Raw genomic sequence first — 72089 nt, forward strand, 5'->3', positions numbered from 1 at the left:
TCTCCGAGAGGGCATGGCAGGTGGGGAGAGATCCCAACCAAGAGCAACCTCTGATCATACGGTTCCATGACACTCAGGCACCACTTTTAGCTCTACAATGTAGGTTAGTCCTTCGAGATCAGCCAGCGATCTCTATGGATGAGGACTCACACCTCTATAGGTTGAGGAGAGGTGCTCTTTGCTGAGGACCTCTACAGGTTGAGGAGAGGCGCTCTTTACTGTAGCAGCGGGATCAAGCTTGGAAGGAGTGGAAGTGGGCAATGGTACGAGAGGTACGACTTCTTACAGGCCCCCGTAGGGAACCTACCCCCTCCCCTACATAGGGAAGCGGGGTCTATGAGACTCAGATATCCGAGACCTTGTCTTGCACCATTTGGAACTGTAATGGTACCTTATGGTTAGAACCAAGGAACTTCTCGAAATCCTATACAAGCCATGACATAATCTTTTATACAGAGACACATCAGAGTCTAGAGCTCCCTCTTCCAATAGTCAGCAGATATACATGGGAGTTTGCCTACAGAGATGAGATGAGGGGTACAGGAAGAGTTTGACGTTTAGGTGGAGTTGTAGTCCTTTTCACAGATCCACACTTCTAGGGACCATTTCAGTAGAGCAGTGAGATACACATTCTAGATTTCTTTGGATCCGAATCCGACACATGGATAGCCAAAATCTGATTGTCGCAGTTTGCTACTTCCCCCCTTAGACCTCCCACTTTGCTAGAGATATCTGAGGTGATGATGAGTTGCTGCTCTTTATCAGTCCATCATTGACTTCTCTAGCTGTGGAGAAGTCCTCCTAGTGGGGGACTTCAACACGAGGACAAGGGCCCATCAGGTACCACTTCTTGACTTCAGAGATGATTCCACTCTACTACCAGATATTGACCTTGAGGAGGTAGGTATGCTACAGTTCGGCTGACAAGCGAGGTCCATTCTCACCTTATGGGCAGGCCCTATTAGACCTTGGTAGGATACATGATCTCATTATCTATAATGGTCTTGATAGATGGCCTACTGCCTCAGGCGGTTTCAGATGCTTTCCACATGGGGGGGGCTCCAGTGTTGTTGATTAAATCATGGGATCTCCTGTCTTCACATCTTGCATTATTGACTTCACTGTAGCACCTCTCCCCCCAGGGGTTGATCATACATACCTTTTCTTTAGCATCTCCACCCCTTTTCGCATAGCACCTTCCACCCCACTCAGTTCTTACTCCACCTACCATGATATAAACTTTGATCGAGATCACTCACCTTCTTACTCTGGCCATCTATACATACTTCTCGCTTATATTGACTTCATACCCCTTTTACTACATGATGCTGCCATTCACGCTTTCCCCCACACCACCTGCCCACCACCCCCTGGAACCGTACCTTATAATAGTTGGTACAATGATGAGTGTAAGTCTTTATGCCATCAATGTAGATTCGAAACAAAAAACAGTCTTCCAAACGCACCAAATACGCTATGCAAATATCGTGGACTGGTACGGAGGAAGAAACTAGACTTCATTTGTCGAAACAAGGAGCTATTGAACATTTTGTTTAGTAATAACTCTAAGGACTTCTGGTAGAGATTTCTAGAAGGATGGTCCCCTCCGCCACTCACTGACACTCAGATATGGTTTGATTATGCACGCACACTTTATGACATCTAAAATCAACCCAGTCCCTAATCTCTCACACATGCCTCGCCCCACATCCTGCACCCTCTTCACTAAAGGAGGGGTAAAGGATGCCGTAATGAAACTTCATAATGGCCGAGCGAAGGACCATGAGGGGTTATGCATTGAGTTCATTGCATATGGGATTAACCTCCTAGCCCCAATCTTAGCAAAGATTTTTAATGAAGCTGTTTGTTTGGGGTCTCCACATACTTGGACCACTAACACTATATCACCCATCCATAAGGCAGGGGATCCCATGAGCCCGGGGAGAGCTATAGGACCATTATGATTGGACATGTCATGTCCAAGATTTATGCATCAATACTTGACTCTGAGGTTAGCAGACTTGCAGAGTGTCGAGGACTTAGAGCAGCAGGATAAGCAAGATTCTGGCGTGATCATGGAACCATGGACCACATTCTCACGCTCAGATGTATCATCGAGGAGGCAAGGTCACGGAAGCAAAGGGTTTATTATTGCTTTGTGGATTTCCACAAGGGATTTGACAAGGTTATATGAGAGCCTGCCTCATACGGTGCCTACAGGACTTGGGTTATGACCAGGAGATCATTTGGGCTATCATGGCACTTACGAGAGAGTTTTAGGCACATTTTGGGCAGGATTCAGGTGGACAGACGAGATCATGAGCACCATCAAGGTCAAACAACGGTGTCCTTTTTCGCCTACCTTGTTTGGCCTCTACATTGATGAGCTTGAGATAGTGATGCAGACATAGGGGGTGTAGGTTGCTCTCTTGCAGGCATGCTGATCCAGATATTGCACTACGTAGATGATGTGGCTCTCTTGTCTTCCTCAGCAAAGGGGCTCTAGAGACACCTAGATGCACTATAGCCCTTTTGTGAGTCTCATGATTTGAAGGTCAAACTGGGTAAAACCAAGGTCATGATCTTCAATACATCTCGATCCATCATGCGTCAGGATCAATTCACATTTGAGGGGTCACCTGTTGAGATAGTTTCATCATACACTTATCTTGGGGTTATCTTCTCTAGACCCAGCTTCACTATGAGACCCACGATGCAGGCACGCTTGAGCAGAGGGTATGCTTCACTGGCTAGACTAGAGAGGCAGTGCTTCCGCTTGCACTTTCAAGATCCACACACCAAGGGGTTGCTTTGACTCCTTGTTTTGCCCAGTGGGGATGTACGACAACCCTTTTTGGGGGCTAGACTTGTTGGATATAGAGTGGGCCCATGTGGAGTGGCTACAAGTTCTCATGTTATCACGGATGGGTAAGCCATCTGCAGATCATTCAAGCTGATTTTGGGTCACCCCCTTTACAGCTAGATGCTGCATTTTAGGTCATCATGTATCTGTACTGAATTAGGGAATATGGGGATTACACCTCAGGACGTAGTAGGCTACCATGGATAGCTCTATCCTCTTCTATGGCACTTGCAGTAGGAGGAGACCAGAGGTGCTAGTATGCATGTATAGAGAGATGGTTTGAGCGACTGAGGCTCCACATGGATAGATTACCTCCCTTCTTCTAGTACAGCATGGATGCTCCGTTTTCCCCCCTCCTATCACACGAGGTCAACTAGGTTATCCGTGAGGATCTACTACAGCTACACACATTTCGGTCTTGGAGTGAACTCCCAGTGAAGCTTAGCTTCTACAGAGATCACTTCTTACATATCAGAGTGCAGGGTTTCATTGACCCACCAGGATACATGCAGATTCACCTACCCCACTCACTAAGGATCTCTCTTAGGCAACAGTTATGGGTCTGTTCACATAGACTTCGCCATCGAGAGCGACAGAGTAGAGCGACTACCCAAGGAGAGGCACATATGCACACTGTGTGACATGTAGGAGGTTGAGACAGAGGAGCATTTCATCTTCAGGTGTCCTGTGTACTATGAGATCCGAGGGCATTTCCAGTGCCTCTTCACGGATAGTTATGGGATTTTGGCTCGTTTCCTCTCGTACACAAACTAGTGGTGTTTGGCAGGTTTCATTCATGAGGCAGTTAGACACTGCGAGAGAATACTCCGAGCATGGAGACAAGAGCAGACTTCTTCCTCGGTTGATCCCTCTAAGAGCTCTATCACATAGTTTTTTCAGCTAGATCACATGGACCCCCACAAGATGAGGCCTCGACATGACCATGACTCTCAGAGCTTGTGACCCGACAGCTCAGACAGAGGGCTAACACACAAATCACACTTGGAGACATCCCCTCCTTGTTTAGAGTCGGAGCCTGCCGACCGACATGGGTCATCGTAGCCCTAGTCAAACACAGAGCTACAACCAAGAGACGTGCCAGGACCGCACCTCTGAGTGGCCGACATCATTCTAGTGCCGACTTCATGCCTCCACTGCCTCATCCATCTTGATATCTTGCTGCTATCAATGATGATGATGATGCTTAGATTGATATATAGTCAGCCATCGACATGAATATGTTGTACTTAGGACTTAGTACTGCCATTCTGCATTTTTGCATTTTGCATTGGTATGGATGCTCGTTTTGTAGCTCCACTACCACAGCTTGTTGTATCAGGATTTTCATAGTTTCATAGACCCATCTGTCTTCCGAAGACTTTAATAAAATTTCTTTCTTTGTTTTCTCCCCTCTTTCTTTTTGTCTCAACTTGGTATCATAGCCTAGACTTCATGTATTGCTTTTTAACACTTCCGATGCCTTCTCTAGCAGGTGCTCTCCTCTAGTGGTTTCAAAGCTTGATTACACTCTAGCCTGTATGCAGGAGAAGTGAGACATAGTTTTTCATCATTTTGATGAAATTGAAGTCCTCAAAATGTTTTTCCCAAACGTTTTAAGTTTGTATGCAAAAGTTATCAAAGATGCTTCAAAAATTGACTCTTCAATTATGTTTCATGAAACGGCCTACATTGGCTTGCTCAAAATGTATGCGCCAGCTATTTTGAGTGGTTGGATCACTATATTCCAACTTGAGGTAAGAAACTGATGGTTGTTTCTTTTTACTACTTACTGTCAATGATTCAGTAGAAGTAGTATTTGGACAAGAAGATGAAGAGCCACGACCAAAGATGACTTAATCTTTGGGCATGAGGATAAAAAAGGCTCATATTATCAACAGTTGGTGTATTATCATCACATTCCCTCAGCTTTTAGTTGTTTTCAACGTTGTTTTTGTTCCTTTTGCTTTAGGATCTCTTGCACTTTTCATCCCTATGCTTTTGGATGGGTGTTATATATGTGCTTAGTTGTTTTCTATATTGTTTTTTCTCTTGATGATCTATATCTCCTTTTGTTCTATGTTTTTTTCCCTCTTAGTGATCTACATCTCCTTTTAAGGATCATTCTTATTTTGTGTCCTCTTGAATCTTTTTACATCATTTTTTATTTTTTATTTCTAGTTGTACATTACTTAATATGCAATACATTAAAAGAAAGAATTTTGTCTTTTCTTGTAATCTTATCAAATACTTTATTCAAAATATTTTACTCCATCATACTTGTAGCTAGGGTAATTTTTTCTTTAGTAGCATTAATTTATATGTCATTGAGCCTAATTACATTATATAGATTCATGTGATTAATTTTATCCTAACTTTGATGGAATCACCATACTTTTGAGTTCTTGTTAAACTTTATGGTGAAATGAGCTGATTCCATGATGGTGTGATGCCAAAATTTGATATTTTTTATTTGGAATTGGTATTGTTTTCCTCTATGTTTGATAAGAGTTTGAGTATCAAGTGATAGCCTAGCGGCTCTCACTTATTTCTATTTTCTAAGATATTGTATGGGATTGAGAGGATGAGTGGAATGGATCATTGTAAATACCATGTGTATGAATGATAGATACCTTGGTATGGGGTGAGAGTTATTTGTGTATGGGATATTATGGGGTTTTTAGAAAATACGAAGAGTGAGTCCTATAAAGAGGTGGGCTCATGTCCATGTGTTCCAATAATATAAGAGAGATCACATGCCAAGCATGTGGAAGGCATGTGGAGGAGTGTGGAGTCAAGAGGAATCCTTCTAGAATTCCTACGTGGAATAAGGAGGATGTGGACATATGGAAAAGAGAGGGTCCCTATGGGCTCCATGTGGGAAGACTCTTAACTTTCTCAATATTTTAAGAGTCTTGATCATCTTTTGATGGGACACATGGCAAGAGTAGATAGAAAGGACATGGATGGTGACATACGGGCTTATGTGATTGATGGGGAAAAGAATCTGCAGGCAACAATTGTAAATGGGTAAAGAGGGTGACAAAATCTCTATAAAAGGAGCCCTCCTCTCCCTTGTTCATCATCTCTTCCACCATTAGGCCTCATGTTGCTGTAGCTGTAGTCTCTTCAAGCCTCTTCCATGAGCCTTCTCTCCCTCTTGTAGATATTCTCTTATGTAGACTCTTGAGTCCATCTCTCTCTAGTTCATTCTCTCTCTATGAGTAGTTTTGGAGCTTTTGCTCCCTCTTGTACATATGAAACCTCTTCTTCTCCCTTGTGTTTGTAGTATTTTGAGTTGCGTTGGAGTGGAGTCTCACTCTATTGACAATGAAGATCACTTCGTATTCCCTCTCTTGAGTCTCTCTTCCCTTTTCTTTCTTTCAAAGCCTTAGGTTCTTTCTATTCGGCCGCTCATTACACACACATGGTCCATCCATATCCCGAGTCACCAAGGAAGTTACTTACCCTCTTCTAGGTGAAATCTATGAGTGGTGGATCGTTGGTGAAGGTGGAGTCTTGAGGGAGTAGCCTGCTCAGGCGAAATTAGCATGGGTGGAGGGTAGTTTTTATGACAGTTTGACCCCCTGTTAATGTTTTGCTCAGAATTTTCCGCTCGGTAGTCCGATTTTGATGAAACTTATATCAGCGTGAAGCTCTGTTCAAAGATAATTATCTTGTGTCTTCAATTATTTTATTAAAGATCAAACCAAAAATCTTTGACTCTATGTGTGTGACTCTTTCTTTTTCAGACAGTTTTTACCCCCATCCATTAAACTGCCCATATCTTTACAACCACTTCTTTGTTTCTTACGAAACTTATATCAGAGCGAAGCACATTTCAAGACACATATCATTACGTGTTTGAATATTTATGTCATGTCTATGCTGAAAGTTATGGATATCTGTGTCTTATGATATTTTACAGAGTGTTTTAAGCTAATTGTAAAGGTATCTACTATGAAGGAGGTGCAATATTTCCTTGGAACCTACCCATCCGACCCAATCAACCACTTCAAACTCCTTGATATATATAAGTTCATGTCATGTTGAGCTGCAAGATCTTATTTCAACAACGTATTGCTCTTCTCTTTGGTGCAGATTGGCTTGCTGAGATTATGGCCTCTGCTGATCCTTTCCTTCTCCCTATGCTTGAGTACAACATCACTTGGGATGTTACCATCTAAGGGAGGAAGGTATGGTGTGGTCTCTTGTATAAAAGCTTCTTTTTAATGTCCCTTTCCTAGTGACAAATATCTCTATCACTCAGTTTGAATGCAATAGGAAGTGAAGAGGTGCGTGAAGTTTATTACCTCCAACTTCATGTCACATATTTTGGTGGAGACGCCGGGTACGTTTGGTATTGGATTCATCCCACCTTACTAAACGGTCTTGGGTGTACTTGATTGTATGTTATGCCTAGTATAGGCATGTGTTTTCTAATGTGATAAAGAAGATGCCTGGAAGAACTCCGTTAGAAGAGATTGTAGCCCATTTAACAGAACTAGAAGATTGTGAAGGTGATGCTCAAGCTATTCGCACGGTCATCATGATCATATCCTTTACGTTTGCACTCTTGAATATGTTGGTGAATCGACAACACTGACAGCAGGCACAATGATAAATTGGGGATTGTTTCATGCACTAGCAGCTTGGTGTGAAGAAGAGTTGAGTCTTTGGGTAGTTTTTGACTATAACAATGGAGTGGTGATTCTCAATGCTTTCAACTTCTTTTGCTATGCAAATGATGAAGAGTACAATATCTTGAAGCTGTTATGTGCACTTCCAATTGTGACAAGGGTGATTCTTGAATGCATGTATACACAATGTTTTCGTGGTGTTGGTTGGTCACTTATTTTTGAAGATTTTGTTGAGGATCACATTGCAGAATAAGTTGGTCTTGGTATACTCAAGCTCTGTAGGATCTTGTTTGGGATATTATTTGGATCTTGGTATTTCCTTTTTGTGTTTCATCATGGTGAAGATTCCAGTGTTTCGAGGGACCCAAGGGGAAGACCCAGAGTCTTATCCTCGGGATTTTGTTCGAGGATGCTAGCTTTCTGGATGGTCCATGAAGGATCGGGCAAATATTTTGCCTGATTTTCTTGAAGGTGTAGCCTTGAGTTGGCATGAGGCCTTGCCAAACTCTACCAAGGAGGACTGGGACCAAGTGGTGGCTACAATGAAGCAGAGATTTAGGACAGTGGAGTCACCAAATGCTTTGATGTTGCAGTTGGACCGGTTCTATCAAGGAGAGGGTGAGATGGTCTCTGCATTGGCAATCTGATATGAAACTTCATGGACAAAGTATGAAATGGTACTTTGATGGTACTTTGCGAGCTGTGGCATCTGCATCATCGGCCCCTCAAAGTCTCGTAGGGATGGAGCACTTAAAGATGAGCAAATTTGTTATGGCTTTGGAACCTTGTCTTTGCTCGAAAGTAATGAGTAAAGATCCAACAACATACATGGAGGCACTTTGCATTGCAACCAAGAAAGAGGCTTCTCTAAAGATCGAATCCTCTTTTGTGTCTTCAACAGCTTCAACTTCTAAGGTGGAGGTAATGGGCACTCCTTAGGTACCAAAGTCCTCTGAGTTAGATCATAATATCTCCCAATCAATGGCAGAGTTTGCTAATTTGAAATTGCATTTGGTTAATCACGACAACCTAGAGAACCAAAGAGTGAGGATAGGCCTTGAGATAAGAGAGGGGTCACTTGTTATGAATGTACTGAAAAAGGTTACTATTGCCATGAGTGTCCTAGATTGAGAAAGAAAGAAGAAAAACAAGTATCCTTGTTAGAAACTTTTTTAGGGGATGAGGAAAGAGAGGTAATGATGGCTAAACGGGGGCATGGTAAAGCAAAAGAAGAAGAAGAAAGCAAGGAAGAAGTGGATGAGGAACATCGGGAAGAGGAACACCGTATTAAGAAAAAGAGGGCATCTAAAAGGAGAATTAGCTAGTTAGACTTTCCTTTAGGACAAGGCATTGGAAGCTATGACTTGTTGTCCGACCTTAAAGAAAAGGAAGCTCATATCACCTTTGGTCAATTACTTGCTTTGTCTCCAAAACTACGAAAAGAATGGGGAAAGCTAGCAAGCACGAGTGTCAAAGAAGAAAAAGAAGAAAAGTTCCATTCCTATTGTTCAAAAGGTAGATATAGATGTTGGTGATGATGTACCTGTGGTTGATGTGATCATTGATGGTCAAGTGATTTCTAATGTGTACATTGATGGAGGTGCATCGATTAATGTCATGAGAGAAGACCATGATAGATGTTGATTTAAAATACTCTAGTACTACCTCGCCTTATCGCATCAAATTGGCTGACAACAATACGGTAAAGACCTTGGGAGTTGTGAAGAATCTAGAAGTGGATGTATGTGGAATTTTTGTGCCGACTACTTTTCAGGTGATCCCTACCAAGCCAGATGCACGTGCCTATCCATTGATTTTGGGAAGGCCTTGGCTCCGCAAGGTGAAGGCTATTGAAAAGTAGAATACTAGAGAATTGATTTTGTAGGGAAATGATAAGAAGGTGCGCTACAACATCAGAAGTCGCAAAAAGGAAGTTGTCAAGGAGGAGTCTTCAACATCAGAGAGTTTGAGCTCTAACTTAACCAATGAAGAAGAAGAGACAGGGTGTAGCTTCGAGGAGTCCAGCTTAGAGAGTGAGGTGGAAGGAATGGCCTTTGGTCTTTGTCTTAGTGTTGATCGGGATGAGTCACGAGGGAACAAGGTGGTGGTACAAGAAGATCCTGTAGAGACACTTCATGCGGAGGATGTGGAGCACACTAAATGATGCCAATGCAATGAAGAGCTTCTTGGATATGCTAGATGATATCCCATATCTCTTTGCAACAAGCGATTCACAGGTTCGACCAGTCTCTCTTGTGGAGCACAAGATTGAGTAAAGCTAGAAAATAAGCCAGTTGTGCAACGCTTAAGGCGATTGGGGGTGATCCAACAAGCTGAGGCACTAAAGAAAGAGGTAACACAACTACTTGAGGTGGGATTCATCTTTCCTGTTGATGATTCAGAATGGATATCTTTTGTAGTTGTTACACCAAAGAAAGGAAATAAGTGGCGGGTTTGTGTGGACTTTCATCTTTTGAATGTATGCACTAAGAGGGATCATTTTCCTTTGCCATTTCAAGATGAAATACTAGACCAAGTAGCAGGGCATGAGATGTATTCTATATGTGATGGGTATTCTAGGTACTTTCCAATAAGTATTCAGGAGGAAGATCAAAAGAAAACATCATTTGTCACACCTTGGGGAGTTTTTGCTTACAGAGTGATGCCTTTTGGGTTGACCAATGCACCAGCTACATTTCAAAGGTTCATGAGTCAAGTGCTCGAGTGTTACTTGGGAAAGTTCATAAGGGTGGTTTTGGATGATTTTTACATTTATTATCGGTGCATAGATCACATGGAGAAGTTAAAGATGGCCTTAGCTAGGATTGATGAAGCAAAACGATGTCTAAATCCTAGCAAGTGTCATTTGGCTCAAACAAAAGTAGTCTTGTTAGGGCATAATGTGTCTGAAGAAGGCTTGCAAATGGATCTTGACAAGGTTCAAGCAATCATGGCATTGCCAAGTCCTGAGAGTGTCACTAGTGTTCACAGAATTCTAGGAAAGAGCAAGTATTATCAACGCTTTTGTGATGATTTCTCAGAGATAGTGCATCCCATGACCTTGTTGACAAGAAAAGGAGTTTCTTTCCAATGGGGTGTGGAGTGACAGGAGTCTTTTCAGCAACTTAAGGAGGCCATGAGTAAGGGCCCAATATTGAAGCCCCCTGATTGGTCTCAAGAATTTTATGTAAATCCAAGTGTCTCTTTGCATTCAGTTGGCACTGTATTGCTACAAAAAGGAGAGGCAGGTAGAATGCAACCCATCTATTATGCCAGCCGACAACTTACAGAGATGGAAACAAGGTATGAAGAAATGGAGCAACAAGCTCTCTCTTTGGTGTTTTTAGTCCAAAATTTGTGCTCCTATTTATTACCTCAACCATTTTTCTTCCTTACCTCTCAGTCTATATTAGCATATCTAGTTTGCAAGCCTCATACTGGGGGAAGATTTGTAAAATGGTTTTCAGAGCTTCAAGAGTTCTCTTTCTCTTTTGTCACTAAAAATACCACTAGGTCCACTATGGCAAATTTGCTCACAGGATGGGAGGATCTAAGAGAAGAAGATAAATATAAGGAGGACATTAATGATGAAAGGGAGACACCACGAACAGTTTTTGTCTTGTATTTTAATGGGGCTTTTAGTCCTTCACACCAACAAGGAGCCGGGGGGATGGTCTTGATGAATTCTAAAGGTCAAGAAGTATGGGCTAGAGGACAAAAGCTTCCAGGTATCATAACTAACAATGCAGTTGAGTATAATGCTTTGATTCTTGGTTTGGAGGGTTGTTTTCAAAGACAAGTTAAAGAATTGGAAGTAAGAGGAGATTCTCAGCTTATTATAAAGCAAATGCAAGGGCATTACAAGACAAGAAGTCCTCATTTAAAGGAGCTTAATCAAAAGGCTATGGCACTCTGTAGTCAGTTTGATTTTTGCAAGTTTGTTCATATAAATAGAAAAGAAAATCAAAGGGCAGATGAGTTATCTACTCAAGCCATTGTAGTACAAGATTGGGGGTGGTTTCTTTGGTAGACACTGGATGGCTAGAACTGCAAGATGTTCAGGAATATGTGGAAGAAGGCATGTTTCCTCGAGGTTTAAGTCCACAACAGAAGTAGAGATTGGTAAGGAAGGCTTGTCCCTATACTATTGTTGATGACATTCTTTATAAATTGGAAAAAGATAAGGTGCTCCATCTAATGGTCCATCCCATGGAGACTAGGAGAATCCTAGAAATGTGTCATGAATGCTCTGGTCATTTTGCTTCAACGAGCACAACTAGGAGAATTCTTAATGCAGGTTACTTTGGCCACGCCTCCATAAGGATGTATATGAATGGTGTCAAAGTTGTAAATTATTCCAAAAGTTTGGAAGGCGGCAGTTGACTCCTGGGCCCTTGAAGCCTATTCTAGCATATGGACCATTTGAGAGGTGGGGGTTAGACTTTGTGGGACCACTCCCTTGCTCATATCAGGGCAAGCATTATTTATTGGTGGCCACAGATTATGTGACTCGATGGGCAAAGGCCAAGGCATGGTGATACCTAGATGCACCAATGAGTATCACATTAAATTCTTTTATCCTCGACCACCTTGAGGGTCAGCAAACCCTCTCTATTACTAGAGAGGATTTGTTGGGGGGGGGGATATGTGACGCCAAAATTTGATATTTTCTATTTGGCATTGGTATTGTTTTCCTCTATCTTTGATAAGAGTTTGAGTATCAAGTGATAGCCTAGCAGCTCTCACTTATTCTATTTTCTAAGATATTGTATGGGATTGAGAGGATCAGTGGAATGGATCATTGTAAATACCATGTGTATGAATGATAATACCTTGGTATGGGGTGAGAGTTATTTGTGTATGGGATATTATGGGGTTTGTAGAAAATAGGAAGAGTGAGTCATATAAAGATGCGGGCTCATGTCCATGTGTTCCAATAATGTAAGAGAGATTACATGCCAAGCATGTGGAAGGCATGTGGAGGAGTGTGGAGTCAAGAGGAATCCTTCTAGAATTCCTATGTGGACATATGGAAAAGACAGGGTCCCTATGGGCTCCATGTGGGGAGACTCTTAACTTTCTCAATATTTTAAGAGTCTAGAGCATCTTTTGATGGGACACATTGCAAGAGTAGCCAAAAAGGACATGGATGGTGACATACAAGCTTATGTGATTGATGGGGAAAGGAATCTACAGGCAGCAATTATAAATGGGTGAAGGAGGGTGATAAAATCTCTATAAAAGGAGCCATCCTCTCCCTTGTTTATCATCTCTTTCACCATTAGGCCTAATGTTGCTGTAGCTATAGTCTCTTCAAGCCTCTTCCATGAGCCTTCTCTCCCTCTTGTAGATATTCTCTTATGTAGACTCTTGAGTCCATCTCTGTCTAATTCAAACACTCTATGAGTAGTCTTGGAGCTTCGGCTCCCTCTTGTACATATGAAACCTTTCTTCTCCCTTGTGTTTGTAGTATTTTGAGTTGAATTGGAGTGGAGTCTCACTCTATTGACAATGGAAGATCACTTCGTATTCCCTCTCTTGAGTCTCTCTTCCCTTTTCTTTCTTTCAAAGCCTTAAGAGTTCTTTCTATTCGGCCACTCATTGCACACACATGGTCCATCCATTTCCCGAGCCACCAAGGGAGTTACTTACCCTCTTCTAGGAAAAATCTATGAGTGGTGGATCGTTGATGATGGTGGAGTCTTGAGGGAGCATCCTACTCAGGCGAAATTAGCATGGATGGAGGGCAGTTTTTATGATAGTTTGACCCCCTGTTAGTGTTTTGCTCAGAACTTTCCACTCGGTAGTCCGATTTTGATGAAAGTTATATCAACGTGAAGCTCTCTTTAGGGAGCATCATCTCTTGTCTTTAGTTATTGTATTAAAGATGAAACAAAAAATCTATGACTCTGTGTGTGTGATTGTTTCTTTTTTTTCCATGGCATGACATATTTCAAAAGTCTAATATGCTAGAAATTACATTGCTTCACAAATATACATGCCATTGATTCTAGAAACAATCCTACTCATCCTCGAATCCTATACCTTCAAATGCACTAGAGCTAAAGCTTTGTTGGGTAAAAGTTGTAAGAGCCTTCCTCCTCCAAACTATCCACTAGAACATTCTCTTAGTCAACCTAGCCAAGTTGAGATGCCACCCTCTTTCTTGTATGGCGTGTCTTGGCTTTAACTTGTGCACTACATCCAATCAATGTCTTTGGAATATTTTGGGATAATGTTATGTATTGTGTCACCTTTGATAATTGCCTTGCTTGTCTTAATTGAAATGCATATACCAAAATATCTAACCCAATGGCTCAGTCAATGATAGCATCTACCAAGCTCTACCTTACTTGCTTTATGCAACCAAGCTATATGCTTGGTCAATGATATCATTGAGCAAGTGAGCCAAATCCTTTGAAAGCTTTAAATTATTTGGGAAAAAACTTAAAATTTTTGTAGATACATATTTTGGTACTTTTGACATCTGAAATGAGCTTGGAAGGCCCCAAAACCCTAGAAACGACTGCAAACATAGGTACCTTCTAATGATTTTTTGAAAAAGCTGAAAGGGAAAAGTATGTGCCCACGTGTTAGGTTAATGATATCATAGACTTGGCGCACGTTTGGTTGATGATATCATTGACCAAGACTTTACATGTGACAAGTCAATGATATCATCAACCAAGAGCTGGGTGCATGCTTTTTCATATGGGATTTCCAAAAAATCATTGGAAGGTATCCATGTTTGTAGTCATTTTAGGGTTTTGGGGCCTTTAGAGATCATTTATAATGTCAAAAGTACCAAAATATGAATCTTAAAATTTTCACTTTTTTTCTCAAATAATTTAAAGGTTTTGGCTCGCTCGAATAAAAGTTTCCCATTCTTTATTTATGTGTTTTAAAAAGTGGGTGAAAAGTCTCGTTTGGACAATAATGAATAGAACATGCTATTAGGTGCAACAAGTTAAGATAATAAAAGTTATTTTTTGATAAAAATACAAAGGGAACAGGAAGGAAAAATCTTTAAGACTTTAAGATTATAGAAAATCGAAAGACATTTTGTGATATAATGGAGGCTCTTTTTAATTTATAGGCATGATGTTTGAAAAATGTATGAATTCTATAAGTTTTTAGTTTTTGACTACGCAAAATATAGTGTATTTTTGAAAAAGTTAAATTTTAATGAAATTTTGAGGGAATCTTCAAATGGGTACCAATGTTACGTACCTGAAATAGATGTTACATTGTTCAATCCCGAGCAAAGAAATGCATCCAATATGGGCTCCTATAAAAGAATTCAGCGAGAAATCTAAAGGTGAAATAGAAGGCTTAAAATCTTTTATTGCATACAAAGAGGAAATGCTTCGTAGATTTTCTGATTGGAAGCCCTCTTGGAAGGAACACACTACTGTTGTAATTAAGAAGACCTATCAATTGATAAAGGACCTTGAGAAAATGCGAGCAGATGATGCCAAGGCAGAACGGTTGGCCAAATGTTGGTAACAACTTGCGCCCATCATTTGATGTCTTTAAGAATGAGTTGATTCGCTACTCCCACATCCATATTGTGGTCTGAGGAAGAGAGAGTTTATGCCATAAGTAGACATAGACATCCACTGCTTTGTTGCAGTTCGACCATCAGACAATGAGCATGAGAATGTTAAGTTCTGGGTTGCAAAAGTGGTGGATGTGAACATGGATGACAAGGGAAAAGTTGCAACATTTACAGCACTATGGTATGAGCCAAGGGGTAGGAAGGAGAACCACGATAACAATACATTATATATTGGCTATTTGAAAACCATGAAGCAGTTTCAAAGCTTTCCACAGAGACAGTCATGGTATCTTGGGACAAAGAAAACAAGGAAGCACATGGGATATGCTGTAGAAAAAAAAGTAAGAATACCGCTACCCATTATATCGCACATTACAGAGTTTTTGAAGATGCTCGCTAAGGAGGAAGTAGAAGGAGATAGCGCAAATGAAGAATGCCCATGACAATACCATTCAAGCATCCAAGCAACAAGTGATGATGAATTGGACATTCAAACAAACTAGTTACCTAATTGTACTTAACACATTTGTAAAGGCAATTTCCACTTTCTTGGACATTTCCTCTATGTCAAGGATTGACTTAGTGTTGACAATTTCAACTTTAAATGTATTGCTTGTTGCATTGATTTATGTTTTAATAGTGATGCTAATGTTGATGTTGATGTTATTGTCAATGTCCACCTCTATGTAGTGACCTACCTCTTTGAGCCACTTTACCTACTTTGGTTTCAGGTGGCAAATGCTTCCTCACCTATGTAGCCTTCTCTATGTTGGAATATTGCTTGTATCTCCTACTTTGGAAAATATTCAACACCCCCCCCCTTCTCTCTCTCTCTCTCTCTCTCTCTCTCTCTTGCCTCTGCAAATGCACTCATAAATGACTCATAGATGGAAGCTAAAATTTAGAGAAACTCTCTCTCTCTCTCTCTCTCTCTTGCCTCTGTGAATGCACTCATAAATGACTCATAGATGGAAGCTAAAATTTAGAGAATCTCTCTCTCTCTCTCTCTCTCTCTCTCTCTCTCTCTCTCTCTCTCCTTCTTTCCCCTCCCTTTGTTCAAATATTGTTGGAAATCAATCCATATGACTAAGATTTCTCCTCACAAACTGAAATAATCAGAGCTTGAATCTCACATAAAATATTACGTAAATATAGAAACATGAGTATTTTTTGCGACACATAAAAAATAGTTATATTACCTTGAACAATGACCATATTGATAGCCAAGAGGAAACTTCAAGCAACTACCAGAAGGAATCCTCCACTCTCATGGAGACACACCCATGAACTCAGGGGGATCACTATAGTATAAACCCTATATATCACGTGTGTTCAAGGCCAATTTGTAAAACCCCTTATCTATAAATTTATCTTATGCACCACCATGAACCCTTATGCACATCCCATATTTGATACTAGTATCTCAAGCCTTTCTTGAATATGCTCCGTGCCAGAGGAAGGTTAGCTAGAGAAGCCGAATACACAATCAAAGTTAATTCTGTACTCCACTAGATAAATTCCCCCAAGCTCGCATCACCTCGCAAACCACCCGTACCTTTCCATGAACAATACTTGATAGTTTCTTTCCACGTCACCTCACAAAATTTTGAGTGTACCATGTGCATTCAAAAGGAGGGGTATTTTAATTCCACTTTTAAGGAAAATTTTATAGGATTACAATAACAACACGGATTTTTAAATTTAGAAACAAATCCATTAGTTCATAAGTAAAGAGGGGTGGTTTTATTGGGGGGGAAATTTTTGTTGAGGGTATTTTTACACACCCCTTGAATGTACGTGATACCTAGGGTTTCTTCGAAGTGCACCTCCCAAGCCTTCCATGCCTTGATCAACCTCCCAACCAGAACCCTTAACTTGTAATGGAAAATCTGAGAAGAATTTGTCATATCAAAGCAAATTAGGATATATCTTTCCATACCCCTTACATGTGAAGAGAGTGGGAGAGAAGGAGTCTCACTTGCAGCTTTCTCACATACACAATGGGGGAATACACACAAAGGTGGAGGCTGAAAATAGTTTTCCTCTTCTTAGTTGCGAAAGCCAAAAGAACTCTCTCTCTAGGTACAAAAGGAATAGATGAACCCTATATGTGGGTCTCAAACATAACTTAGCAAACTTAGGTGGCATACTAACTGAGCCACTAACTAGAGTACGTAAAGATAGCTGTCATCCAGCTATTATTCATGGGCGGTGTACCAACTGCATCTACAACTAACACATCGGTGACATAAATGCATAATGGTCACCCTGGCATATCACGAGTGGAGCTCGATATCTCAACACTTCACCTCAAGCTCAATCCCAATTCTTGCACATCAAGCAAGTCTCTGAACTTGCGCAGATTCTCTACGTCCAATGCCTTCATGAATATGTCAGCTACTTGATCCTCTGTGCTGACATAAACCATATCAATAAAACCTACTAGAACCTTCTCCTACACATAGTGATAATGCACCTCAATGTGCTTTGTTCTAGCAAGATAGACTGGGTTATTTGCCAAGTAGATACTGCTCATGTTGTCACAATAAATGACAACTGGCCCATCTATAGACTGATGCCCATCATAAAGCAGCTTATGCAACCAAGCTGCCTCACATGTAGCCATTGCTGCACCCCTGTACTCAGCCTTTGTGCTCGATAAGGCAACTATAGGCTGTTTCCCTTGCAAACTCATTTGAGAGGTACTCTCCCCCTCCATCTGACCTTAGGCATTTTATTTGCAGGCCTGTTTCTTTCTCAACCATAGCTTTAAAAGCTTTGAAATGCCCAAACACTTCACTTTTCTTTTTCATAAAATACACCCAAACTTTTCTGCTGTAGTCATCAATAAAAGTGATAAAATAATGACAGCCTCCTATAGATGCAACTTTAGTAGTCCACACATCAGAGTGGATTAATTCCAATGGCCTCTTACTCTCGTGAACATGTCTAGGAAATGGTTTCCTTGCCTGTTTTCCAAATTGACACGCTTCACATACCTTCTGCATTTTTGCAACCTTAAACTTAGGCAATCCTGCAACAATATTTTGGGCCTACATTAATTTAAGTCACTGTACATTAACATGACCAATGTGTTTCTGCTAGATATCAATATCTGCAACTACACTGGTCCCATGTGCAAACATTGCTACACTCAATTCAGGCATGTCCACATCCAACGTAAACATCCTGCCCTTCTTCTTCCCTTTTGCTATCAAGCGACCATTATTTTTCATATCCTCAACAAAGCATCCATGAGGATTAAATCAAACCCGCAAGCCTTGCTCAACCATTTGACCAATAGAAACGAGGTTTTTGGTGATATTCAGGAGATGAAATACATCAGACAGGTATTTATTTTTCCCATCCTACATAGACAAAGGAACTTTACCAATCTGCACAATAGGATGTGTAGTATCATCACCAATCTCCACAAATCTTGGTCTTTCCATTTTCCTTGCATCTTGCATCCATTCTGCATGATGTGTCATGTGGTTTGATGCACCTGAGTCAACATACCACACATCATTGCTTTCTTCTACACTTGTCACTGAATTGGTCATGTGTTGCACCATAAACAAATGCTCATTTCTATCATCACCCTGTCTATTAGAGGATGCATAATTGCCTTGCTGCAATTTTCCATTCATGATGTCATTCTGCTTTTTATAGCAGTCTTTAGCCATATGACCCATTTTACCATAGTAGTAGCATTCAACATTGCTGTTTGCATTTTGGCCTCTTTGCCATCCACCACGACTTCTTTGGCCCCCCCTGCCTCTAAGGTTACCACGTCCTCCATAGGACTGGTTTTCTTGAATTTGCTGCATATTCAAATTTCTGCCATGGCCTCCAGATCGATCTGCTCTACCTCTGCCTCTACCTCTTCCATCATTTGAGTAGAAAATAGCTTCTTTTGAAGTTCCTCCTGAAGAAGATGCACCACCATTTCTCTGTTCTTCAAAAATTAGAAGAGCAATGAACTCCCCAAAATCAGGAAAATTCTCACAGATGGCAATGGATGTCCAAAACTATGCATAATCCTTTCCTAGACCATTCAAGGTCACAGAAACTAAATCATCATCTTCCACTCGTGACCCAATGGAAGCAAGTGCATCTGCAATCTTCTTCACCTTCATGTGGTAGTCATTGATGCTCATATTTTCTCTCTGCACATTATGCAACTCCTGCTTGAGCTGCATTTTCCTAGCTTGCGTATTTGTGCTATACATTTTTGTCAAAGTATCCCATGCCTCCTTCGGCATGCTTGCATCCTGAATATGCACAATCATAGAATCTAAAATACTGATAGAGAGCCAGTACATAACTTTCCTGGCTCTCTCATGCCAACCTTTAAATGCCTGCAACTCCTATTGATTGGGAACATTAGGATTAATTGGTTCTTGTTCAGCTCCAGTAATGAACTCCAAGCAATAGCCTTTCCCTTAAGGAAATTCGTCTTTCTAAGCTTCCATGTTGGGAAGTTGTTCTTGTCAAGCTTTTCAGTGACTATCTGTGAAAGAGCATCAGACGCCATTATAGAACACTGCAGAAATATTCTCGCTGCAAAAAACACAACTTCTGCCTCACAAGGGCAAATCTGCAAAACTGACGAAAGTGGTATTTGACCACACAGTCACTTCCTAGTGACGATTTTGCATCAACAGGCAATAAGAATGATTCTGTCACTCCCAATATCTCTGTGCATAGGCATACGATGCAATTTCTGTGGCAAATTTTCATCGACCTACAGAATAGTGGTCACACAACAAAAACAGGGCACCTTTCTGAGTGCCTGCAGAAAACTTCTGCCACCAAAACAAGCCACGAAATGGCCTCGAATCAAAAAAATAATGTCACCAAGGGCTTTGCCCTTACCCGTAGCATATACTACCCTCTCGCCACATCACGAAGGGCATCCCAATCTGAGACAGTGCATCTTGCACTTTTTGGCTGTGCTACCTGCAGAGATTTGCTCCCAAACTCGAAAAAGGAAAGCAACACTGATCCTCTTACCAAGACACCACGAACTTGGTTTGCTTTCTTGAGCTCCTTACCACGAACCAAGCTTTGATACCATGTGAAGAGAGTGGGAGAGAAGTTAGGGGTCTCACTTGCAGCTTTCTCACATACACAATGGGGGAATACACACAAAGGTGGAGGCTGAAAAAGGTTTTCCTCTTCTTAGTTGTGAAAGCCAAAAGAACTGTCTCTCTAGGTACAAAAGGAATAGATGAACCCTATATGTGGGTCTCAAACAAAACTCAGCTAACCTAGGTGGAATACTAACTGAGCCACTAACTAGAGTACGTAAAGATAGCTGTCATCCAGCTATTATTCATGGGCGGTGTACCAACCGCATCTGCAACTAATAAGTTGGTGACATAAATGCACAACAGTCACCCTGGCATATCATGAGTGGAGCTGGATATCTCAACATTACACACCCCTACTTTAGAACTTTTACAATTATCCATGAATGTGAAAATATAATCTGAATGGACTCAGTCATATGCTTTATCTAGATCTAGTCCTAATAAGATGCATATTTTACTTGACTCTAAGGCATAATGTAGAGCAATACTAACATTAAGTATGTTTTCAATGATGTCCTTGCCTTTCACAAACCTGCTTTGCTCTTTATCGATAACCTATGAGAAAATTTCAAGAATTCACAGAGCCATTACTTTGGCAATGACCTTATAATCTTGATGTATTGAGCATCGTGATGGGTTGCCAATCACCAATTTGCACCCTACTCTACCTCTTAGGATAAAACTTTATAAGACCATTGTTAACATCAACAAAGAGGGAGCCTCTTTGAACAACAACATTTAAGCCATTTGCACCAAATTCCTAGCCATCACATCCTAAAAGGCCGAGTATAATTCTGAATTCAGCCGATCTGAACTTTGGGCTTTGTATCTCTTCAATTTACTAAAGGCAACCTGAAGTTCCTATAGAGAAAAAGGATGAGCTAATTGCCTTCTCTGGAATTTCGAGACCTACGGCTTTAATCCATCTATCATGATGGTAATGCCGTCTGCCCATTCAGTGTCCTGAACTGTCGGATCCCCAAAAAGACCTGAAAGATGAGATTTAAAAATGTCAACAATATACAAAAACCCCATTTTTAATCTTATCATTCTTATCTTGAATTTTATCAATTGATTCCCACTGATGCTTCCTTCTGACTATCTGGAAGAAGAATTTGTCACCAGGCATTAGCCATGACTGCTCATTTATTACTCTGGCCCAATCAACATCTTCTAATTCTTTATAGTTCTTGCTCAGCTTCAGTCAAATGGGTGGCAACCACTTGATCCTCTGGCCACCACATGCCTGAGAGACCACTACATGCCTTAGAGACCACCACATGCCTAAGAGAGGCCTTGATAGCAATAAGGTCCACACTCCACTAGAAATTCAATCCTTCTTGGCCCAACAATCTACAGCCACCTACATCACTACCTTGATAGAGGCATCCCACCAAATACATGGGTCTTTGTGTAGAGATCTAGCATGTACCAAAGCCTTTCTAATTGATCTGCAAAAAAATTTATTAGCCATAGAAGTTTTATTGAACTTGAATGGAATATCCAATGATCTTCCACAAGACAAGGGAAGACCAAATCTCCACAATAAGGGTATTGTTGGGATAAGTGTGATCAAGGGCTTGCTCTATGGTGCATGTGTGCATCTAGGGGAGTCACATGTGTGTTGTACATGTTGTAAAGGCATATCAAGTGCTATGATGTGTCTAGTGTGTGACCTAAGTGATGATGTAAGCCAAAGGCCCCCACATGGGAGGTTCCTTTGATTTAGGCTAGTCCCACTGATGTAGGGACTGATTCCCACTGATGTAGGGGCTGATTGCCACTTATGTAGGGAAGGTGCTACCTTCTCTCCCTTTCTATAAGAGAGAGTCCTCTCTCTCACAATCCAATATATAGAGAACTACATCTTTGTTTCATTGTGCTCTCACACCTCTTTCAAGATGCATCTATTCTATCCTACGGGATTCTACACTTGGTATCAGAGCTTTAGGTTCTAGATCTAGCCTAGCCTAGCATTAGATGCTCTCTCTAGCATAAACTACTAGTTTTCTCAAAGCTTCTTCATCATCTCCATTTTCCTCTTTCTTCCCCAAATTTTGTGAGCGCCTGTTCTCAACCTACAAGCAACTATTCTCCAAGTTCTCTGAGTTGTAGACTCCTTGTGTATGGGCGACCTTCCAGCTACAAGCAATTAGAGAGATTTCTTCTGTACACGCAATGCCAACACTGCTTGTCGATCTATCGCATAATGCCACCTCTATGCTTACCCATTTGCAAATTCCTCTGAGCTCAAGTTGGATGACACTGCAAGCAAGCTGCTGATGAAATCTGAGCCTGTTTGGTCAAGAATTGAAGGAGAAAATGCAAAAAAACCAGTCGAATTTGTCAAGCTTGGCTATGGTGACCTAGCACAACATTGTGCTCTTCCTTGGTGTAGGACCTTCTTTGGTATAAGGCCTTTCTTCTTGCATAAAAATCCCCTTGAATAGAGCTATGAGCTATGAGAATTGCACCCTCCAATCTACTCTGATCTCTGTTGACGGAATTCTGCATATTTTGGTCAAAGGGTGTTGAGTAATCACCATAAGTTTGGGGCTTCCATTATTTACTGAAAACTTTCATTGTTTTGCTTGTACTTGAGTAGTAGAACTCAGTCATGGAGCTCATAAGTGTCCTTATACTTTGCATTTAGAATGATGACTATGTGATTCTCTCTTGATGAGTACTTGGATTGTAAAGATGACTAAGCCCAAGCAAATAGAGAAGTTTGATGGAACTCGTTTCCATACTTGGCAAACAAAAGCTAAGTCTATGCATATGAAAAGGGAGATATGGTATGTTGTGAATGGAAAGGAAAAGAAGTCTACAAAAGAAGAAGCTAATTGGTTGATCAAAGACAAGAAGGCTCTTGCTATCATTGCTTTGGGATTAAGTGGCTCATACATTCACCACATTGATGGCTTTGAAACTTCACATGAAGCTTGGGATCATCTTCTCACAATATTTGGTGCACAAGGAAAATGCTTCAAATATATCTTATTCCTTTGCTTACAATTGGAAAAGGGAATGTGTTATTCCATGAAGAACAACAAAGAGAATCAAGCATTTCCTTGTGAAGAAGGACTACTTCAATAGCAAAGAAAATCCTGGCTGAAGGAAGAACTCCATCAGCAAATGAAGAATCAAACTTTGAAACTAAAGACTATGCTTTTTAAGCACTTTTGTCTTTTGAATTTTTGTTTATCATCACTTGGTCAAATTTTGAGGTTCTGTGCCTGGAGTAGTACTCCAAAAAGAATATCATATGTTTTGTAAATCACCTCTAGTCACCATATGATGTAGATCATGTGATATGTGTTTTGTCTATCCCATTTCTGTGAACCTCACACCCTTGGGAACCCTTGCTAGCATGAGATCCTAGCCATAGATTTATCCTTAACCACCATGAGATGGCATGAGAAACTATGAGACTAGATGTATCCTTGACACTGCAAGAGGCAAACCCTTGAGGGAGGGTATGTTGGGATAAGTGTGATCAAGGGATTTCTCTATGGTGCATGTGTGCATCTAGGGGAGTCACATGTGTGTTGTAAAGGCACATCAAGTGCTATGATGTGTCTAGTGTGTGACCTAAGTGATGATGTAAGCCAAAGGCCCCCACATGGGAAGCTCCTTTGATTTAGGCTAGTCCCATTGATGTAGGGACTGATTCCCACTGATGTAGGGGCTAATTGCCACTTATGTAGGGAAGGTGCTACCTTCTCTCTCTTTCTATAAGAGAGAGTCCTCTCTCTCACAATCCAATATATAGAGAACTACATATTTGTTTCATTGTACTCTCAGACCTCTTTCAAGATGCATCTATTCTATCCTGTGGGATTCTATAGGTATATGATCTGAAAGAGAGGTATTGACAAGATATTTCCCTCTGAATGGACCATACATCCACCAACCTTCACCAAAGGATAAAACTATCTAATCTCATGGCATGAAACTCTTACCCTCTTCTCCTATTAGTATATGAATATACATCATACTCCTTTGGATCTAGTTCCAAGCAATTTAACAAGACCAAGCTCCAAGCATAGATACTCCGAAACCTCCCTCTCGTAAGCTAGAAATATTCTAGGTGAAAATGATTGGAATCTCCCTTAGCAAAATTCCAATCCCCATGGTCCAAAATCCATTGATCACTAGAAATTTGAGGCCTCAACTCCACCCAACAATGGACATGATCCTCAGACGAATTTAGTGCAAACAAATTAAAAATATTGAATTGAAATGCTTCCACAGTCACTATGGCAGCAGCTAAGAACCACCCATCAAGATGTCTAAATAGTTCTCTGGGAGAGAAAGACCTAACAAGAATTGCACATCCTCCAATAGTTTAATTACAAAAAGTATTTCAAAGTCTAACTTATTTACCACCAACCAAAAAGGGTAATCTTCACTGCATTTGAGCTCCTAAAGAAGAACAATGTTGGCTTTTGATCTTTGCCAAAATTGCTATTCAGCCTTTTTGCTTCACCGTATTACAACAATCTCGAACATTCCAAGACATAATGTTTACCATGCATATATCCCTTCCCGATCTAGACCCACATTTCCTATTGGTTTGATAAATCTTGATATGCATCTATGACAAAATGAAACCTTATCTCCTTACCTTTACCCCAATGTATGGGCCACATCCTTGAGACTTGGACACAGATCTTGTTAAAGGAGGTCCTGCACTTTGAGTTGTCTCACCAAGGACTCTAACCTTCACATGTTGTTCTTGGAAGACTCTTATCTTATGATAGCTTTAGGACATTCTTCCTCAAACGCATCAGAGGACTCATCACCATGAATATGTTTAGTAGCTTCAACTTGCATGTTTAGCTTCGAGGTTTCTGGGCCATTTGGCTTCAAAGAAACTTTAGACTTGCTTTGAACACACTAGTCCCAATCCTCAATCCATCTTTGATGTTTCATATTTGACAACCAACATCTCCACATCAGAGACATAGGATGGAGGGGAAAACTTTCAAGAATGAACCTCCTTGGCTTTCCCATTTTGTCTAACCACTTTCCAAGATGTTTCATCAACCAAATTCATGGGGGGTCTTCCCTTATACTACATAAGATCTTTTTGGAGGAATTTTGAGGGGGATAAATGTTATGAGGAGCCATCGAAGGTTGATGGGTCTTGCCTTGGACAACCATTTTCAGCTTCTTGTGACTCTTCATACTTTCCACCCAAAGACAATTGAGAGTTTTTCGATAGTTAGGGCAATTGTAGGCAAAGTGAGTAGTCTCTCGACAAATGAAACAAGAATTTATGAACTTTTTGAACCTAACCTGTTGGGTGATAACCCTCCCTATGAGGTAACAATCTCCATGAAATCCAAGACCTCTAGGGACTTTTCCCAAAGAATGTAAGCCTTCCTAAGACTAGATGGGGACTTAAACAAGGAATGAGAAGGAATCCACCCAGAGTCAATGAAATAAGCTCCACCGAATCTGATAGGATGGTTGGAAGATTGGGCAAGTCAATCCAAATCGAGCATTCATGAAACAAGAACTCATCGATACTGAAGGAGGGGCTCCAGGGGATGACCAAACATGTGGCTCCATAGAACATAAAGGACTTGCCCACCAACTCATCCCTAAGTTGTTCAAAATCCATATGCAATAGGAAAAAGCCTTTACCAAGAAACCTTGCAAAAAAGCCAACCAAAGAAATGCCACACTCAATACAGAGGAACACTTCAAGCTCCAGGACCCTTCCAATGAAAAAAAGATACCCCCCCCCCTTTTGCTCAACCTAGTAAGTTCAGGTTTTAACATCTCCAAGCTTAATCTTGCATGAAAATGTATGCTTTCTCCCTAACTAAAACTAGGGTTTCTTAGTGACCTCTCATGTTCTCCTCTTAGCTTCTACACCAAGCTCTCGTGTAATAGCACGCTATCCCTTGAGTTCCTCACATCGAGTACCTCGTCTTCTTTTCTGCCTTCACATTTATCCACCAAACTGCCAACAACCCATTGGCAATACTATTTACCACTCACAAGCTCCTTATGGACTCACGGAAGTTTGAGGTGCACTAAGCTCCCGTATCATAGCTAAGGAATCTTTGCCTTCAACCCACAACTAATGCAAGCCCATGCTCTCTCTACAACACCTCGACACCTTCCTCCTTCATGCAATACCCAGCTCACTGACACACCTTCTAGTCCAAGGCACTCCCAGCCTCCAAGCCATCAACCATACCAAGAAGCTCCCCCAATACATAACAGTCGACCTCTCCAGCTCATATTGTAGTGACTCCCATATCAAGAAGCTTCCTCCCAAAGCAACAACCCCATCAATCGTCACGTTCATGTGGTGATCACAACCTACTGACTTCTTCCATGCTCACAAAGTTCACGCCTCTTTCTTTCCAAGCCCTTCAAGCCTGTATAGTCGAGACCATGGCCCAACCTAATAGCTCACCACAAAAACAATAGCCCCCCCTATCATCACAGACCTCGAGCGTCTCTTGTCCAAGATCCTCCAGTGTGCAGTAGCCACGCCCAGCGTAATTCAAGAACTACCTACAGAGAGCCATCGTCCCCCCCTACATAGTAAAAGATACCTTCTTCTTCAGATCCCTGTCGCTCCCAAGCCTTTTGAACCTTCAAGCAATTGCCCCCGCCCTGAGCTCACGTTTTGCCTTTTTAACCAAACTTCCCTCTATCCTCTTCTGAGATCCTCTCAGCAAGAGCGAAGGACCTCGAGCCAGGTCCCCCAAGCTCTAGTATGGACAGTCGTCCTCCTCATCAAATCCAGCCGCTGCTTGTGAAGGCCACAGATGAATCTTTCAGGACTCTCCAACTAAGCTCACGTACTTTCATCTCCCCCACACAGTAGCGTTGTTCATCCTTTTTCCATTAACTCATGGCTTGAGCAATAGTCCACCTCCTGTGAAGAGAGTGGGAGAGAAGGAAGGAGTTTCACTTGCAGCTTTCTCACATACTAGATTAACTAGAAAAGAATTTGAGGCATGATGCTAGACGTGAGGCATGGCGACGCTTGAGGGCCATAGAGGAAAAGGAACATGAGGGAAGAAGCATTAACATAGGTGGGGAAAAAGGATTAAGAGGGGTGGGAATGAAGAGAGGGACTAAGCCACAAGGGGGTAGGGAGAGGGGGAAGAGGAGCATGTACATGATGGGAGGTGGAATGTAGAGATGTAGACATCAAGGGAGGAGGGTCATGCTTTATTTGAAAGGAAAGATGGGGGGAAGAAATCAAAGTACTAGCTAGGTGGCTTTACAAGAATGAGCGTATCCCATCAAGGAATAGCCCCCTCCTTTTATAGCCAAGAGAGGGGGTCTCTCCTAATAAATGCATCCTCCCACATGCATGGTGTGTGTGGAAAAGTCTCCCATGTGGGCTAGGTGGTTACACCCTCTCAATTGTGTGTGACAACCCTTGGCCTCATTTTTCCACATGTATCAACCCCCATATCCCAAGTCTAAGATACTCCCCTGGTCTCTTCCCAATTTTATAATACGTTCAATCATCTAGGAGGACAAGTGGAGGGTTGGCACAAGGAATCTTGCCACCTCATCCTACTTTCCCCATTATTTAACTTACATTCTTGGACTATCTACACCCCCCCACATGGGCCTATCCTACATGGAGAGAATAATCCAATATAATATCCATCTCCACCTATTTTATATTACTTCTCGCATGGTCCTTGGTCCATGTCTCACTAAATGTAGGCATGGGACCGCCTAGGTGGAGGGGTGGTACATAGAGGACCCATGCCACCTTATCATTTTATATTATTACTGCCATGGATTATGTACAACACACCTTATGGGTCCTCTTATGTGGAAGGGTGGCACATGGTCATGCCCTGCCACCTCAACCCTGGGCCTTATGCACACCATATTTTATTAGACTATTGCCACACATACAAGCACACTCATGTATTTATGACTTTTACTTTGGTCAAATTTATCCATAACAGTTCCCCCCCCCAGGCAGGGAATGCACAACATTTCCATGCCTGGGACCATCACGCACAAAGAAGGGCTTGAGATAACGCTTGTTGATCACCTTCTTGCCATATGGCTCATGCAGCTCCTGAACTTGTACATACCCATTGTTAGAGTTAGCTCAAATGTCCACCTCTCATGTAACCCACCAATATTCTGTGTACCCAATGTTGTAAGGCCCCCATATGAGGAGAAGCCATGATGGGTATCAGATATTGGGAGGGATCCCCAGTTTAGACACTGGAAGGGGTCTTAGAGTAGACCAGATGGTTATGAGACGGCTTAGGAGCCAAGAGTAGATACCCGTCTACACAAAGGGGGGGTTCGGGGGGGCGATAGCCCCCCCGATAGCAGGGGGTCCGGGGGGCGCAGGCCCCCGGTGGGGGTCTGGGGGCAAAGCCCCCAGCGGCAGGGTCCGGGGGCTGCCGGTAGCCCCAGGCCCGACGGTATGACCTGTGCGCGATCCTTCATCTGCCCGACGGCATGTTTTCTGAAGGGTCGGTGGTCTTCCAGGCCGACTGTCTATTAGGCCGACTGCCTATTACATGGCCGACCGTCAACCACTTACACTATATAAGTGGCCACCCCCTATCATCAGATCACCAGTTCTTCACGCTCATAGTCCTCCGTCCAGCATCTGTCTAGATCACCATCGAAGCTCTGTCTGTAGAGCGCACGGGTGGACAGCCAACCATCAGTTGTATCAGCAGTTTGGTATATCAGAATTTTTGTATTCTCTCCAGCTTTCCATCGTGTACTTGCGTTTTGTTGTTATCTTCCGCTGCATACTATTTTCTTACACCCATTGCTACGTTCCTTCATGACTTTGTATGGACCAGTCCACAGTGGCAGGAACTTCTTATCCATTTGGTGGTCCAATCTGTTATCAAAGCATAGCACAACATCCCCCTCAGCAAAGTGTCTTTCCCATCCCTTGTGAATTTTAGCATCCAAGCAGGCTTTTGTTGATTCTTTTGGATCTCTATTTGATGTAGTGCAAGGCATCGGGTTTCATCTAACTTCTCAAGTTGTACCAACCTGGCCTCTACATTTTCATCTTCTGTCATCCTCTCTTCTTGTGCCAATCTCAAGGCCAAAATCTCTATCTCTAGGGGTAAAACTACCTCAATATCATACACCAACTCAAAAGGAGTGTGATTGTAGACGTTTTATGAGTGATGTTGTAAGCCCACACAGCTTCAGTGACCTTCTGATCCCACTGGCTCCTATTCCCTGTGGCCATTTTTCCCATGGATTTACAAAGGAGGCCATTGGTCCCACTCCATTTGTCCCATGGATGCTGGATAATAGATGCTAGAAGTGCGATGATCAATACCCATGCGATCCATGAGCAACTCCACTGCTTCATTTAAGAATGCACTTCCATGGGTGTCCCAAACCTTGTGCAGATACGTTCAAATATGAAATTTGATACTGCCTTACCATTTGCAGCAGGGAGGGCGATAGCTTTAGCCCACTTAGTGACATACCGGGTGGCTACCAGAAGATACTTCTTTTTGCGGGTAGTCATGGGTAGGGGCCTTGGGTAGGGGCCCAACAAAATCTATTCCCGACTTCTGAAATGGATGGATGGACATCACTGGGTGATGTTGCCTAGGACACAAATCCTTCCTACCAAAAAATTGGCATGGTTCACAAGTTTTGCAATACATAGTGACATCCTTGAACAAGGTCAGCCAGTAGTACCCAGCATGTAAAATCTTCTTAGCTGTATACTCATTGGCATAATGGCCTCCACAAAATCCATCATGATAATGCTTCAATACCTTAGGTACCTTATCTGCATCAATGGCCCGTCTTAGTACCCCATCCAAGCCTTGACGGTATAACACCCCATCAAAGAGAGTGTAGCGGCTACTATCTCTGTGGATCTTCTTTCTCTCATAGCTAGTACTTTCTGGAGGAAAGGAGAAAGCGGTCAGAAATCTATAGATACCACCATACCATGGATCCCCAACTACTATGGCCACTACAAGGGTTACATCGAGGCACTCCTCTAAATCAATCAAAGCATTCTTCAAGTTGGAACAACCCCCTTTTACAATTTTGAAAGAAAAATCATATTCTTGTAAAATTGCCAACCATTTGGCCAACCAGCCCATGGGATTTGGTGATTGAAGAACTTGTTGAGAGTTCATGCTCAACATCATGTGATCATGTGTGCATAGCACCATCACGTGATCATATGTGCATAGCACTAACCTTATAGAGTGCTATAAAGGAAAGGGTTAGATCCCCTAACCCTAAAAGGGTTTGTATATATTCTATTTTTTCAACTAAATCTAGTGTATAGTTAGTCATTTGTGGTGTGCTCTCTAGCTGTGCCCTCTCTCCTCATCTCCACTCTTCTCCTCTCCCCTCTTCATATTTTGTCATGGTATGAGAGCTCCCTTGCCTTCAACTGAGGCATTGCGATTCTTGAGAGTGTGAGAGAGATTGTGAGATTGAGAGTTCTCTTGAGTGATTGTGAGATCCTTCCCTTCACTTCCGTTGAGAGAAATTTTTGTCATTGAGAGGAAAATTCCGTCCATTATTCTTTCTTTGAGTTCTTGAGAGATTTCATTCTTGAGAAAGAGAGTTTTCTAGTTGAGAGAGAGAGATTTCATTGATTCAGTGGGCAGATAGCATTTGATTTCACACACACATGCCACCATTGTAAAGCCTATTCGGCTATCTCACGGCATCGTGCACATCATTTTAGCCTTGTAAAGCCTCTTGGCTATTCCCGGCCTCATTGCCACAAGCCTTGTAATACAGATCAGATTTTTATATACTACAGTTCTATCTTCACCGATAGTTCAGAGATTTCACTTGGCATAGTCAGTGTATTTGTAGTTGATTCATACAGAGGTCTTCACAACACTTTTGAGTACATTTCTTGCACCATGTTGACTAGCAACCTCAATCTGGAGGCATCTGCTAAGTTAGACAACTCCAATTACGATACATGGAAATACCGAATGGAGACCATTCTTGTGCTTTAGGACAAATGGGAGTATGTCGATAGGTCCCATTGGACAATCCAGCCACCAGTAGCTCTACTCCATCTGTTGTCACAACACCACCAACGGGATCTACAACGGCATCTACAGCTATGCAAATAGTTTTCACACTAGTAGCAGATCCTGCCATTGCCCGAGCTCAAGCAGAATGGGATAAGAAAGACAAGTATGCCTATCACTGTTGGAACACTGAAGGAAAAGAGTAGAGTGGACACAAACTCATAATACTTGCATTACTTCTCTTGTAGAATGAAGAAGAGTGAGGTCCTTAAGTAGGCACCTCATACATGCTCACTGACATCACTGATGACCTCAAAGCTCCACAATCATCTCCTCAATCTGCTCCTAGATTCTCTCAATCATCCTATGTGGCTTTCCACCACCTAATTGTGCTTGTGGGCACCTAACTGTGCCTCTAGCACTCACACATAGAAACATAAGGTGTGCCTGAGGCATACACCTTAAAATGTCCCAACAAACCCCCCCTCAAGGAGATGCCTCAGGCTATGTCAAGGATACATCTAGTCTCATAGTTTCTCATGCCATCTCATGGTGGTCAAGGATAAATCTATGGCTAGGTTCTCATGCTAGCAAGGGTTTCCTTGGGTGTAAGGTAAACAAAATGGGATACAAAAAGACCTTCCAATGGTTATCTCTCCTGCATGTACATGCACACAATGTCTGTAGGAGGTACCATGGAGCAAAACATACACATGGCCTACATCATAAGGTGACCAGAGGTGTTTACACAAAACACAATAGTTTATTTTCATTCATTTTGGAAGACTATCTAGGCTGAGTACCTTGACATAAAAAGAGAGATCTGGAGCATACATAGAGATGTTTAAAATGCATAATCTACAAAGGATGCCTCTTCTTGTTGAGGCTCAACAACTGAAAGTAGATTTGCATTTTCTGTCTTTTTGGCTCTGCAAAACTTCTCATTATGGTTGTTCTTGCCACAGTGCTTGCATGGATTAATTTTGAAGCAGTCCTTTGAAAGGTGATTTGTCTTTCCACAGTGATTGCAAGGAGTATACTTGCCCTTCTGGAATTTCATAACATAAGCGGTGTCATTGCCTTTCCTTAGCTCCATATGCCTTTCTTCTTCTTGGAGAGCAGAGATAATGCCTTCAAGGTTAGGATTGGGAAGATTCTTCAAAGTGCTAACAATGTGATCAAATCCTTCAGGCATACTCTTAAGTAACACTGCCATAGCATCATCAGGAGTAATAGGAGAGTTGATAGAAGCTAATTGAGTCATAAGACTCCGCATATAGTTGACATGAGCTGCTAAAGTAGTACCACTTGCCATCTTTAATTCAAAGAAAGAGATTTTAAGTGATAGTTTAGAGATGTGAGAGCTTGCACCAAAAATCATGTCTAGCTTCTGCCAAGCTTTCGAAGGAGACTCCAAGTCAGAGATATGGTGTATATAATCATCACCCAAATCAAGAGCAATGATACCATATGCCTTTTCTTCTCTTGCTGGATCCCTTGCCAGTTGTGTCGGTGTTGAAGATTCTCCAGCATTGGAGGCTGTAGAGGCAATAGGAGTGGGTTTGACTAGTCTCCATAAATTCTCCCTCATCAATGCAAATTTCACCTTCATTTGCCATGTATGGAAGCCCTTTCCATTGAACTTCTCAAGATTAAATATGGTAGCCATGAGAGGGTCTAACCCAGATATTGGGCAGTGTCTATCTCTCTTACAAGGCAAAAATAAATGAAAGACTTCCAAAATATGAGCACTTGATGTAGCAAAGACTAGTGACCAAATTTCAAACAATGATGTTTCTTCTTACATGCTTCATAGAAGTGGATGAAATAAGTACTTTCCAATAAAAACCAGGTCTAGCAAGTCAAAACAAAACTGAAGCCACACTTGTACTGAAGTTATTGAAAGCTTCAAAAGACCAGAAATGCTAGAGTAGCATTTTATGTAGCATCATCTTCAAAAGCTTGTCAAAAACTGTCAAAACTAAAGAGCTGAACTTGGAGGGCTTATAGCTCACTCTTCAAAGCAAGGAAAAGAGGGATTTTTAAAGCAAAAGAAAGCTCATATACCAGAGAGGGTCCAGCACAGAGGTTGGACGAAATGGTGCGCACTTTTGCCTGGGAGAGTTGCTACAGGCTGAACCTGAGTTTTGATGATTTCTCCCTCGTTACTGAACCAAATGACTTGAAAAATGGCTCAAAATCTTCGTCTTGAGGTCGTCCATCTACTCCTAAGAGGGCTCAGGCAATGGCAGAGCACGCAGGGAGTATTGAGCAGTAGAAAAAATGGCAAAAAATGCGCTGTTTGGGGAATGGCAGCCACCACAGACGTTTTTTCTTCAATTGCTTGTAGGTGGAAGTTCGCCCATACTAGAGGAGTTTCCAGCTCACAGGGTTTGGGCAATAGTCATTTGTAGGTGGAGAACCAAGCTCTCAAAAATTTTGGGAAGAAAGAGGAAAATGGAGAAGAAGAAGAAGAGGAAGAAGATGATGATGTGGCAGAAATGGGCTCAAGGAGGATCAAATGGCTCTGATACCATGTTGGAACACTGAAGGAAAAGAGTAGAGTGGACACAAACTCAGAATACTTGCATTACTTCTCTTGTAGAATGAAGAAGAGTGAGGTCCTTAAGTAGGCACCTCATACATGCTCACTGACATCACTGATGACCTCAGAGCTCCACAATCATCTCCTCAATCTGCTCCTAGATTCTCTCAATCATCCTATGTGGCTTTCCACCACCTAACTGTGCTTGTGGGCACCTAACTGTGCCTCTAGCACTCACACATAGAAACATAAGGTGTGCCTGAGGCATACACCTTGAAATGTCCCAACAATCACCTAATCAAGCAGAATGTGCAAGATGTCATGCTAAGACAACTCAACATAGTCAAGACATCAAAAGAAGCATGGGATATGTTCGCATCTTTCTACGAGTCCAAGAATACATCCAGGATTCTCACCCTAAGAAACCAGATCAACCAGAGTATCCACAGCAGTAGTGAAACCGGTCATGCTTATGTACTCCGCATAAAAGACTACAATAATCAACTTGCAGCAGCAGGAGAGACTATGGACCCCGCAGAAATGGTTCAAGTCATTCTGAATGGACTAGGAGAAGGATACGAGAATCTAGTCTAGAGTATTTCCATCCAACGGCAAATTTCGACATTGGAAGAACTTCAGTTAGTCCTACTTGGTGAAGAACTCATGACTCAAGCCATTAAAGCACGTAAAGTTCATTCTAATGATCAGGCATTCATAGCTTCAGATAGAAGCAAAGGCAAAGGCAGAGGTAGATCATATCAAAAAAGTGGTCATCATCAGCAACAAAATCAAAGTCAGCATCAACATCAGCATCAGCATCATCCTCAGCAATATCAAAATCAGCAAAGAGGAAATCATTCAATCGAGGAAAATTCCAAGGATGAGGGAATGCATCCACCAATGTGTCAAACATTCAGTGCAACTACTGTCACAAGTTTGGACACTATGAAAGAGATTGCCGCAAGAAGCAGTATGACTAAGGTGATCAATCCAGTAGTAATCGAGGGAATTCTTGAGGCAGAGTAAATCATCGTGGTGGACATTCTAGTCACAGTCATTTTGCAAATGAACATGGAAATATGTTTCTTGCAAGTGAGAAATTGCATCAGACTGATATAGTGTACCTAGACACTGATTTCAATCCCAAAGAGGATTTCAGCTATCAAGTCGACCAAGTGGAACAAAATCCTTGGTATACCGACAGCGGTGCATCATCTCATATGACAAATCATCAGGAATGGTTCACAGAAATGAAGCCATTAGAAGGACAGAAAAATGTCATCTACACAGCAGACAATACACCAAATCCAGTTCAAGGGACATGTGTTATCCCTATGAACAATTTCACTGGTACAAAAGGATTAGTCAAAGATGTGCTCTATGTTCCAAAGCTCAGCAAGAACCTTTTGTTAGTAGGTCAAATGACAGAACAAAATTACAAAGTCATCTTCGACGGTGATGAATGCACTATCAGAGACAAATCCAAAATATGTCAGCTAGTAGCAAAAGGTGTCAAGGAAGGACGCTTATACAGAATGCTAGCTACAGTACTAGATAAGCATGCCATGTCAGCTAAACCGCAACAAATGCCACTATCTGCAAAATGGCACAAGAGATATGGTCATGTCAATTTCAAGTACTTGTTAGATCTCAGGAATTAGAATATGGCAATTGGGATTCCGAAGCTACAGTTTCTTGGAAAGGTTTGCAAAGCATGCTGCTTTGGCAAACAAAAGTGAACCAACTTTGTTAGAAGTACCTCTCGTGCATGAGGTATTCTTGATTTGATACATACAGATGTATGGGGTTATGCCCAGACCTGTAGCATCAATGGTTCACTTTACTACTTGACCTTCATCGACGACTATAGCAGATATTGTTGGGTCTACTTTCTGAAAGAGAAATCTGAAGTGTTTTCCAGATTTCAAGAATTAAAAGCCATGGTAGAAAATCAAACAGGTAGAAAGATCAAGGTCATGAGATCAGATAGAGGAGGTGAATACATGTCTTTAGCATTCATGAACTTTTGCAGAAGTCATGGCATTCGAAGACAATTCACTTGTGCAGATACTCCTTAGCAGAATGCAAGAGCTGAAAGCAAGAATGGGACTTTAGTAGACAGTGCTAGAGCAATGCTTAGTGAAAAGCATCTTCCGGATCAGTATTGGGCAAAAGCAATAGCTACAGCAAACTACTTGCTTAATCGGCTTCCTACCAAACCGATACAAGGTATGACTCCTTATGAAGCATTCACTAGACACAAGCCACACATTGGGCATCTCCACATATTTGGTTGCATAGCATATGCCACATACATGATGATCATTGCAGGGAATTGGATGCGAAGTCACGCAAATGCATCATGGTTGGCTACAGTGAAGAAAGCAAAGCATACAAATTGTATGATCCCATCAACGGCAAGGTCATTATCTCCAGAGATGTAATCTTTGATGAGGAAAACCTCACCTACACAAGAGATAGAAGCATCAACTTCACAGTCATCTACAGAACAAGTTGATGAAGAAGAGCAAGAATTGCCAGAAACACCCCAAGCAGAGCCACATAATCTCAGACGGTCTACTAGGGAAAGCAAACCACCAGCCAGATTGACATATGCTCAGAAAGGCAAAGCAATTCAGGCGGAAACCACCAACTATGCTTTTATGACTACCATCATGGCTATAGAAGAGCCAGTGAACTTCAAAGACGCAGTAGATAAGCCAGAATGGCAAACTACTATGAATGAAGAAATGGATGCTTTGTATAAGAATAATACTTGGGAATCATGCGACCTTCCACCAGGAAAGAAGGCCATAGCAAACAAATGGGTATACAAAGTGAAGTACAATCCAGATGGAAGTATTCAGAGATATAAAGCCAGATTAGTTGGAAAAGGATTTGCACAACAATATGGTCAAGACTATGATGAGACTTATGCTCCAGTAGCAAAGATGGATTCCATACGGTTCTTGATATCACTAGCGACACTCAGCAAATGGAATGTGTATCAGCTTGATGTCAAGAATGCATTTCTCAATGGTTATCAAGATGAGGAAGTCTACATGCAACAACCAGCCGGTTATGTTGAACTCGGAAAGGAGAATAAGGTTTGCCATCTCAAGAAAAGTCTCTATGGCTTAAAACAAGCACCTAGAAGCTGGTACAATAGAATTGACAAGTATTTTGTTGATCTAGGATACATGAAATCCAATGCAGATCATACTCTCTACTACAAAGTTCAAGAGGAAGACATTACTATTGCACTTTTGTACGTAGATGATCTTATTGTGACATGAAGCAAGGATAGATTCATCAAAAAATTGAAACAAGACTTATCTACAGAGTTCGACATGAAAGATATTGGACTTATGCACTATTGTCTTGGAATTGAGTTCTGGAGAGATTCAACACATTCATGAGTCAACTCAAGTATGTTGACAGTCTCCTGAAGAAGTTTCATATGGCAGATTGCAAGATTGCAGCCACTCCCATGGAATAGAGTTTGAAACTTACTAAAGATTCAAAAAAGCCTATAGTCAATGACAAATACTACAGGCAACTCATTGAATCTCTTATATATCTGATAATCACACGGCCAGATATTTCTTATGCAGTAAGCTCACTAACACAGTTTATGGCAAATCCAAAACAGTCTCATTCGAATGTAGCCAAAAGAGTCTTGAGATACATCAGAGGTACAAGACAGTTTGGGATATAATACAGAGGAAGTCATCCACGGTTGCATGGATATTGTGACAGTGACTATGCCGGAGATCATGAGACCAAGAGATTGACACAGGGATATGCATTTTTCCTTGGTCAAGGTGCTATATCATGGTTGTCAAACAAACAGCCAACTGTTTCTTTGTCTTCGACTGCAACAAAATATAGAGCACTCACTAAAGGTGCATGTGAGGCTATATGGCTCAGAAGACTATTGTCAGAGACATATTACTTTGATGAGTCAAAGCCAACAACAATATACTGTGATAATCAATCAGCTCAAGAATTGGCCAAAAATCCAGTATATCACTCCAGGACAAAGCACATTGATGTCAGAGAGCACTTCATCAGAGAAAGAGTGTTACTTGGTGACATCACACTACAGTATATGCATTGTGATAGCAAAGAAAATGTTGTAGATATCTTTACCAAACCACTCGGTAAAGAGCTATTCGAGAAACAATGACTAACGCAGAGGAAGGACATTCCCATTAAAGGGGTGTGATGGAATGTAATGCTCAGTCCTTCTTCGATTTCCCAGAATCATCATCTTGAGGGAAGGCCTACTTCATAATGTTGATCTTGAGGGAAGGTGTTGAGAGTTCACGCTTAACATCATGTGATCATGTGTGCATAGAGCCATCACGTGATCATATGTGCATAGCACTAACCTTATAGAGTGCTATAAAGGAAAGGGTTAGATCCCCTAACCCTAACCCTAAAAGGGTTTGTATATATTCTATTTTTTCAACTAAATCTAGTGTACAGTTAGTCATTTGTGGTGTGCTCTCTAGCTGTGCCCTCTCTCCTCATCTCCACTCTTCTCCTCTCCCCTCTTCATATTTTGTCAGAACCTGCTTTGCAAGACCATTGTTGTAGATTATGATGAAGGACTTTCCAGCCACATAATGCTTAAATTTCTCAATGCTGAATACCAAAGACAAAGCATGCTTGTCAGCCTTAGAGTAGCGTCATTCAATTTTGAGCAATCGTTGAGAAGCAAATTGAATGGGATACATGAACCGATCCTCCCCTTGCTGGAGAAGAATACCTGCCAGAGTATGCTCACCAAACCCAGGATTGATATAAAAAGTCTTTGATGTAGAATGGGTTCTGAAGCCAGCAGAGCACTCTTGATTTGTACAAACCCATGATCACAATCCTCATCCCAAGAGAAATCAACTCCATCTTTGAATAGCATAGTCATGGGTCGCATCAAAGCAGCATATTGATCAATGAAGCGGTGATAGTATCCTGCTAGATTGACAAATGAGCGTACCTAACATTTGGTTGTTGGTAGGGAGAGCTTGAGGATAGCTTCTACCTTCTCCGGGTCAAGCTTGACGCCCTCAGATGAGACAATATGTCCCAGTAACCTCCCTTGAGCGGCTCCAATGGTGCATTTATTAGGGTTGAAGCTGCCATTTGCATCATTGACTCTTTGGAAGGCCAACCTAACCTTCATGACGTGCTCCTTATGTGCCGAGAATATACAGAAATCATCTAAAAACACCTCCAAGAAAACCCCCAAATATGGAGCAAACACCATCTGCATAAATCTTTGAAAGGTAGCAGGAGCATTGGTGAGGCCAAATGGCATTACTTTGAATGCAAACGTCCCCCAGGGTGTGGCAAATGTGGTTTTAAGCACATCCTCCTCAGCAATTCTGATTTGATAAAACCCGGAGTAACCTTCACAAAAAGTATACATCTCATGACTACTTACCTTCTCAAGAATGAGGTCTTGAAAGGGAAGAGGATGATGGTCCCTCTTGGTGGCTACATTGAGTTTCTTATAGTCGATGCAGACCCGCCACTTGTTTTTCTTTGGGGTGACTACCACTGGTGAAACCCATTCAGTATTGTGAACCAGAACAATAAACCTAGCTTCTACAAGTTTCTGCAACTCTGAGCACAAAGCATCAGTCTGTAGGGGCCCTAATCTCTGATACTTCTGAGCCATAGGCTTTGCATCGGGCTTCAGCTCTATCTTGTGCTCTATGGCAGTCACATGGCAAAGGTGGCGATAGCTAGTTGCGAAGAGGTCAGGGAAATCTTTGAACATTTCTAGGAACTCCTCTTTCTCACTTAGCGTGAGGTGTGGGGAAAGCATAGATTCAAGCTGTTGAGGACTAGCTGTTACCTTTTCTGCAGTTAGCGGGGTCGGAGACACCCCCATCATGTAAACTTCCTCCTCTGAGAACTCCTCCCCCCCGTCTGATTCGTCCATTGATTCAGACACCGAGGATGAGAGAGTATCACTGTCCTGCTTCTCTTCTTCTTCTGGTTCAGTGGCACCTGGTTGCACTGGGATTTTCTCCTTAGAAGCACCAAAAGACATGTGTCCTATCATCCAATAGCTGACTGCATCACTCTTTCTCAACCATGGTCTCCCGAGTATGGCTGGGTAACTCCTGCCTGTATCTTCGATGTCCACTACATAGAAATTGATGGTGGTGGTTAACCCATTGACAGTGATGGACAAATCCTCAATGACTCCTAGGGTGGCAAATCATCGACCATCTGCTACCTTGATTCGAGTGGAGGAACGCCTTGTGCATTCCAAATTCAATTTCTTCATGATACAGGGCACCATGATATTACATGCATCTCCCCCATCAACACACACACTTTTGACACGGCAATTATCTATGATGACATCTTCTGTATGTGGGTGCCGATCAATTTCTTCAGAGATAGAAGAGATCTCTCGTACCTTTCCCTTTTTCTTGCTCCTCCTTGTTGAGAGCCCTTACTGGAGCTCACGTCTCACCTTAGGGCTTAATGCTATTAGATGAGGGAGTCTGATGCTATGAGCAAGGTCCTGAATGACCGAATAGTCCTCTTGCCCCAAGCCGATGGCAAAATCCAAGGTCAACCATGGACTTACTCCTGCGAGATCTTTTAGTCTTCTCTGTTGGTGGGTCTGCCATCTTAGCATCTAAGGGCTTTGAGAAGGACACCTTCTTCCTAGGGCGGCCCTTGGAGAGGGGTTCGAGGTGGTATGACTTCTTTTCCCAAGGTCAAGGATCTCCACGTTAGAATCCTCGGTGCCTGATTCACTTAGAAGATCACCCTTGGAATATTGGGACATTCCATGCGATAATGACCCTTCTGGTGGCACTCGTAGCACACAACAGTGGCACGTTCCCTTGGAGGGCGATTGGCTTGATTTTTGATGACCACCATCTCAAGCCGAAGATCATTTAGGGCCTTGGATAGGTTGTTGACTCCAAGTTCTTTAGCAAGAGGGGCCGGGGGAGTAGGAAGGAGGGGGGCTCGAGGCTGGGGAAATCTTCCAGGCGGAGGTTGAGGATATACTCCTTGTTGAGGGTAAGCATCTAAGGGAGGACCATACATTTGAGGTGGAGGCGGTGGATACATTCCTGATGAGGGGTGGGGGTATGCCCCTGAGTTGGACCCCCTAGGTTGTTGTTGCAAGAACTGACGGGGTTACGGAGGGACAATCGTCTTCTTTGAAGCGGGGTCAGATTAAACTTTATCAAACTTTTGAGCAATCTCATGTGCTAGCACCATAGTTTCCGGATTCTCCCATTTAAGCTTGAGGCAGAATTTGTCACTTGCTCCTGCTACAAGGTAGCCCAGTACATGATTCATTCCAGCTCGAAATTCGGCATTGTCCTCCTGCATGGCACATATTGACACACCGTCTCACCTTCTGACTGCTTCAAGTTTGCCACCTGCAGATACACATTCTCTGGCTCCTCTTCTTTGCCGAAATACTCAATCATCACTGCTATCAACCTTGGCCAGCTTTGGCGAATGTCTTCAGCCTACTTCTCATACCAGACTTGAGCCAAACCCTCTAGAAATGTGGGAAGAACCAATAGTCATCTATCTTCAGTAAGAAAGTTGAGAGAAACACGACGACGCTTGAAGGCCACAAGATACTCATTTGGATTTTCTTCAACCCATCCACAGAACACGGGAATGTCAGCCATGCTTGGAAAATGGAAAAGAGAGAGATGAAATGAGGCTTATCTATTGGCAAACAATGGAAAGAGGTAGCTTGAACTGAAAATCAAGTGAAGATACATCCACAAAGCACACATAGGCAGGGTAGGGTGTGACTAGTGTATTGTGAAATATTATATGGGAAGAATCTTCAGCATAGAATAGCTCATAGACAATCTTAAAAGGACCAACCCTCATGATATTGCATCCATCTTTACAAGTGAGGGTTAGAGACGTGACACTGCATGAGGTTGTTCATCAAGGCAAACAAGAATGCCATGACAAATGTCAACAGTTAGAGAGCTTGCACATCACCTTCAGCTTCTTCCAATTCTTGTAGTCGCCATGCTATTTCTTCAAGGGGTGTGCGGTTTGGCATCCTTCTTTTGTGCAATGTCCTTAAGGACTTTTCTGAAGTTGGTAAACTTGTATCAAATATACCCAACACTTAGTTTCATGATGACCACAACCTTTGCACTCGGGGGGGTCACTCATCATATGTAACCCTATCACGTGAGTTCAATAGAAGGATATTTTTTATTTCTAAAATTTACAGAAATAAATATACATAAGGGACTATTTAAAATAGTTTTGAGAAAAATTTACAGATTTGTATAGAAAAGGGGTACATTTTATTAATGAAAAATTCATAAATAAGGGATTTTAGAAATAGGCCTTGAACGCACGTGGTATAGAGGGTTTATACATAGTGACCCCCCCGAGCCTTTGCATTCCTTACAAATGATCACGCTCATTCATGGCTTGTGGCTTTGTTGGGGCGGTGCTTCCACTGGCTTCATGCGTGATTGAAGTACAAGCTTCATGTGCCAAGAAATCAGCAACTATTTTTTGAGCTCGAGGGATATGCTGAATTTTTACCTCTTCAAATTGTTGGCAAAGTTACAATGCTTGTTGATGTCATGGAACCAAGCCTTCGCTCCGCACCTTCCACCTTCCACTAACTTGTTCACACACGAGTTGAGAATCTCCTTGCACCTCAAGTTGCTTGATGCGATGTTCTTGCACCTTTTGTAGCCCAAAAATGAGTGTCGAGTACTCAGCTTGGTTGCAAGTACTTGCTAGTGCAAACTTGCCATAACAATACACCTCACCTCCTAGTGAAGTGAGCTTCACACCCACACTAGCAGCCTTGGTCGAAGGTTTGTATGCGCCATCAAATTGGTGGAGCCAAGATGTCATCACACCAAGACTAAAATCCAGACATCCCAAGTTTCTCGGTAGTCCAAGATAGGTAGAAGGAGAGGGTGGGGAGAATTCAATACTTGGAGCAAGACATTAAGCACCAAATAAACTTGCAATCCTTTGTTGATAGTTTATCTTTAGACCAAAAAGAATTACAACTTGAAGCTCAAAATTAGGCACAAAAGGTTGATTAGGTACAAAGGGATTCCTTGGTCGAAACATTACCAAAGCCCTAGAAACCTTTGTAGTGATAGCCCTTTACACCGATGACCATACCTTGGCTAAGCAACGTTAATTGAGTTTAACCAACAATGAACTCCACCTAGCTACGGTTAAATCTTACCTGCCACATGTCACAGGCTAGATTCGACCAAGCCCGATTAAATAAACCTAACCACAGTGAGATTCAATCTGCCATGTGGCAGAAGGTGGAGCTCTGAGGCTTTGAGCAACGGAGGATGAGTTTAGTGCTGTGCTGTCCATCGTTAGAGGCACTCTTCTGGAGGGGCAGGAGGAGGTCGCCCATCCATTATAGGCGGTGTAGAAGGAGGCAGGCTTTGTAGAGGCATTGGAGCAGGATGGTCATCTTGCAAGTCAAGTAGATGCTTCTTGTCCGTTAGCCGGTCGTGGAGGCAAAAAGCATCGTGGCTGTGGAGGACGTTGAAGAGCAGGCTTCGTGGCGCTGTGGCTCTGTCATGCGGGCTTGCATGAGTCGTTTGGAGTCAAGAGGGCGCTGTAGGTGGTCACCCGTCGTTGGAGTTGTTGGCTTCGCATGCGGGTGTTGGAGATCAAGTTGGTGCTCTGCAGGTCGGGCTGAGGGCTGGTTGGAGTAGCCGCCTTGAGCCGATGGAATGGCAGAGGCCGTGTGTTGGTGTCAACAGCCTTGGTGCTAGCGTTGGGGAGCAGAGGAGCCGCGTTGAGTGCGCTACTTTGTTGAAGGCCCGTGAGCACCTTCGTGAACTGGGCTCGTTGGAGGCCCTGAAGCCGTAATCGTCATTACTGCAGCAGTGAGGAGCTCATTGGATGACGGCGTCTATGTTGAAGCGTGTTGTGGCATTGCACCGTTCTGCTGGTCTTGTGGACGTTGCTGCCCTGCGGTCCTATGTAGTGCTAGTGGTTCAAAAAGGTCTCGGATGAATCCAAATTATGCCAAGCAAGTCAAAGAAGAACTGAACAAACTCATGAGTGTAGGTTTCATTTATCCTCTAGACAAAGTGACATGGGTAAACTTAGAGTGTGTGTCAACTATAGAAAGCTCAATGCATCTACAAATACAAATCCATTCCCACTCTACCATTTTGCAACACTATGCCTGATGCAATATAGCTAGCCATGAGATCTACATTTTCCCTGATGGGTTCAGTGGTGGCTACAACCAGATTCGAATGGCACCGGAAGACAAAGAAAAGACAACTTTCATCACCAAATGGGGAGTGTTTTCTAGTAATGTCATGGGTTATGGTCTTAAGCATGGCCCTCCAAAATTTCAAAAATGGATCCAAGATGTCTTCTGACCATATCTGACGAAATTCATGAAAGTTTTCTTGGATGACTTTTCAGTCTTTGGAAAAAAGTTTGAACATCTCCACCATCTTTGACTATGCTTAAAAAAATGCAGAATGTCCAACTAAGTCTTAACCCTGCCAAGTGTGCTTTTGCAGTCAAACGAGGAGTACTCTTGGGAAATATCAGCTTTGAAGAAAGTATTACGATAGACCCAAGGAAGGTATCCGTAGTTCATAAAGTTTCCCCTCCTAAAAATATCAAGTAGTTATCTAGCTTCATTGGTCACATAAAATGGCACAACCGATTCTTGAGATATGTCACCCACGTATGCAAACCATTGACTGAGCTCACTAAGGATAATGTACCCTTTGTTTGGGGTGAAAGTCAAAGGAAGGCATTCGATATTTTAAAGAAAATGCTCACCATTGCACCTATTGTGCAACCAGCCTATTGGTCCTTACCATTCCATGTTTTTGTCAATGTGTTCGATGTGGCTATAGGAGCAATTTTAATGCAGCAAAAGGTTTAAAAATGGTTTCGACTAGTCTACTATGCCAGTAGAGTACTATTGAGTGCAGAGAAAAACCATGCAACCATGGAGAGGGAAGCATTGGGGATGGTGCATGCGCTCAGGAAATTCAGACATTATCTACTAGCCAACAAAATGATTTTCTATGTGGACCACTAGGCATTGATTTATTTGATTAACAAAGATCAGCTAGTAGGAAACTTGCTCGATGGATGCTCATCCTATAAGAATTTGACTACCAAATCATTCATACACCTGGGCGATAGCATGCTGTGACTGATTATCTAAGCAGACTTACCATAGGAGAACCTCCTTCAGGTATTTCCGATGACCTACTTGATGCATACATCTTTCTAGTCTAAGTGGAAGCACCACTAGATTGGTATGACAAGATACTTTTCTTCCTAACTGATGGTCTCATACCAAGACCCAAGGACCCAAGATCAAAAAAAGAAACTAGTACTGCAAAGTAGACCCTACCTAGTGATTGCAACAGTGTTGTATAAACAAGGCATTGATCAAGTGATCAAAAGATGTGTACCTACCCATGAACAAAAAGCTGTCCTAACTGAGTCTCATGAAGGGGCAGCACGGGGTCACTTCTCAGGAGAGATTACAGAAACAAAAATTATGCAAGCTGGCCTATGGTGCCCAACAGTATTCAAAAATGTCGATCAACACACCAAGGAATGCTTACCATGCCAAAGGGATGGAAGACCCATGGATGTTGATAGGATGCCACACCAACCGATCCTACCACTCAAACCCTTTCAAAAGTGGGGACTTAACTTTATTGGTCCAATCAAACCTCCAACAAAGTACACACAAACCAGTATATATTGGTTGCAACTGACTATTACATGAAGTGGGTCGAAGCTATTGCTCTTAGAGAGAACAAGGAAAGTAGTGTGGCAAAATTTCTATATAAAAACATTATTAAAAAAATTTGGAGTTCCAATCAAAATTGTTTAAAACCAGGGCACACATTTCATAAACAAGGTCATCCGAAAGCTTAAAAAACATCACATGATTATTCACAAGAAATCTACGACATATACCCTCAGGGAAATGGCCAGGCAGAGAGTTTTAACAAGATTATGAAGAAGATTTATAGAAGAACCGTTTTTTTACAGTCCAGCAAACTAGGACCAAATGCTTGATTCTGTGCTATGGGCTTTCCGCACAGCATTCAAAGTCACCACTGGGATGATGCCATCCAGACTAGTCTATGGGACTGAGGCTATTGTGCCAATGGATTTTATCGTTGGGAGCCTTAGAATTGCTGTCAAAAATAGATCTTCCCCAGAAGATGCACTACATCACCGCATTGAGCAATTGCTTAAGTTGAACGAGGACAGAATACAAAGCTCTGCTATTTTTGAAGCCATCCAAAAAACAAGACAAGCCTGGGTCAACCAGAATATTAAGTTTAAAATATTCCAAAAGGACGACTTGGTACTGTTATACAATTTTAAACTGGGACTATGGCCAGGGAAGTTCAAACTAAGGTACGACGGTCCTTTTAGAATCACTGAAGTGATGCCTCAAGGTACGTTCCTTCTATCAGACCTACGCAATAACCCACTGGGAAAACCAGTAAATGGTTTTTGATTGAAACCATATGTTGGACCTGATCCAACCACAATGCTTGTCAATAATTAGGACCTCTTTTGATCACCCCTTTCAATAGTTTGACTAGCTGATGCTGAGTCAATAGCCCACTATGAACACACACCAGGTATTAACATTCTTGCATAACCAATTCTATTGTTAATGCAGATGAAGTATTATAGCACCAGCTGCCTCAAGCACACTGCCTCAAGCACGACAAGATTGAACAAGGGAGATCCTACAAGAAATAGAATGAAAGGTCCACCACAATTTTGATTGCAGCATAGTTGTACAACAAAGTTTCTGTAGAAAGATAGCGGTCCGACATGGACCCAATTACTCCACAATCCGACCAGCTACATAACAATGACGAATGGTCAAAGTCCATCTTTGCACCCAAACTCGAGTCCAACCATCTTTGCTGACCCAAACTCGAGTCCAACCATCTTTGCCGACCCAAACTTGAGTTCAACCATATTCCCACACTCAAACTCTAGTCCAACCAGTTCCAAGATACCCGAACAATGACTAGCTTTTGACCACTTGATCGGCTAACCTCCTCGTTTGACTTGAGAGTGCTCTCAACGGAAGCAAGAACGGAAGAGGGAGAGAGAGCGAGAGAGAGAGACAGAGAGCCACACAAGTTTTGGTGGGTGCAGAACCACCCTAATCTTTTTTTTCATTCATTTATATATGTGTTTGAGTATTGTACATAACCGGGGTAAAGGCACAGTGACCTTTAACCCCCACAACCTCCCACTTAAAGGACAATGTGCCTTTAAGGGAGAACAACCAGTGAGCATACTATCCAATGCCCATCAATACACAACAATACTCAAACCGCTGACTAGGTAGACTCTTCGTCAGCATATCTGCAGGGTTATCATCTGTATGAACCTTGACAAGCCCTATACGCTTGTCCTCAAGTACCTCCTTGATGAAATGGTACCTGACCTCAATGTGTTTGGGCCTTGCATGAAAGACCGGATTCCGTGCTAGCTGAATAGCACTCATGGAATCACTATGCAATGTCGGTACACCTGTATGAATCCCCAAATCTCCCACTAGCCAATCAAGCCATATAGCCTCCTTGCAACCCTTTGTGGCTGCAACATACTCAGCCTCTGTGGTAGACAAAGCAACGCACTTCTGTGCGTGAGACATCCACGACACTGCACCACCTGCAAAGCTGAACACATAATCAGAAGTGGATCTCCTACTATCCACATGCCCTGCATAGTCTGAATCTGTGTACCCAAGTACACGCATGTCTCCTCTACCAAAGCAGATGCACATCTCCTTGGTACCCTTCATGTACCTCATGATGCACTTAACTGCCTCCCAATGCCTCTTTCCTGGATTAGCCATATACCAGCTAACAACTCCCACTGCAAATGCAATGTTTGGTCTAGTAGCTATCATAACATACATAAGACTCCCAACTGCTGATGCATAAGGAACCTTGGCCATCATGGCCCTTTCCTCATCTGATTTGGGACTATCTGTATGACTCAGTTTCACATATGGAGGCAATGGAGTACTCACTACCTTCCCCCCCTCCATATTGAAACGCTGCAATACTTTTGTAACATACTCTTTTTGTGAAAGCCAAAGGAGTTTCCTACTCCGATCACGCGTGATGCGCATACCAAGAGTATGACCTGCAAATCCCAAATCCTTCATATCAAAGGCCTCATGCAACTTGGCCTTTAATGCATCTAGCTCATAAGTATTCTTGCTAGCCAATAGCATATCATCCACATATAGTGCCAAGATTATGAGGCTATTATCCTTAGCCCTTTTAGTGTAGAGGCAGTGATCAATTTCACTCCTTCTAAAACCCTGGGACCGAATGAAAGCATGAAACTTCTGATACCATTCTCTAGGCGCTTGCTTAAGACCATAGAGACTCTTCTTTAGCTTGCAAACTAAATGCTCTTTGCCCTTTTCTTCAAAGCCTTTCGACTGCACCATGTAAATTTCCTCATGCAAATCCCCATGCAAGAAAGCTGTCTTGACATCCATCTGCATAAGCTCCATATCCTCTACTACCACTAGTCCAAGCACGCATCTAAGTGTGGTCATCTTCACAAACAGAGAGAATATCTCATCAAAGTCCACACCCTTCTCTTGCTTGAACCCTTTAGCAACCAAACGAGCCTTGTACCTAGGCACATCATCACCTGTGACCTTCATTTTGTAGACCCATTTACATGGCAATGCTTTCTTTCCATGTGGCAAAGAAACCAAGTCCCAAGTCTTATTCTTCATAAGTGAACTCATCTCTGATTGCATAGCATACTCCCACTTGCGTTGATCCTCGCGCATCATAGCCTCTCTGTAGCAAGAAGGCTCCCCGCAATCAGTAAGCATCACATAGTCTACCCCTAGGACAAACCTATCAAGTGGTCTAGACACTCTAGATGATCTTCTCAAGGGCATTTCAGCTTGCTGTCCCACTTGCATATCAGCCACATTTGGCTTATCATTTCCACTAATAGATGATCCATCATCTACCCTTGATTGTATACCTGTGGGAGTACTTGGTGGTACCATTTCTTGCACATTTGGTGCATGGACAGCTTGCTGTCTATCAACATATGCAGGTGGATTCACATCCTGGAAAGTGATTCTCCTCATTTCCACATCCCTCATGGGTGCCTTATGCATCTTCTTCTCATTGAAGACTACATCATGGCTGCGTATGATCTTCTTTGCTTCTGGATCCCAGAGACGATCTAGCCCATCTCTCCACTTTCACCATAACCCAGAAAGATGCATTTCCTAGACTTAGGATCTAGCTTCTTTCGAAGCTCTTTTGGCACATGTGCATATGCCTCACACCTAAATATACGCAAATGAGAGTAAGAGGGCTTGTTGCCACTCCATGCCTCTTCAGGAATACCACCATCCAAACTCTTACTAGGTGATCTATTGATCACATGTACTGTAGTCTTCATTGCCTCAGCCCAAAAACCACTAGAAAGACTTGCATTGGAAAGCATGCATTGCAACCTTTCTTGAATGGTACAATTCATCTTTTCTGCAACTGGATTTTGCTCTGGAGTATGAGGGGATGTGAGCTCCCTCTTAATCCCACGTGTATCACAGAAATGCTGAAAGTCATGAGAGAGATACTCTCCACCATTGTCAGTCCGTAGGCATTTAAGCATTCTACCTGACTAATTCTCAACCAAGGCCAGCCATTTCTGAAATACCTGGAACACATCACTCTTCCGAGCTATAGCATAAGCCCACACTTTCCTAGTTGCATCATCAATGAATGTCACATAGTATTCAGCCCCGCCTAATGACCATGTAGGCATGGGACCACATATGTCTGAATGCACCAAATCAAGCATTTCAAACTCTTTCTTTCCCCTTCTTTTATGGGCTAATTTAGTTTGCTTCCCATAGAGACAGTGCTCACAAAATTCAAAATCAGAGAAACTCAAATGCGGTGTACATAACCCAAACGGCATAAGAGTTTCATTCCATTCTGGCTCATGTGCCCCAACCTGCAATGCCACAGAGAAGTGCTTGCCTACTCGGTTATTGCAACAACATGATCAAATACCCCTGATACATGTAAGGGATACAAAGTCCCACACTTGGCACCCCTGGCCAAAAGCATAGAGCCCTTCTGAATTTTCCAACTCTGAAAGCCAAAAGTGGTGTGAAAACCAGCATCATCTAGCTGACCTACTGAAATAAGACTCTAGGTCAGCTTAGGAACATGTCTCACATGTTTCAAAACAAATGCAGACCCATTTGCAAAAGAAAACTTTATGTCACCTGATCCCACTATGTCACATGCATAGTCATTTCCAAGATGCACACAACCTGTCTTTCCACTGTCATAAGTGGAGAACCATTCCCTATGGGGAGTAACATGGAATGAAGCACCAGAATCCAAAATCCAATCCTGGGAATATGCATCATCTGAAGTGGTAAGCAACTCTGTAGATAAACTAGACATGAAGAGAACGTCATTGTCACTATCATGTGTGACTGCATTGATCTCCTCGATCTTCACTTTTCCTTTGTCCTCCCTTGGACTCTCTTCCTTTTGATTTGCACCCCAATTTGCATTCTTTTTCTTATCCTTTTGCTCTCTTTTCAGCTTGTAGCAATCCTTTTTCATATGGCCCTTCTTGCCATAGTGGTAACACTCAATGTTCCGTGCCCTGGATTTGCTACGTGACTTCCCTCTTTCTTGGGACTTCCCCTTGAACTGTGATCTACCCCTTTGCACATTTAAGGCTGCATCCTGCTTGTTGCCATCCATAGACTTCCGTCTAATCTCCTCGGCCAACAAGCTACCCACAACATCATCAAATTTCAGTACTCGACCAGGTGCAGAGTTACTAACAGCTGTACAGAAGGTATCCCATGAGGATGGCAATGAACATAAGAGAAATATTGCCTTAGTCTCCACATCAAAATTCATCTTCTGAGCCTGAAGCTGGCTGAAAATAATATTGAATTCATTCAAGTGAGAAGCAATGGAGACCCCTTCCTTCATCTGCAGCTCAAACAACCTCTTCATGAGGTAAACTTTATTAGAGACAGTTTCCTTTTCATAAGTGGCACACAGTTTCTTCCACAAATCTTCCGTAGTCTGCTCATTTACCACTGTGAAATAAACTGACTCTGCAAGATGAAGTCTAATAGTAGACTTTGCTAATGCATCCAACTCATTCCAATCATCCTCAGACATATTTGCAGGTTAGCTTCAATCCCTACCAAGGGTTTAATCTACTTCTTTTGAATAAGCACATCCCTTATTTGTTCTTTCCACAAAGAAAAGTTTGTCCCATCAAACTTTTTAATGCTGAAAAACTCCTTTTCAGACATGGAAGAGGATGCCATGATGCAAATGAAATAAAATCCCAAATGCTAGTGCCTGCAAGAGAGAATCACACCAAATACCAGGTGCACCCAAATGTGTAGGCCACAATAGACTAAAATATCACCAAAACTCAAAGCTCAAAGCATCAAAAGATGCATCTGACTCATGTGCATATACTATGGCATCCATATGAGCAAATCTGGCCCAGAAGAAAATGCCAATAAGTGCCAAATGACTCAAGCATAAACACCGTCCACTGGCATATGCATCAATAATATCTCATCCAAGAGAGCATAGCACTATCAGTGCATCACCTGCAATGTGTCAAAGCTGTCCCTCAGCATAAAATAGCATCCATGTGCAAAGCATCCATAAAAATAGCATCCCACAAGGCAATTTGGGCCTATCAGCGCATCCAATAAGGACTGCAATGCATCCAAATGGCCTATAAATCATCCATTGCAACCCAATGCATACCATGAATGAGCGCACACTGCTCAAACTGCAACCAGAGTGATCTGCATAAGGTATGCTCAAGAAATCATAGTCCCACGGTAATGACCGCTACTAAAAATAAAACCTGAGATGCCTCAAAACATGGGCGCCATTGCATAATCGGAATCAGCAAGAAAATCTGCAAATATCTCTCTTCTGCCAGAACTCCAAAATCCCAACGATGAGTGAGAAATGGGAGTCAACACTTATCCACTGCCATGTGGCATAAATCTAAGGTTTTAAAACCTTAGAATGAAAAATGCATAACAGAGAGACAAAATCGAATACACAGAGATCTATAACTCTAAAAATCCTCCACCGAATCGCGCAAGAACTGACAGGTAGGGGTTTTTGGGCGTTTGAAATGCAATGGGACAGACGGTTTTAGAAACCGTGGTCTCAATCATAGGGTCCAACACACGGATTGAAAAACGTTTTTGGAAACAGAGCTGTTTGTAAACTCCACCGGAGTGCGAATGATGAGCAACATAGAAGTTTTAGGACCTCCTGAGTCCACCGGAACTGACAGATCTACAAATGGTTGCTCCAAACTTGAGTTCTAACACCCGGGCAAAAAACGCAGAAACTGACACAGTGAGTCAGAAATCCAATGAAATGATCCCAGATTCAAGAATGAAGGTGTTTCCAAGCTCCTGAAGTAAAGTGGACACCAAAAGCAAGCAATAGTTGCCTCTACAAGTCAATACGGAGTCTCTGTCATCGAACGGAACAGGGAAAAGCTCAAAAAATGACTTTTTCTTTGAAAACACTTAACAAGCTCTCAAAACCACTTCGCAAAACCAAAGTGACTTTTCCAAAGGTTCCTCCAAGGTCTCTGCACACTCGGATGCAAGTAAAGTCACCCACAAAGCTTCCCACAGAGCTTCTCCTTCCTCCCACAGAGCTGCTGAGCTTCTAAGCATTCACGCACGCTCAGCTAGATCACTCGGGCTCTGATACCAGTTGAGAGTGCTCTCAACGAAAGCAAGAACGAAAGAGGGAGAGAGAGCGAGAGAGAGAGACAGAGAGCCACACAAGTTTTGGTGGGTGCAGAACCACCCTAATCTTCTTTTTCATTCATTTATATATGTGTTTGAGTATTGTACATAACCGGGGTAAAGGCACAGTGACCTTTAACCCCCACATGACTTTCTTCCCACCGCAATCGACGCGTGACCACCTTCTACCATGCCAAAGCTCATCATTACCACTACAAATGCCCTATCCCATACCCCATAGCTCGCGAGATCTCATCAACATCGCTCTACCGTTATTTGCATACACATGCGATGCGTCCTACTGGATAAAAAAAGAATATGCAAGATTACACCGATCACACTGCTAGAGAACAGCCAGTTTCCTTTGTGCCAAATTCAGCATCATGTAGCAAAGATGGCACACAATAGGGAGATATCGTCTGCTTCCATGCATGGACAATACCTTCATCCACAATCCGAGCTCTCACAAGCCTACTCCCACAACTCCTCTCCTCACCACTAGCAATGAAGACATCAACATGGGATGCAAGTGCGCAGCCAAGAAGAGTTCCAAAACCATCCCAATCCGAGCTAGTGCACACTAGAAGCCGAAAGCTGTAACCATTCCGGTTGTCGACGATTTGATGGACAACAAAACAGAGGATGATACATAGGGTTAAAAATAAGAAGGGAACAAGATTATGACAGTGTAGGTCAATGGGCAAATCTTACAGCATATAGAGTTATAAATATTAGCCTTGCTACCACTTTTAGGGCAAATTTATCAAATTTGAGGCTCTAAAAATTAGCCCATCTTTAATTTTGGGCTAATTTATCAAATTTAAATATCTAAATATTAGCCCAGCCAACTTGGGAAAGCCTCTAATTTTTTCCTTGGTGATACACCGCTAGCCACCAAGAAAAAATTTGTGTAAAGCCCAGAGAAAACTTCCATGCCATCTCATCGCTGAAAACATTCTACATCAGCCTTGATCTCAAAAGACACAGTGAATGGCTCACAACTGTCAGGTTGATGGACTAAGCCACACTCCCATGGCAGGTTTGGAAGAGCTATCCCCGCACCCTGGAACAATATGAAAATTCTAGCAAACAGGTGGGATGCTTGCACCCAGTGTCATGGTGAATCCTGGTATCACCTCTCAGGTTTTCAAGTTAGCTCTGGTCAATGAGGAAGATATGGTAGAAAAGGAAGTCGAGGCAGATATGTTGTGGGAATTTGGGGAACCCAAATCTGCAAAGAAATACTTCTTACTGTACAAGGTGAAGGACCCTGTTCGTTGACAACAATTGGAATGGTATCTCAAGTAGATGTAACTACTCGTGAAGATGAATACATTGTCTTGGAAGAGCTATGCCATTATCCAAGCTACAGAGAAGGGTGATCAGATTTCATGGGCCAATGTCCTCCACAAACGGTTGATGGCCAAGGTGACTAGGAAAGAGTTATCTACCTCCAACCAACACTCATTTATTTCATCTCTCTAAATTTTGTCAGCAATCCTCGATGCGAATCAAGAAAATTCCCAACGTAGAGGTATGCTCTAAGAACAAACATGATACATATGAAGAGGCTAGGAAATGGCAGACAGTGAAAGACATCACGACCACCACTTACAACACCAAACAAGCGCATCAAATGGTCTTCAAGAGACCTTTAGTAAAGTCCGTGTGGAAACTATCGCTTGGAGGAAGTGACATCTTGATAGAAATCCCAAGCACCAAGGAAGACAAACGGATAAGAGTTAATCTGAAGAAATCTATAGCAACCAGACTTCATGCCAAATTTTCCAATGCCCAGACAACTGGTGAAACCCCTAGAGCCCCAGCCCGTCGCCGGCCTTCAGCCTCAACACTAACAATCAATACTGGCTTACTCGACACAATGTCATGAGCAGAGCTTGAATATGCAATGGGAATTGTCTACAAATTCCATGAGCAACAGAACATCCAGGAAAAATTCCTCATGCAAACGTAGACTGATAGAGAAGAGAAACAACACTTATTATCCTGCATTGCAGAATTAGAAAAGTAGGGTGATCGGCTAGCCAAGCTACAAGAGCAAATGATGACACATACGTGCCAAGCAAGCCAAGCATGCCCAAGTACAGCTATTCAAAAGTCAAGATATAGTATAACAATAGTGCCTCCCAATAGTCACAAGCTAGCTTGCCAAAATGAAATCTTAGTTTTTTCTGCAATTTGAAAGGCTCACAATTGACTACATGCACATCCACTAGGAGAACACACTACTGAAGGATCGAGTCAAGGCCTTGGAACTTGTGGAACAACAGCTTAAAGCAATGACTGAGGAAGATGCGAAGATTGATGGTGTCTTTATGTCACCAACGGAGCTGAATGATATGAGGATCCAACTGCTGGAGACTTCATAGGATTTGCGGACGACCATCAAGAGCAGAATGATGATTATTGCTAAGAGGCCCTATGAGGAGTTCTCCTTGGCTGCCTACACACATGCCATCATGGCCTCAAAGATTACTAAACTAAAAGCAACAATCCAGCATCTTATTGATCACCTTACAAACTTAGAGACACTACAACATATTGATCCTATTGATTCAGACAAGCTAGAAGTGTTAGCTACTTATGTCGGAGCCCACGTGGACAACACACAAGAGAATATACACATCAACATGTTCATGGGTAGAAGAGCCACACACTGCAGATACAATGCATAGCCTAGACACCATGGCAGATATGAGGCATGCTTCACCACCAACTCAAGGGGAAGAGATTCAGAATGACACAGAGGGTCCTACAGAGAACAAAATCGAGGAGAAGGAAACCTCTGACGGGGGAGTGGAAGACATTAATTGAGTGGACCAAAGCATGGAGACAGAACAACCGGGTGGACTCTCTGTTGTAGCAGTCCCACATCCAGAGATGCCCATAGTAGAACCCGTAGACCTATTGAATATGAAGGAAGCCCTTAAAGTCATGTGTACCCAAATAGTTGACTTGAAATATGTCAAATAATATTTCATGTAAAGAACATATTCTCTAGGGTTCGAGTCGGCACTTTTTTGTTCCAAGAAAAGTGGTCCACCGAGAGTGACAGGTGTTAGGGGATAACCCAGAACCAAGTGGAACACACTTTTGTAATCAACATAAGTAATAGTAGTAGTGGGGAAAGCAGCCATATGGGCATTATAATTGTTTGGACTATTACAAAACATAGTCATGGTAATATGATAAGTGTAAAAGCTCTCTCTCTCTTCATTAGTTGAATATTATGAGGAGAAGAGCAAGTTGTACTATTGATTGTTGGAAGAAGAAATATTTTTTCTTTTATCCTTCTCTGTTATGTCTACTTTTTCCTTGAATGATACATTTCTGACTTAATACATAGTCCCGACTACCTTCTATTTTTTGCATTGTCATGTTGCCTTGCATAGCTGATACATTTTTTTGTTCTAAGTAAGTTTAGCCCATAACAACCATCCAAATCATATGCGATGGGCAAGGAACTTTGCATGCACCTCAAATTTGTTGCTCTTATTTAATGTTCAGCATCTTGCCACACAAATGATGATGGCCTATCATTATGAATCTTTGTGAGTGTAAGGGAATTTCCCATGTAGATATCTTGCAAAGTTTCATGACCAAAGGATACATATGCCCATGGTATAAGCATATCGATGCACAACTTTTTGGCACTTACACACTATGCATGCTCAAAAACACAAAAATGTGTGTGTCCGACCCTACAAATGTTCAATAATTATGAATTTTTGTGAGTAAAAGGTACTTGCCAATATAAAGATCTTTGAGAATCTCCATGAACCATATGATGCATACACCTATGGTATAAGCATACCAATATACAATTTTTTGGCACTTGTGCATAACAATTGGTGAAAAATGGGGTTTGTGGTGGTGACTTTCACCCAAAGAATAGCCGATGGGCATGATAATTTGCACATGCATCAAAATATATGGTATTGAAATATGTGCTTAGTACCATTTCCATTGGTTATAAGTGCATTCAGATAACACACCTGAGACACTATTTTTTGCAGGTTGTGTATAACACTTAGTGAATAATGGGGTTTGTGGCAATTTTGACCATCCAAATTATATATGATGGGCATGCTACTTTCCACACACCTCATCATAGGTTGTATTCATGTGCATGCATAGCATCATGCCCATTGTGTATGCAAGCATTGGAATAACACACCTCAAAGTGTGTTTTTTGATGGTTGTGCATAATGCTTGGTGAAAAATGAGGTTTGTGGCGAGTTCGATCGTCCAAATAATATCCTATGGGCATGATACTTTGTATCCACATCAACATATATGGGGTTAACGTGCATGCATAGTGTCATGCCCATCAGGTATGTGTGAATTCAAATACTATTTTTTGACAGTTGTGCATAACACTTGGTGATCAACAGGGTTTGTGATGAGTTTGACCATGCAGAGCATATCTAATGGGCATGATACATTGCACACACCTCAACATAGGTTGGATTGATGCATGTGCAAATTATTGTTCCCATTGTTTATGTTTGTGTTTGAATAACACACCTCAGATACTATTTTTTGTCGATTGTGCATAATACTTGGTGAAAAATGGGGTTTGTGGCGAGTTTGACCATCCAAAGCATATTTGATGGGCACAATACTTTGCACACACATCAAAATATGTGGTATTGGCATTGGATGCGCAAAAGTGATAGAGCCTATTCTGACTTTATAGCCACTCTCACCCACCTTATATGCTATTGGAAAACAAAACACAGAGCAAAATGACACTCATTCAATGTCTTCATCTCTACATAGAGCAAAATGACACTCATTCAAAGTCTTCATCTCTACACACATCTACATTCAGTACATCTTCAGGCCACATGTCTTCAGGAAGCCACTCTACATCATCCCACTCCCCATCATTCACATGCACTACCAGAGTCAAATAATTTCCATGAACTAGAGAAAGCAAAATATCAACATGAAATCCAGCCAACAAAATGCCACGTATTTCTAGCCCAAGCTCAAGAGATATAATCATTATTTACTTTAACTACAACTGTAGAAACATCTGAAGCCAGGATTCCAATGGGATTATCAAGGTGTGGGTAGCTCATATAGATAGAGCAAAATCTCTAGTATCTAGAGCATGTATCGATGACACAAGAGCTCCAAACTAACTACTACAAACTGTGACTGAGAGAAGACTCTGAAATACACAAGAACTATGGCTCAAAATGCACAACACTTAGACCACCTGAAATATGCATAACTGCCATTGACTCCACCATGAATCCCATGCTCTATATCTCCCTTGACAAGATCAGTCAAGCCCCAAACTTCTTGTCATCAACCACTTGCCTGGTATACTCAAAACCACCACCCTTCTTTTGTGCTATCAAACACTTACAAGGAGTTCTTCATCTCACACACAGTCAATAAACAATGCTTCCCATAACCTTTTGATTGCATGTAGTCCTCTATCTAAAACCTTCTGGTGCCCATAGTCCCGCTGCCACAAGCAAGGCCTTTTCCATGATCATCAAAAAGCACTAGATACGTTACAGCCAGCTGCCTTCAAGCTCCTATTGGATTCACAAAGGCTATGGTGAGCTATGCTCCCATGTTGCAGCCCTATAGCTAAAGTCTCTCTAGCTACAACCTAGCACCGCCGTCTTGGCCTGCTTGGTCGATTGCCTCTCTAATCTCAGCCTCAAAGCATTCGTGAGCCCATTCGACAACTAGTCAGCCCATGCTTTCACCCCAACAGCCCTGTCATCTTTATCCTTCATGAAGACTGCCTCACAGTTTCTTCTTAGCTCATGGAGCTCATGAAGCTCACGGAGCTCACGACCTCTAGATTTGCATAGTAGCAATGCCCATGGTTCTCCAACCTCCTAGTAGAGACTCCACTCCCATCCAATAGCTCCCATGTACTCCATCTACCCCGTAGGACCTTGAGTCATCCCGTGCTCTTCATGCCTTGTGCCTCTCCATGCAGCAAGATGCCATCAACCTACATGATGATCAGCTCACACTCCTTCTACAACACCACCCCACCATTTCCTTTCTCCTTCATGTAGTGGTACCCAACACTACTCCTTCACCCTTGCTCATGGAGCATGCTCTCCCCTCAAGGTTCTCCAAGCCTCCATAGTAGCAACGTCACATCCCTGTCTGAAAGCTCCAAGCTTGTGTACTCTTGCACATGCCATCAGCCCACCAATACTTGTTTGCCCATCTACTAGCTCGTGTGATGACCAGTCTACTTTAGCCTATCGCGCGTCTCCTTCATGCTATCATAGCCACCACTTGGCACCTGCCTTGCTCACACCCGTCAGCTCTCCCTCATCTCAAGATCTCCCCTCTTGCACAATTGCCCTGTCCTCCAATCTAGTAGCTCCCAACAAGGAATAGGTGACCTCTTCCAAGTTGGATCCCAACGAGGTGCTCCCAATTGCTCTCTTTCTCACACAGCTCACCCCCATCTTTCAAGGTCCTCCTGCATCCCCAAAGTACTCCAACCCACGTCAAGAAGATTTCAGCATCCATCACCCTTCAAGTAGGATCTAGAGCTACCCTCATTGCTCTCAATTCATATATCTTCATCTAGAAGTATCCTTTCCTCATCACATAGCCATGCTTGCATGCATTCTCTTCTTCTCCAAAAATCAGCCATGTCATCACATGCTTTTTACCATTCTTCCATCCTTCCCTCAAATGTTATACCAATGTTATTAATGCCCAAACCATAGACCTAGTGCACACAAATGCATGTGCCACCAACACTTAGCACCTAATTGCCCACAGACTATCCACATACAAACCCAATCCCGACACATGCAAAATTTACAAGACACCCACAACCAAAAATACTCATGCCATCATACAAAAATGACTCAAGACAACCATGAAGAGCACATGTCATCCCACAACAAACACCGACACACTAGATACCATGCTCTAGAAGACCTGGTGTACCCACACTATGCAAATCAAAGAGATTTTTTTACATTAGAGAAGATTCTTATGATAGAAGGGTGCTCACAGAGCCCAAGATCAAAACTATCGCACTATGTGCAAAAAGGTTAAGTGCCTACCTGCAAGCATGCAACACGTGAAATACCTTTTTACAATTTTATCTATACATCTCTAGCAACACCTTTCTTCTACTGTGACATTCATGTCTAACAGCAGGACTGTACAAAATTTGGTGAGAACAATGGCAGAGCATGGAGGGAGGGCCTTGCGTGATCAATTTCCAGATGTTTTCACAGTAGATTCCATAGACCAGTATTTATACCACTTAGCGATGGAGGGTCGATGATGCCTCGGTCGAATAGATCAATACATAAACTCATGTGACACAAAGTGGGAGGGTCCTGCTATAGATGCTAGGGTCACATACATCAAGAATGTGTGGCGAGGTTACAAAGGCAAAGGAGCTGCCTCTCGACCTCTCTTCCATCAATGCACCCATGCCCCCAAGCATAGCCGCAACCACAAGCAACAATGCACCCACGCCCCCAGTCAGATGATGCATTACATCCACAACAACCACAAGCACTAATGCACCCATGTCCCCAGTCATATGTCGCATTCCACCCAACGCAGCCGCAAGCACCACTGCAGCCACGCCACGCATATGCAGCACCAGTGCATCGACCAGAACATCTCTTTCCCCGTATCCCTTTTTTCCAAGATCTTCCATACCCAAAAGAAGTTCCTCCTCCTTTTTCACATCTCCCACCACATGCACGATCACATTTCACCACATCTTTTATGCCTCCTACTGCACGCGCAGACCAGTTTCCATCTCCCGCATTTTTGCCTGCACCACAAATGCACAATCTATCTACACAAGTAGATACATTCCCATCTCCTTCATTCTCGCCTGCACAAGCACCACGCACATCACATGGCTTGCGTGATCATGTAGGAGTGCCACGACCCATGCGGTCCATACTACTTCAGCAATGAGACATCCGATTCATGCCTAGTGCAACTGTGGGCACATGCACGAAAGGAACAATTAACATGTGCAATATTCTTGTCGCTCCCTTTGATCCACACAAGATTTATGCATGTAAGGTGCTGAGGGCTTCTATGCCCATTGATACATTGAAGGCCAGAGCATTAGAAGAAGCCACATGCTTGGGCGATGTCATACATCAGGGCATCATCCAAGCAATAGGTCTAGTCCATGATGATAACCCAATGATACTATTTCCGTTTTGGAATGGAAATCATTTGGAAAGATGGCTAACCTACCTCAGACATGACGGAAAGCGACCATCTCCGGTGTTTCACAGAGATGATGCAAAAATGCCTGCTAGAGCTCCACGGGTCCGTCAGCATGTATTTGATATTTTAAGTGCACTTGTTTGCACTATTCATTACATGCACCAGCACAATGTCCTGCATAATTATTTGCATGCACAAAACATTATGCTACACTTCTCGGAGTCATCCGAGGAGGTGTATCTGGGCATTTGTGATTGGGGAATGATGACCCCATGCAGCACTAGAAAGAAATATCCCGCATTACTCAGTGACACCCCCAACACTGTGCGGAGCTCCATTGCTAGGTTTCATCACGTTGCTCTAGAGTGCCTCTGCACCAATCCCCCACCTTTCGATATTGCACAAGATGTGTATGCCATGTCTCATCACATCCTGAAAATCTTGGACATTTGTGCACCATCGCCAAGTACGGGACCCACAAAAGCTCTAATTGGGCATCTATGAGAATTTGCGGTTCAGGGAAAGTTAGCTGAACCAAATAGACATCCAAGTAATGTAGATTTTTGTGGGATATTTGACATTGCTCCAAGATGTGGTATACAACTCAGTCCAAACCAAGGACTTAGACCAGCCAATGACTGAGTCTTTCTTAGACGAGATGTAACATAAGTGACCAATCATGGAGCTTGTAACATTTTTAGTTTTATATATCATCCAAGTTTGGATCCATTCCATTGTTCAAGTTTGTATATTTATAGTGACATGATAAATGATGTGATAAGTAATGTTTAAATATTGTTTGTATAAGTAAATGATGCGATAAAAATGATGATCCAATTGTCAAATATGATAAACGATGCAATAATAAATATTTAAATATTGTTTGTATAGGTTTAATATTGTTTAAATATTTAATATTATTTGTGGTTACAAATTAATTCTATCTTGTTGTCATTTTTTAGGCTAAGTATGAGCATGGAGGAAGAGAACTTAGAGAACATTCTCCCATAGGATCCTCCCCAACCAGAGAAACCTCCAATATAAGAGGGCCCACAAGGTGCTTTTGTGCCTCAAGCTCGGGGGGGTCACTATGTATAAACCCTCTATATCACGTGCGTTCAAGGCCTATATTTAAAGTCCCTTATCTGTAAAAATTTCATTAATAAAATGTACCCCTTTTCTATACAAATCTGTAAATTTTTTCCAAAACTATTTTAAATAGTCCCTTATGTATATTTATTTCTGTAAATTTTAGAAATAAAAAAAATCCTTTTGTTGAACTCACGTGATAGGGTTACATATGATGAGTGAGCCCCCCGAGGCCTCAAGAGGCTGATTTAGCAGACCAGCTAAATCATGCTGAGGCTCAGGCTATCTTGAAAGCACAAAGAGAGATGCTGGGTAGAGAGGGGCTAGGTATTTTCGCTGCTGATCTAGTGGATGATGATACTATGCAAGGCGACCCGGTCTCTCTTCGACAAGTACAGAGACTATGTCCATCAGAGTTCATAAGAAACACCTTGTTTCTTCATTCAGGAAGTGCTAGGAATAAATATGCACAGCCCAAGTTGTCAGGCTTGCAGCACAAAACCCTAGCCCACATCCTTCTCCAATGATTCATAGAGGTGGAAAGAAGCATCCCCAACAACCAGCAAATACCCATGTATTTCATTCAATAGGTGTATGTCTACGATGTCTTGCATCGACGCGTGGATTGGAATGACAAGCATCACTTGTCAGGAGCAAGAAAGGGACGTCCTGCAGAGCTCAAGCGAGCAAGGATAGAGAATGGAGAGCCCGTGTCTTAGAGACCTAGTGTGCTAACTCCCCAAGCACACAATGATCTTGTTGACTTGGCCACATCTGCCATATCTCTCCGTCAACAAGGTGTTACTACTGAGGAGTTACAAGATCGTGTTGCATCACAAGCCAAAGAGATCGAGGACTTGCAAGCACGCATACAGATGTTGGAGTCTGAGCTTGCATGCTACAGACAATCCTTTGGAGATTTGGATGTAGCTAAGGATACCGATATTTTTGATTTTGAGGACCTCACTAATATAGATTTGCAGGGTGTAGGACCACCAAGCACTCAGGGAATGGCAGATGTAGAACCTACTGCATAATTATGTACATTGTAAACTTCATATATAACTTTATAATACTCTTCTTCTGCAATGATGGTTCAAGTGATATAAGTGAATTAAGTGATTCAAGTGGACTAAGTAATATAAGTAACTTAAGTGATTTAAGTGGACTAAGTGATTTAAGTGGAATAAGTGACTTAAGTGATTTAAGTGGACTAGGTGATTTAAGTAGACTAAGTAACACAAGTAACTTAAGTGACTTAAGTGATTTAAATGGACTAAGTGATTTAAGTGATCTAAGTGAACTAAGTGGTATAAGTGATTTAAGTGGACTAAGTGATTTAAGTGATCTAAGTGAATTAAGTGGTATAAGTGATTTAAGTGGACTAAGTGATTTAAGTGGTATAAGTGATCTAAGTGGACGAGGTGATTTAAGTGGACTAAGTGATTAAAGTGATCTAAGTGGTATAAGTGGTATAAGTGATTTAAGTGGTTTTCTATGGATCAGGTGGACTTGTAAAGTTAATGTAGAAATATTAAAATATATCGACGTGAATTAGTGCACATAATAGCTAGATCAACCCTCGAGACTTGAAAATATAAACTTCAATTGCGCATATTCAATTATTCTTTCCAACTTTCTGATGTTGCCTTGAAAGTATTTGCAAGTCACAAGGTTGTCTCTAACTATTATGTATAATAAAATCATCCACAATCTCAATAATTACAACACAACATCACTTGTAGCCCACAAGGTTCTAGCTTTCAAGTACAAAAGGAGACAAGATGGCTACGAGTATATGTGCTCTTCCATCGCTTGACATATTCTCCCATCCATCCCCTCGCATCACAACAATACAAAGCAACTATAGACGCACTTGATAGACGCGCAAAATAGCAGGTGCGTCTATAGGTATTGCTTGAATAGAGAAATTACGGGTGCGTGTAACAGTGCATCTAACAATGCATCTATTTGCACGTGTATTGATGCGTCTATTAGCGCGTCTACAATGAGAAAATACGGGTGCATCTAACACTGCGTCTAACAGCGCATCTATTTGTGCGTGTATTAGCGCATCTATTAGTGCATCTACACTGAGAATTAGACGCGTATTTAGACGACGCAAAACAGAGAATACAAAAAGTGAGATTTTGGTGTAGGCTGGTAAATGTACATCACTGCTTTCCAAACATTGCCCATGATTACCAAAGCTCATAATTTTAACAAAAACATCAATGCTTTTTTGCAAACCCACATATACAAAAATTAAGTGAGGTGAGGAGAATGAGAATATGTAAAATAGTTTTGCCAATATCAATGATGGTCAATCTCATCCTCAATGAGATCAACCCTTGCCAAACTATCTACTTCAAAATCCAAAGAAGTGTTTAGATCTACAAATACATTCAACCCACTACTACTTGTGCTACTCATGTGCTCATCGAAATCAGCATCACCAATGGTAGGCTCGTCCTCACGGGTAATGGCCTCAATATCTGTATCTCCTATCTCATGATCATCCTCCTCTCTCGTATCACGATCATCATCACCTCCATGGCCATGATCATCCTCCATACACTCCATATTAGTACATGTACTATACATCACTTTGGAATGTGGCATAATAGGTATGACATGCCACCATCTATTATTATCCACCATTGGTTGATAGACAATGTAATTCAAACACAAATACAATCATGTTATTTTCCTTGCATCGAAGGTATCAAATATTTAAAAGTGAGTATTTTTATATGTGTGTATAGTACATGTTCACATTGTTGCAGTAGTACTAGTGTGTCCAAGTTCTTACTTTGCCAAAACTTTGTGGAGTCAATAGTTACAAAGCCACTTGCATGGCATTTGATTGTTGCATTAGGGCCTCTTTCCACCATGTCCTTAAACAACTTTACATCCAAAACATACACAAAGAAGCGTCGAAAGTCAAGCTCAATAATATCTTGGATTATGCCACAATAATCATCCATGGCTCCATTGGCTCCCTCAAAGCTAGCAATGACGCCGCAATCTTGTGTATTTCTCTTATCATCAATCCGTTGTGTTCGAAAATGCTTGCCCTCACACCATATAGCATTGAACATAGTGCACTACACCAAGACAAAATCAATTAAATAAGCAATCTAAATTATTAAAAGCTCCTAACTTATGCATAACATTCTATATACCGACCTTGCTCATGCATCCCCTAGCATACTCCCATTCTGCCATTGTGATATGCATCCCCTCGTGTCTTTCTCTGCTTTCTCCATTTTGTCAAGTAGCCAATTCACATGAATATCCTTTGGAAGTGCTCTTAGATACTGAGGGTATGGCACACAAGATCTGTGGTGTGTACGAAAGAGGGCCCTTTCTTCTTGTCTTCTTGCCTTTGCATCCTCATATCTTGTCACCCATCTTTTCATCACATCACTATTAAGCACGCAATAGAGGTTGATATTATTAAGCAACTCTGTGTCTATTACTTTGTTGCGTCCTTTCCCTTGAGGCATAATAGAGGTCATCCTTAGGTCTTCATCATCTCTTCATAGTTGTGGGAGAGACCTCCACTGACATAACTCGAGCATTATTTCCTCATAGTCAATTCCATATGTCTGTGCAAAACCTTTGGCAACCAATCTTGCCTTGTACCTGCTAACAGACCCATCAGCATTGTGCTTTACTTTGTAAACCCACTTGTAGCCAATAGCCTTCTTATCATGAGGCAAAGGCATCAAATCCCAAGTGTGGTTTGCATCCAAGGCAGCCATCTCTTCATCCATAGCTGCTTCCCAATTTTTATGCCCTGCTGCATCCTCAAAACATGTGGGCTCTGGCTCCTCTAGAACCTTGACCATATAAGCATAGTGATGTGCTGTATACCCATCATATCTCAGCCTGTCAACTAGATACTTAATACGAGTGGACCTCCGTACAACTGGATCAGTTGCAGGTGCCTTTAAATCATGCCTGCTTTTCCTTGCACCAGGTGTAACAACAGACGGAATCCCAAGTTCCTCATCAAGGCTCATTTCAGAGCCGCTTGACTCTCCATCAACATGAGAGCTACCAGCAGACACATCAAACACTGGAGCATGGTCTACTTTTTCTTTTCCCTTATGTGATACCTGCACAACACTATCAGGGCTGCCATGTGACGATTCACTAGATCTCAATCTCCCTGTCCATGCATTAGATCCACTAGTAGAGGACTCTCTGGGTCCACTCAAGGCTTGAGATTGTTGCTCTGCATTTATTGCAGCATTCCCATTTCCTGCATCTGCATCTCCTACCATAACAGTTGGTGCATACCAGCTGCTCATTTCATCAAAAACAACATCTCTGCTCACTTATTTTGCGGGTGGAAGGGTTATAACAGCAGCGATACCCTTTCTGGTGCAGAGCATATCCAATAAAGATGCATTTTTCTGCCTTTGGATCCAGCTTTGTTCTCTTCTCATCAGGAACATGAACATAAGCTATGCAACCAAATACCTTCAAGTGAGAAATATCTGGTTTTTGGCCTGTATACATTTCTTCAGGCGTCATGCCATGGACAGCTGCAGTGGGGGTTCTGTTCATAATATAAACAGCAGTTGCTACTACTTCAGCCCAAAAATAATCAGGCATGTGTTTCTCATTTAGGATCGCCCGTCCTACTTCTGCAATATGCCTGTTCTTCCTTTCTGCAACCCCATTCTGCTGAGGGGTAGACCTGCATGAGTACTTCCTTTGAATTCCCTGTTCTTTCAGATATTCACAAAATTCTTCTGAAAAGTACTCTCCCCCTCCATCAGATCTTAGCACTTTAATATGTACACCTTTCTCTTTTTCAACCATGGCCTTAAAAGCCTTGAAATGGCTGAACACTTCACTTTTGTGCTTCATAAAATAAATCCACACCTTCCTAGTGTAGTCATCAATAAACGTCACATAATAATGGCATCCACCAATAGAAGCAGTTTTGGTTGTCCAAACATTCGAATGGATCACTTCCAAAGGTCTTCTGCTCACCTTAGCATTTTTGGGAAATGCATGTCTGGCCTGCTTACCCATTTGGCATGCTTCACATACCTTTTGCATTCCCTCAACTCTGAATTTAGGCAAACCTGCAACAATATTTTTTGTTTGCATAGATTTCAGCCTTTGTATATTCACGTGCCCAATGCGCTTGTGCCATATCTCAATATCTGCAATGACACCTCTCCCATGCGCAAACATAGCAGCTTTCACCTCAGGCATATCAACATCCAAGGTGAACATTCTGCCATTTTTGTTGCCTTTCGCAACCAAGCGGCACTTATTTTTCAAGTCCTCAACAAAGCATCCATCAGGATTAAATCTAACCTGCAGACCTTGCTCAACCATCTGGCCAACTGAAACCAGGTTCTTAGTGATTTTAGGAACATGAAGTACATCTGCCAAGTACTTCGTTTTGCCATCCTGCATAGCCAATGGCACTTTACCAACCTGCGTAATTGGGTGCGCAGTATCATCACCTGTTTCAACATAACCTGGCTTATCCAAATTTCTAACATCATGAAACCACTCACCATGACAGGTCATGTGGTTAGAGGCACCTGAATCAACATACCAAACATCATTGCAAGCTGCAGCATCTCCTGACATGGAGTTAACCATATGCTGCATCACAAAAAGGTGCTCATTTCTGTCGTCACCATGCCCACTTGATGATGCATAGTTGCTTTGCTGCAACTTCCCACTTTTGATGTCATTTTGCTTTTTATAGCATGTATTCTCCTTGTGTCCAGGCTTTCCACAATAATAGCATTCTGTGCTGCTATTTACTTGCTGGTTCCTTTGCCATGAACCACGGCCTCTTTGGCTCCCCCTGCCTCTAGAACTACCACGTCCTCCTCCATAGGACTGGTTTTCCTGTTGTTGCTGTTGGTTCTGATTTCCTGCACGGCCACCAAAACGGCCTCTTCCTCTACCCCTGCCTCTACCTGTATTCGAGTAGAGAGCAGTCTCTTGAGAAGTTGAGGTGGCTGAACCACCATTCCTTTGCTCTTCACTCAGCAAGAGAGCAATAAGTTCCTGAAAATCAGGAAATGTTTCACGGACTCCAATGGATGTCCAAAACTGTGCATAATCTTTCCCAAGACCATTCAAGGTCACAGACACTAAGTCCTCATCATCAATAGGTGCTCCAATGGAGGCAAGAGAATCTGCAAGGCCTTTCACCTTCAAGGAATACTCATTTATATTCAGATTTTTCCTTTGCACATTGTGCAACTCCTGCTTTAGCTGCATCTTTCGTGCTTTGGTATTTGTGCTATACAGCTTCACCAATGTATCCCATGCCTCCTTAGGCGTCTCTACATCCTGTATATGCACAATCATAGAATCTGAAATGCTAATAGATAGCCAATACAGGCATTTTCTGGCTTTTTCATGCCATTCTTTAAAGGCCTTCAATTCAGCAGGAGTGGGAGCAGTACCCAAAACTGGTTCTGCAGTTTCACCACTGATGTAATCCCAAACTCCCTTTCCCATAAGGAAGTTTGTCATCCTGAACTTCCATGCTTGGAAGTTGTTCTTATCAAGCTTCTCACTGACAATGGTAGAAAGATTCTCAGACATTTTACAAATCACGAATTGCAACAGCAACCTGTAAACACAGCAAATGCCTAACAAGGGCAAATAGCAAAACTTCTGCAAACAGCCTCACAGGGGCAGATCCGCAACACTAACGAAAGTGGTATTTCACCACACAGTCACTTCCTAGTGACGATTTTGCATCAACAGGCAACAGGCATGAATCTGCAACTCCCAATATCTCTGCACACAGGCATACGATGCAATTTCTGTGGCACCTTTCCATCGACTAGCCGCGCAGTGGTCGCACAGCGAAAATCAGGGCCTTTTTTTGAGTGCCTACGAAGAACTTGCGCCTTCAAAACGGGCCCCGAAACGGCCTCAAATCAAAAAAATAAAGTCACCGAGGGCTTCGCCCTCGCCCGCAGCATATACTGCGCTCTCGCCACATCGCGAAGGGCCTCTCAATCTGAAACAGTGCACTCCTGCACTTCTGGCTGTGCTACCTGCAGAGATTTGCTCCCAAACTCGAAATAGGAAAGCAACACTGGTCCTCTTACCAGGACACCACAAACTTGGCTTGCTTTCTTGAGCTCCTTACCACGAACAAGGCTCTGATACCATGTAAAGAATGAGGGAGAGAGATAGGAGACTCAAGTTCAGCTTTCTTCACAACACACAAAAGAGAGAGGACACAAGGTTGGAGGGTGAAGCCTTTCTTCACTTTTGCACACAACAACAATATAATAGAAGAGGGAAATACCCTATATGTCAAAACCTAGAATACGTGGTTCATATGTGAACCCAAACCAAAAACATACGTGGTAGTCTAACTACACCACGAGTACAACTAACATAGGCGGTGACATAAATGATAGTCATCCAGGAGATATATCGGGGGTAGAGCTTGATATCTCAACAGAGGCTCGGGGGGGTCACTATGTATAAACCCTCTATACCACGTGCGTTCAAGGCCTATTTCTAAAATCCCTTATCTATGAATTTTTCATTAACAAAATGTACCCCTTTTCTATACAAATCTGTAAATTTTTCTCAAAACTATTTTAAATAGTCCCTTATGTATATTTATTTCTGTAAATTTTAGAAATAAAAAATATCCTTCTATTGAACTCACGTGATAGGGTTACATATGATGAGTGACCCCCCCGAGGGTGGAGGAACCACCTTTGCCTTTCGCAATGGCAGAGAATGCAGCATCCCCATTGCTGCCTCCATCTCGAGCTTGAAGCCTCAATTCCTCCTCCATAAGTAAAGCACAGAACTCCTCAAATGACAATAATTGCGGTCTCACTTGAGTGTTAAGTGCTATTACCAGTCCATCAAACCTTGGTGGACATATCCGAGACACCACTGACCTAGCTCTTCACTAGTCTTTTGTATCCTTCCCGCAGCAACACAAGGGGCTGTGCAAGAAAAAAGAGAAAATAAATTTTAAAAAATATTCTTTTTTTGCTGCCAATGCAGCACGAGACCCTCCCTCTCCCCTTCCCTCTCCCCCCCCCCCTTGTCTCTCTCTCTCTCTCTCTCTACCCCTGGACTCCCCTCGCTCTTCCCCTTACCTTCTTAACACTTCCCCTTCTCTTGCCCCCTCCATTCCATCTCTCTCCCCCTTCCCCTCCCTTTTCCTTCTTTCACTCTCTTTCCTCGTCTATCAAGATGCATCATTTGAAGGTGTGTGCTTCACTCAATGCAAACACATCTTTAAAAACCTTTGTAGCTATTGCAAGGTGTTTATTGGCATCATTACAAAGTTCTTTGAGATTATACTGTTGGTGCTTTCTGAAACTTTGGAAGGTTTTTATTGGCGCCATTATTAAATCTTGGAGATTTTAGAGTTCCAAAACTCTGAAAGGTGTATATTAACACCGTTATTAAGTCTTGGAGACTTTAGAGGACTCTCATGGTATTTTAATCTCATGCATAGAGCTTTACTATATAAATATATAGTATTTTCATGGTTGTTATATATTTAAATCATTAATAAGTTAAGAAAAAGTTAAGTTTTAAAAGGGGATTGAGTTTCTTTAAAATAAAAATTTATCCTTGGAATTTTGCAATATAGATTACGGTATGAATTATGTTTCCTAGTTTTTGCATTATTAGTTCAAAATAATAGTGTGAGTAGATATGATTTTTTTTGAGATAACATGTTTTATTAAAATTTACAATTATGCTTCCAAAAACTTACAAAATTTCATTTTTTTTTCATTTTTATTGCAAAAGGATTGTGTGAGTAAATAAACTTTTTATGTAGAAAGGATAGTGCCATAAAATAAGTGATCATTTCAAAACATGAACTTTCCATTTGGGAAGGATTTTTAGGATTAGTCCAAAGGTAGACATATGAGTCCAAAATTAATGAAATATGTGTTATATACATATTTCTAGGGTACCATGTGAAAGCCAAAGGACTATGCCATGTGACACTAATTCTTGCACCAATGCTCCCACATGGCATGTCTCCCTAGCCCACCACCTCTCGAGTACTCCCCATCATTGCATTAAAATCCTTGCCATTGACTCCTAATCCCCACACATCAATGCTTGCCATCTGGGCTATCCCTTGGCTGTGCGTTCTCAGCGGGGCTATTGTTTTGGTCCCTTCCAATCATCTCACCTGTGAGAGTGTGGCTCATGGTCTCTTGATTTATCAAAGACCTCCCTCCGCTTCACCCCCTCCTCTTCTTTTCCCTCCCCTGGCCACTCCTAGTGCACATTCTACCACGACCACTATATCTCCAATGTAAGCATGCTGTCTATGGGCGTGAAATGTGGAATTTTTGGAGTTTTCAAGCCATTGCCCTTGCTTGCAACATCAGATCGTATTTGATAGTGAATCATTTGGTTATGGATATTAGGACTGTCTAGGCTTAAAACTATAGTAAGTGTTGAATGTGGATCATTCAATTTTATTTTTCTAGCTCGCAAGTAAGCTATGTATTGATAATAAATTGTTTTACTTTTTGGATCTTATTGATGTAATCGGGCCTTGGTGTGTGACTACATTGTATTATTTGATTGTTAATCTTTTGATTATGAGTTGCCACAAGAAGCAACAAGATTTGTCACTACTACACCTTTGTCCTTTTTTTAAGTTTTCATGCAGACGTTTAGTGTGTGCAGGTGCAAAAACCAATGGTATGACATGCAGGTAGGTTTTTTGTTGCTATTGGTATCGATATATACCCACACTAAAGAGTGTGTGATTCTAGTTTCAATTTTTTATCAATTGTTGTAGACTTGGTCAATTTAATATGTTATTATTCCTCTTTTTTTTATAAAGTAAAAAGTTGAGATTGACTAACCTAAGGGAGTTCATTATCCCTCACTTCCATTTTTTCTTTAAGGGTGTGGACTACCCCCCTTATTGTCTCACACACTTTGGTGGCAGACTGATTATACATATAAACATGGTGTTTATAAAAAATTGATATATGTGAATCTAGACGGATGTATTTGTTCCTAGGTAAAGCAATAACACGCCAGGGAATACAGGCATTACTTGTCTAACCAATTGAAACTATGATGTTCAAGCTCCTAGTTTTTCATGGATGGTGGCAGGTAAGTGGACCCAGACCTTGAA

This window comes from Dipteris shenzhenensis, chromosome 29 (assembly GCF_047967505.1).
Source record: "Dipteris shenzhenensis isolate YYH24624 ecotype China chromosome 29, Dip_SZ_1.0, whole genome shotgun sequence".
Classification (NCBI taxonomy): Eukaryota; Viridiplantae; Streptophyta; class Polypodiopsida; order Gleicheniales; family Dipteridaceae; genus Dipteris; species Dipteris shenzhenensis.